General features: G+C 37.2%; 3 protein-coding genes and 2 non-coding genes across 6 annotated transcripts; 3 read left to right on the forward strand and 2 right to left on the reverse strand.

The window, feature by feature from the left end:
- Window positions 1–23500: 23500 nt before the first annotated feature.
- TRNAK-CUU (transfer RNA lysine (anticodon CUU)) lies at window positions 23501–23573 on the forward strand. The gene has a single exon. It is a non-coding gene; the product is annotated as a tRNA-Lys (tRNA).
- An 85-nt stretch (window positions 23574–23658) lies between these two features.
- Window positions 23659–23740, forward strand: TRNAS-CGA (transfer RNA serine (anticodon CGA)). Its single transcript has one exon. It is a non-coding gene; the product is annotated as a tRNA-Ser (tRNA).
- Window positions 23741–38910: 15170 nt separating this feature from the next.
- LOC131165487 (probable methyltransferase PMT23) lies at window positions 38911–51155 on the forward strand. 2 transcript variants are annotated; one of them, XM_058123348.1, is made up of 8 exons: window positions 38912–39587; window positions 40772–40921; window positions 48224–48494; window positions 48593–48703; window positions 48906–49077; window positions 49358–49612; window positions 50183–50377; window positions 50640–51155. In XM_058123348.1, the coding sequence occupies exons 1-8, from the start codon at window positions 39078–39080 to the stop codon at window positions 50842–50844; spliced, it is 1869 nt and encodes a 622-aa protein (XP_057979331.1). In that variant the 5' UTR covers window positions 38912–39077; the 3' UTR covers window positions 50845–51155. The 2 variants fall into 2 exon arrangements, with proteins under 2 accessions (XP_057979332.1, XP_057979331.1); XM_058123349.1 differs by lacking the exon at window positions 40772–40921 and having other exon boundaries at window positions 38911–39587.
- A 932-nt stretch (window positions 51156–52087) lies between these two features.
- Window positions 52088–54382, reverse strand: LOC131165489 (peptide-N4-(N-acetyl-beta-glucosaminyl)asparagine amidase A). The gene has a single exon (XM_058123351.1). It carries the CDS (start codon window positions 53622–53624, stop codon window positions 52287–52289), a length of 1338 nt encoding a protein of 445 aa, XP_057979334.1. The 5' UTR covers window positions 53625–54382; the 3' UTR covers window positions 52088–52286.
- A 7366-nt stretch (window positions 54383–61748) lies between these two features.
- LOC131165488 (protein VAPYRIN-like) lies at window positions 61749–63984 on the reverse strand. The gene is made up of 2 exons (XM_058123350.1): window positions 62958–63984; window positions 61749–62318 (listed from the first exon to the last, which is right to left on the reverse strand). The coding sequence occupies exons 1-2, from the start codon at window positions 63885–63887 to the stop codon at window positions 61866–61868; spliced, it is 1383 nt and encodes a 460-aa protein (XP_057979333.1). The 5' UTR covers window positions 63888–63984; the 3' UTR covers window positions 61749–61865.
- Between the last annotated feature and the right edge of the window lie 8105 nt (window positions 63985–72089).

Raw genomic sequence — 72089 nt, forward strand, 5'->3', positions numbered from 1 at the left:
CCATAATATTTTAGGGGTTTTCCAGTAGTCAAGTAAGGGAAATACGCTATGCTAGGTATTTTTCAAATATTATACAGCTTATTAAATGATGAAAATTATGTATTAAAGTATCGTGTGGCTTGTGAATAAGAATATAGTACGAAGATATGTTTTACGATATTTCAGTATCTTGATTTTTCGATATTTCAATACCATGATTTTATGAATCTCAGTACCATGATTATATGGATATCAATATTATGATTATGCAGTTTCAGTGTTATGATTGTACAGTTCTCAGTATTACGACGTATGAATTAGAGTATAGTTTATGCAGCATCATGGTTATTACGAATATTTCAAAATCATGATAAATCAGATAGTTGTATATAGAAATACATTATATAGTATCAGACCCTGTTGGACTATGCAGCTACAGAGCACGGTACCGTTGCTATAGATATTACGTTACTTTTTGAGTGCAACCACCTATTTAGATAATACGTGGTAAGGTCGATCACCTAGGGCCTTAAAGAGGTTAGGCTCCCCATCCAGATATGGGTTGAGGTGGGCAGATTGACCAATGAAGTATAGTGATTTATTCCTGGTTGGCCAGCCAGGGTAAATCTCACCTACGAGCCGCACAACCCTATCATGAGGGGGTAAGTTGTGACACATAAATATCCACAGGGAACAGTTTTAGTTATTATTACGTATGTATAGATTTGCAGAAACAGGGGACATACTTACTTATACTAGAAGTATTTTGAATAATATTCTCCGATACTGACATGTTAAGCAATAGGGACAGGGATGGTGGATTTTATCATTTATACTTTATTTATATATTCAGTTATACATGTTTATTTGAAAACAGATGTTCATGATATAGTAACTCATTTGCCACACACTAGTAATAGCATATTTCGTCTTACTGAGCGTTGGCTCATCCCAATGTTGAATCATTTTTTAGGTAATCCAGGTAGGCGAGCAGACCAAGCTCGCAGATAGAGGGGCGTCAGTAGTGCCCTGTCAGTGAAGTGAGTATTATGGAGGATTTTTGTATACCCTATGTGACAACCCGAATAAAAAAATGGAATTTGAATAATTAAGAGGGAGAGAAAATAGGAACAAAAACAGAAGGAGACAGTCAACTTCGTTGACGAACGCGAAGCTTTCGTCGACGACATTGCATTTTGGGGGATAACCATAATTTTAAGGAAATTGCCAGGACTCGTCGACGAATAGGGCCTCTTCGATGAGTGCATAAGAAAATTCATTGACGAACACAGGGCTTCGTCGACAAGAAAATACCGAGAGAGGTTCTGGGGCAGCCTGAATTTCATCGACGAATACAGGGTCTCATCGACGAATTAATGAAGGACTCGTCGACGAGGTGACATGTCTCGTCGAAGAAATCCCCTGTCTATAAATAGAAAAATTTGGATTTTTAACTTACAAACGAAGCTACCTCTTCTCTCTCTCTCTCCTCTTCGGTGCTCTCTCTCTCTCTCTCTCATCATTTTTGGGTTATATTTACGCCGGATCGACAATCTGAGGTCACCACAATGCTCCTAACAAAGTTCTCTACGAGTTTGCCGGAGCGGATCGTTGGGAAAACAAAGTTGGAAACCATCCTAGAGTTGAGGTAAGGTTTTTTAAGCCGTATATGGTCTTGTGATAGTTATAGGAAATGATGTATGCATGGAAATACTAAAGTTTAATACTGAGAGTTTTCATTTCCAGGGGTGTTGAATTGGGAATGTAGGAAATCATCCCTAATCCCTAAGTTGAGGTAAGGCTTTTATTCCGAATTTGACTTAGTGGTAGTTATAGAAAATGTTGTACGTACGAAAATACTGAACTTTAATACTGAGAGTTTTCATTTTCAGGGTATTGAGTTAGGAACCCTGCGGGTGCGGGGAAGTTTTATTAGGGGCTTTTTAGGAAGCAAGTAAGGGGATAAATTAAGCTAGTTCATTTTTAGAAAACGCATGTATATATATATGTATCATTTGGTTTCAGGAAAATAAATATATTTATATATATGATTTATGTTTTGGAAAATATTGTTAAAATGATGGTATATTGAATATGTGAAAAACCTATTTGTGTGGCATGAGTATAAATGTTAAGAAATACTACTTTTTGGGAATATGAATGATATGGATTCTTATGATGAAAAAATTGGCGTACGGGTCGAGATTTTTATGATGTGTTTGCCGGCGTATAGGCTGTGCTATGTGATGTGATTTGCCGGCGTACGGGTCGTGCTATGTGATGTGATTTGCCAGCGTACGGGCTGTGCTATGTTTGCCGGCATACAGACCGTGCTATGTGACTGTGATTTGCCAACGTACGGGCTGTGCTATGATTTGCCGGCATACGGGCCGAGCTATGATAAAATGTGTAATACCGACGTACGGGCCGATGATTTTCATGATATATATATATGTGCAAATGATATGATTGATTTGATAATTAATGATATGAGATATTCATGTATCACGATTTTAGTATATGTATATGATATCAGAACCTGGTTAGCTTGGTCTAGGCTAGCACTTGCACGGTACTGTTGCTATGTGTCCATGGTCTTCGTGATCATGATATCTGTGTTAACGCCGTTGTACGGAGTGGTGTGAGACTAGATGGTCGATGTGGTTATTTTCAAGAAGTGTGCTGTTATCGCCCCTGGTGTACGGACCAGGTTTGGCAGACCTATCGGACCTACAAACTACTGTTTGACTTGGCAGTGGTTGGCCAACCATTGTCAGGTCCCGCCTTCGGGCCACACAACCCAGTCATGTGGGGTAATACATGACAACAGCCAGCTAACCTACCAGGATTGTTTTTATGTTATTATTACTATAAGAGATGAGATAGATTTATGAAAATGTAATATGTTCTGCCATGATTTGATATATACCTATTTTCCCAAATTTGACAAATAGTTATTGAATATGTTATGTATGGTAAATGTAGAACACAAAATACTCATGTTGTCATACACTGGTATTAGTTTATTTCCCTTACTGAGAGGTGTCTCACCCCTTATTCTTATAAACTTTTCAGGAGCCCCTGATAGGAGAGCGGGAAAAGCCCCGCTGACCTAGTGCTGGGTATCTGCCCTTTTGAAGGGTAAGTTTATTTTTGTAGGGATAGTTAGATTTTGTGGGAAATGTCCCTAGATTTATTTTGGGATGTATATATGGAAATACTGTGGACTATAGCAACTCTGGTATATTATAATATATGGTATTGAAATGTACATTATTGTATGTTTTCTGCTACTAGGGCTTCCGTTGTATGTTCTGATATATTCCTAGTACCCACGGGTCCATGGGAATTGTAACGCCCCGAACCCTTAAACCCGGGTCCGGTGCGTTATACCTGATAAAATCCCTGATAATCCATAATCCATAATATATGCAGCGGAAATATAACCATAATCTCTATATAACATAATATCAGAGTTTACTAATTCTAACTACCAACCATAATAAATTAATCATCCACCAGTATTCAAATATATACACGTCTCCAAAACATTATCCACTAATACTAGTATGTTTCACAACTATCCTTTCATAACCGACTTAAAACATAAAGACATAAAACATAAAATATACATATCAGAATTAACATAAAAATATACCCTTTTTCTTATATCTTCAAATAAATTGTTATAAAATCTTGAGCTCTCAAAGCTCGATTTCGAGGAATCCTGAAAAAAAATGAATTCATATTCGGGTGAGACACATCTCAGTAAGGGAAGAAACAATCTATAAACTCAGTGTGTGGCCATCATGAGATTATACATATCATTTTATAATATTTGCAAATCATTAACATAATACTGAAAGTCATTTTCTGGTCCTAAACAAACACATGCAAATGTTTAACCCACGAGATTATCCGAGGATAGGGGTGATTACCCGCCCATACAAGTAGCACCTTTCTGCTCTGATACATTTAGCAACCCGAAGGTCACAATTTAAGCATACCAGAGCATTCACCTTACTCAGTAAGCCCTCAAGTGTTAGATTGATCTCGTACTCACGCATTCAACAATAGTTTACCAGCAAAGGCCCTAAGGATTGGGAATTCTACCTGCTCATACAAGTAGGTTCCCTCTGCCCTATTGCGTTATGTAGCTACTGTCACATCTGAAGCTACTAGTGCACTCACCTTACTCAGCAAGCCCTCAGGCGAAAGGTACGCCTCGCCCAATCGTAACATATTCTACGTACATACATACTTCTATTATCATAATACATCATTCTTTTCTGTCATTATACATTCATGCACATTCATTCCTGTTCATAACTTAACTTTGCATTTCATTTCACTTTAAGTGGCTCTTTCCCATTTACATCATTTACATTTGTCATTTCATTTCATTGCCATTTCATCATCATTTCATTGCATAACATTTCATTTCATTACTTCGTACTACAGCTGGTCTTTAGCCATCATCAGTTAGTTTACGTAGAAACGTGCTAAATCTGCTAACACAGCTCCTTTTAGCTGTCATCAGTTAGTCTACACAGAAGTGTGTTAGATCTGCTAACATGGCTGTCTTTCAATTGTCTTACATTTACATAGTTGCATTTAACACACACAAGCAACATTGTCCATATTATATTTTATTCTCATTGTTTTACTTTCTTAACTTGCATCTCATACATTTAACATATATTTGCACAGATTCTCATGCCACACAATATAGTAATAAAATTCATACACTGCCTGTAAAATAAGCCAACCAACATTTAATGTTTATATACTGAAAATACCTTTCATTTCTTACTTAATTATCCTGAAAATATTTTTCCACTTTCATCAGTTCATTTTCACACATACATATCTAATAAACAGCCCTAAATTTGAAAAAAATATAATTTAAACAATTGGCATTTTACCCATACTGAAACATATACACGTACATATAACACAATTTATTTTTCCATTAAATTCATAAAAATTCTAATTTAATATATATTTTTTCTCTTACCTGGTTTCTTGAATTACGCCAACAGGGACTCCGAAAAATACTTGTGGCCCTCACCCGGACCCTGAATCAAAAATTCCTAACTCCAATAAATTATTCCTGAATAAAATATTATTTAAATATTTCCTAGGGCTATAATTCCTAAATAAATAAATATACCCTTAAATTTAGCCAAATTATCAAATTTGCCAAATCCCACTCTCGCTTTGGAGTAGGGTCTAGAAAACCCCAATTAAAAAATTATCCACGTCAAAATGACGACAACGACGATTAGGACCCCGTGGTGGTGCCTGATCGTCGATTCAACAGCAGATTTAACCAGAAATTGAGAAATTGGGAAAAAATTACCTTTTCTCAAGAGTGGTGCCTACGCCGCTCCCATAACAAATTCGCTCTAGTAGAAATATCGGTGGCGGAGTTAGGAACCCAACGGCACCTTCCGTTTCCCAATCCGCCATAAACTCGTCAAGAAATAAGGGAAGAGAGAGAGATGAAGGCGGAGAGGCGACAGTAACTTGCAGAGACAGAACAATGGAGATGCGTGAATCTGGCAGGCAAGATTAAACATTGAATTGGATTTCAAATTGAAATTCAATTCACTTAATTCTATCTTTATATTATTTTATATTATATACATATATACTTATTACTTTAACTATATATATATATATATATACCATATCCTTATATATATATATACCTATTATATAATTTACTTAATTAATATATTTAAATAACGTTTAATTAATTTATTAATTCAATCAAATAATATTCAATTAATTAACTAATTAATAATTAGTCTAATTTCATTTTATTTCATATATATATATTTTTTTCTCATACTATTTCTCTTTATTTGTTTATTTAATACATTAATTGAATAATGTTTAATTAATTGATTGATTAATACTTTTAATTAATTAAAATTTTTTTTTAATAATTTTTTTTTCGGGTCATTACAGGAATTGTGACCTGCTAAACTGAAATATGGGAAATGCTCTATTGATATTATCATTATAGAAAAAAAAAATGTGGAAAAATGAGCAGGTCGTGACACCCTAGCTAGTTGAGGGTGTTTTGGGAACAGTGATGTGTATAATTTTGGGAAATAGGTTAGTACTCTGGTATTGGATTGTATATATTTTCATATGGTTATGTTTATGTGATTTCTGCTTCTCGCTGTTTAGGCTAATGATTGGGTTTGCTCCCAGAATGGTATCAGAGCATGTTAAAGTTAATTAAGCAGGTCATTACACCTAAGGCATCACTTCTTGAGAGATCACGTACAAAACGAGGAAATAATTATAGAATTCATTAACACAAATGATCAATTAGCGGACATATTCACAAAACCACTCTCTGAGGATCAATTTATATTCATTAGACGAGAATTAAGAATGATGCATGTTCGAGATGTTGTTTGAAGAAGTTTTTTTGAAAAATGTGCTTGGTAGGCGATTGCCACTTGAGTGTCAGGCGACTGCCTAGCTACTGACTTGGTCCTTTTGGGTCGCCAGGCGCTTGCCTCTTCGTGGCAGGTGACTGCCTCGCGGCAGGTAAGGGTTTAAAACCCTATTATGCCTCATTTTAACAGCCCTCAAGCACTTGCCACTTCTCCTCTCACTCTAAATCCTTCATTCCTACTCTTATTCAAGCTTTTTTCTCCTCCAAAATTTGTCTAAAATCATAATCCAAACTCAAAACCTACATCATCCTCACCAATTTCCTGGGTTTCTCTAATTCAAACCTCAAGCAAACATGCCACAAACAAAGACGGTTGCAAACAAGGGTGCTTCCTCCTCCTCACACATCAACAACGATGAAGTCGAAAAATGGTTAGTTACTCCTCAAGCCAAACATCTTTATCGGTATCAAATCGCTTCATCGGAACCAATTCTAGGCAAAGTGATTGATGTTGATTTTTCAATTATGACTTTCTTGAAATTTTAGAGCTTTTCAAAGAAATTGGTTGGGAAAGATTTATCACCTATCAGGCCAAAAGATATTATCCAAACTTGGTAAGGATTTTTTATGCGAACATGGAAAAACAAGAAGATGGGATCAAAATGAACCTCTTAGGGCAGAGTATTCACCTCACTCCCTCATCTTTAGGAAAAATCCTTTGTGTTAAACCGAGAGATTTTGAAGTTCAAATTGTTTAAAAACAATGGATAATGGCACAAGGGTTTACTCCAGAGGCATTCTTACCTCTTGTGATGAATGATGAACCCACTTATTTTGGAAATCCACCTATCTATAAATAGCTGAACCTTCAAGCCATAATTTTGCATAAACTCATTACTTATAATATCCTACCTCGATTCGGTTGACATGATCATGTTTCCTTTCTAGATTGTTTCTTCATGTGGTGTATTTTGAAAAGGAAAAAGCTGGATCTTTCAAGTCTTATTATCAAATGGATTAATATAAAAGTTGACGCTCCTCGCATTATTCTACCATATGCTGGGATATTGAATATGGTGTTTGCAAATTATAACATCCTCACACCATCTTTCAACTTCATTTGAAAAACCCATTATGACATATTTTCTGACACAATTCTTAAGCGAATGAGTTATAAGAAAACCACTCAAAGTTGGTTTCACAAAGGACGTCGACACCTCACATCTGAGCCTCCTCCTCAGCCTTCTATGCCCGCTACTTCAGTTCAGCTAGACTCAGATACTCCTTCCTGGTTTATGCCATTTTATACTCACTATCTAAACTTCAACAATAGGATGCAATCTGGTCTTGGTACAGTTCAGGAGAAGGTTACCACTGTGGAAACTCACTGCTCCACCCTTGCTCAACGTGTTGATAAAATTGAGAAGCATTTGGTCAGCTCTTCTAAAGGTACAACACCAATGGATATCAGCTCAAGTTCCATTTAGTGACGATAACTCTGCTGAAAATTACCAAGAAGAAGAAGATGATGGGAGTGCATCCAAGGATGATTCTGAATGACATGCTTGATCCTTGTGGTGTTTTGAATAATACTTTATCTTATGTATTAGTACTTAATATTTCTATGTCTTTCACCAGCTAGCTTTTTTGATTATATCATATTCTAAATGGTCTTAAGTACTTTGTAGTTCAAACTTAAATATGTTTTTTGATTGATCACCCTCTTTCCCTTTTTGATTGATGTCGAAAGGGGGAGAGTGTTTAAGCTAGAAAAAAGAAAGAAAAATATGAAGAAAAATATGTTTGATTACCTGATGCCTGGTACTTTATGCTTAAGTATGAGAATGCTTGAGAAATTTACTTTATGCTTGAAAACTCTACTACATTTTTTCATTCATGCTTATTGAAAGGGGGAGCTATGACTATTGTAAAAGGGGATAGGAGTATTTTCTCATTTTTTTGCTCTAGGTTTGTCATCATAAAAAAAGGGAGATTGTTGGCCTAACAAGGCTTACAATTCTTATTTTGATGATAACAAATCAAGATAAGTTTGATATGGTTTTCAAGTTAAAATGTTTCAGGAAGTGGGTAAAGTTCAAGTATTTCAAAGCCAAACTCAAGGGTTAATAAAACTCATGAGGGACATATTTTATAAAAGCTTGAAGAATGAAAGATGATTGAAATCTCAAAAATGACACATGATCAAGGAAATATTTCAAAGCAAGGATTTACATGAAGATCAAAAAGTTTAGAGTTTTAAGGAAGTCACTATGTAAGTACTTCATGTAAATCTCAATATAAATTAAATTGAAGTTCTTACAAATAAAAAGAAACTAAGAAACAAATTTTTGAAAGACCTTAAAATATGTTTTAAATCAAAATGATAAAGGTCTCAAGTAAGGAAGGAAGTTTTCAAAGTGAAAAAACCATTTTCTGAGAGCCAGGCAATTGCCAAATACAGGCAACAGACTGCCAAAATAAATGAAATAAAATCTGGGTGGCAGTAGGGTCCCAAGCGACTGCTTGAGACTTGTCAAGCGCCTGGGTGGTCAAGTCAAGCTCCTACCTGTGTCTTGGTAGGCGACTGCCAACCTTCTGTGTATTGAAGTTTCACTATGGCAGGCGACTACCACTCGAACAGAATTTTAAAAACTCAACGGAAAAATTTTTTAAATAGTTTTCTTGGGCTCTACTCTTTTTGAAAACTTGATGTTTACTCCAAGAAAACTTGGGAGGCAAGGAACTATCTTTTAAACATATATAAATAGCCCCAACTATAATGATTTTCAACACTAAGAAATTTTCTAGCAATCAAGAACTCTCAATGCTCTAAATCTCTCTTGTGCTCATCTTGCTTTCACTGTTGAATTGTTGCTCATCCCAACTCCGAATTTGAGTCTTCAAAGTATGAATCTTTCAATACACGAAGACAAATTCGGTGATCTAAATTCAATTGAGCTTCAATCTATTTATATTGATTTACATTGAAGTATATTTGTGCTAAATATTGTACTAACCAGCTATGTTTTGAGAGTATCTCTTGTACACAAATTTCTCTCTACTTGTTTCTTGTTTCTAGACGATTCAAGGTTGTTGGATTGTCGTGCCAAGCGAGGGTATATCGTTTGGAGAGGCGTACTCTAGCCTAATCGAAGGAGTGTTGTAAACGATATTGTTTCGCCCAGTAAAGGAACTGACTTAGTGAATCCTTTGGTGGTTTGCCAAAGGTGAGGACGTAGGCTGGATATAAGTCAAACCTCATAAAAATCTATGTTCCTCTCTCTCTTCTCTACTCTTTATTTTTCAGCATGCTTTACAAACTGCATGGATGCTTTAAAATTTATGAATTCTGAGTGTTTGGTTTTTAAATAGACTTGAAGATAATTTTGTTTTGGTTTGATCAACTTTGATTGCAGAAACCAAAAGGGACTACGTTGGTTGATCATCCTAAGCTTATTAAACTGAAGGTTTATTTAAAAGCTGAACCTTAGGAAGAAGTATGATTGTGAATTTCAACACAAGGCTTATCCAAATTCAACAAACATTGCATATTACCACAGGGCTATTGTCACAAGAATCAAGTGTTTGATTATTTTGTATTGATTGTGGTTGATTAGGATTGATTATTTTATGAGTACTTTGTGATTGTGTTTGGGTTGTGTTTATTGTTGGAATACAAAAGTTTTAAAAAAACATATTTTTTTTACCCAGTTCACCCCCCCTCTTGGGAACAATATCCTATTATCAGGCAAGGTGCTTTAGATACCAGTGCCAAGCCCGGTATAAGATCCATGGTAAATTCAACTTCATGGTCTGGTGGTAAACCAGGTAATTCTTCTTGAAAAACATCTAAAAATTCTCTGGCCACAAAAACATCGGCTTGTTTCAGTTCTTATTTTGAAAATTCTTTTATGTAGGCAACAAATGTGACGACCCAAATAATAATGGGATTTAAATAATAAAGAGGAAGGGAAATAGAAACAGTAACAGAAGGAGGAAATCAACTTCGTCGACGAACACAGGGGATTCGTTGACGAGGGTATAAGAGGACCTTGTCGACGAAGACATGATTTGTCGATGAGGAAATACCGAGAGAGGTTTTGAGCAGTCTGAATTTCGTTGATGAGGAGTGGGTTTCTTTAACGAAACTATTAAAGGACTCGTCGATGAGATGACGTGGCTCGTCGACAAATCTAGTCCTATAAATATCAAAAACCCGGATTTTAACTTCAAAATTAAGAAATCTCTCACTCTCTCTCTCTCTCTCCCTTCAACTCCCTCCTCTTCCCCCTTCGATTTCGGGCCGGATTTTTGCCAGATCGACTATCTAAAGCCACCACGACACTCATGGAGAAGTTTTCTGCATATCTGCCAGAGCGGATCGTCGGTGGAACTCCGTTGAAAATCATCCCTGAGATGAGGTAAGGCTTTTTATGCCGAATTTGGTCCTACTGTAGTTATAGGAAATGATATTCGCATGAAAATACTGAAGTTTAGTACTGGGAGTTTTCATTTTCAGGGTATTGATTAGGAAATCCTACGGGTGTGAGTCTAGAATTTATAGGGGCTTTTCTCAGTAGACAAGTAAGGGAATAAACTAAAGCAGATATTTTCCATGCAAATTATTATTATGTATGAGTAAACTTATTTTCAGGAAAGCATGTATTATATCTGAATATTACAAAGAAAATGCACGTTTGGGAAAATATTGCTATTATATTGAAATGTATATATATGTATGAGATGCCAGAAATTATGATTTTTAGAATACAATGTATGGTTTTATACAGCAAATGTGTGGCATGAATATTACTTTACATGAAACGTATTATAATATGACTTTGTTACGAATGAAGCATGTTTTTAGGAATATGAAATGTTACAGTACAAATGATGTTGAAAATACATGATAATTGATTTATTTTCAAAATTATGTATATATGAAATGATTTCGACGCAAGGTCATATTTATGAAATGTTCGGCACGAGGCCGTATTTATGAAATGATTTTGGTACAAGACTGTATTTATGAAATTATGAAAGATGTTATATTATCATGTATTATATGTTATCAGAACTCGAATGTTAGTTTAGTTCAGTTCAGGAGCTCGGTTCCGTAGCTTATAGATTAGATATATATGATCAGATTGGTGCTAACCACCCCCACGAGGGGGTGGGAGATGGATAGTCGACGTGGCTTTCAGTAAAGCATGGACGTCCACCTGGCAGTCTAGAGGGTGTGGCGGGCCCATCGTACTTACAGACATTTTTGACTCGGTAGTGGTCGGCCAGCCATTGTCGGGTCCTGCCTTCGGGCTGCACAACTCGTCATGGGGGGTAATACATGACATCAGCTAACTATTCATCCTAGGTATGTTTTCAGTATTATCAGATATAACAGACAATTTATGAATGATATGTGTTACTAAAAATGTAATGTCCCTCAATACAAATACAACATAATAAATAAATGGTCAACCTGAACCCATGGGTAACGGGGACACCTGTCATACACAGCGAAAAACCTAGTAGCAGTAAACATAAAAATCCATACATCTATCCATAAAACATAATACCAGAGTTTTCTATTAACATCAAAATACTGTTCATATGTACAATCCCCCAAAAGTCAAAATAACACTAGGACTATGCAACAAAAATCTCTTAGTCCTAACTCAGGGCTTACCCTTCTAGTAGGGAAGCACCTCTTACTTAACAGCGGCCTTGACCCGCCGGTTTCTCTGGGTTTCTTGAAAAATATATTAATGTTGGGGGTGAGACACTTCTCGGTAAGGAAAAGTAAACTAAATACAGCTGTGTGGCAACATGAATATTTAAAGTGCTTATACATATACAGTACATTTCATAACTCTGGAAATAATCATAATATCATGCTGGATAATCATGTATTTTCATATTCGTTAATAAATCATAACATAACATAAACATCTGTTATAACTCGTAATACTGAAAATCAACCCAGGATGAATAGCTAACTAATGTCATGTATTACCCCCCATGACAGGTTGTGCAGCCCGAAGGCGGGACTCGACAATGGCTGGCCGATCACTGCCAAATCAAATATGTCTATAAGTACGATGGGCCCGCCATACCCTAGTCCGGACTACCAGGTGGACGTCCACACTTTACTGAAAGCCACATCGACTATCCATCTCTCATCCCCTTATGGAATGGTTAGCACTAATACGGCCTCGTGCCAAATCTGATCTACCCATAGCTACGGTACCGAGCTCCTAGTCTGAACTAAACTAACATCCTGGTTGTGATAACATATAATACATGATCAAACATAACATCACTATGGCCTCGTGCCGAAAACATAGATACGACCTCACGCCGAAATCATACGTATGGCCTCGTGCCAAAATCATAGTAAATATGGCCTCGCGCCAATAATATCAATACGGCCTCGTGCCGATAGCATAAATACATGGCCTCGTGCCAAAATCATATAAATAAGGCCTTGTGTCGATAGCATAAATACATGACCTCGTGCCAAAATCATATAAATAAGGCCTCGTGCCGATAACATAAATATGGCCTCGCGCCAAATACATTTTAGGTATTTACATTTGAAAATAACTCATTTATCATATATTCGTCAACTCAATATAACATAACCCATCTTTCCAAAATACTTGAAGATGTATTTTACTTGTGAAAAAAAACATTCATATCATATATCATTTTACGTAAAATAATACTCATGCCACACATGCTCTATTAAAAGTCATACTTCATATTTTGAAATCATGATTTTCTGACATCTCATACATACATATACTTTTTAAGCATCATAGCAGTATTTTCTCAATCGTACATTTCATTCATAATAAACGAATATATCATATGTTCTTCTGAAAATAAAACTACTTATAATCAATAATAGTTTGCATAGAAAAGAACTGCTTTAATTTACTCACTTACCTGGCTACTGAGAAAGCCCCCTAAAATCTTAGGCTAATCCCTGTATGACTTCCTGATCAACACCCTGAAACTCAAAACTTCCAGTATTAAACATTAGTATTTTCATGCGTACGTCAATTTCTGTAACTACCATGAAGTCTAATTTGGCTTAAAAAGCCTTACCTCAACTCTGGGATGATTTCCAACTTCGTTTCCCCAACGATCTGCTCCAGCAAACTTGTAGGGAACTTCGCCAGGAGCATCGTGATAGCCTCAGATCTTCGATCCGGCGTAAAACCAGCCCAAAATCGAAGAGAGAGAGTGAGAGAGTCGAAGAGGAGAGAAAGGAGTGAGAGAGAAGAAGCTTATACGAAATAAAATCGAATTTTTCATATTTATATAGACAGCAGAATTCTTTGACGAGCCTGATCTTCGTCGACGAGTTCTTTACAAATTTCGTCGACGAGATCCTGTATTCGTCAATGAAATTTAGGCTGCCTCAGAACCTTTCTCAGTATTTTCTCGTCGACGAAGCCCTGTGTTCGTCGACGAAATCTTTTAAGCCTTTGTCGACGAAACCCTGTGTTCGTCGATGAAGCTTGGTAGCTTCCTTTCTTTTCCCTTTTTTAAATTTTCCTTTCTTTATTATTTAAATTTCATTTAAAATTCAGGTCGTTACAAAAAAGATATGAAAGTATATGATGATTCAGTATGTTATGACAGATGTTTATAGATATATGAAATGTATTGTATATGTATTACTGCATTATATATTCATGTTGTCACACAGTTGTATTTAGTTTATTTTCTCTTACTGAGATGTGTCTCACCCCCAAACTTAAATGATTTTCAGGAAACCCAGAGAGACCGACGGGTCAAGGCCGCCGTTGAGTGAGTTGAGCTTCCCTACTAGAAGGGTAAGCATTAATCTAGGATAAGGAGATTTTCGTTGTATGATCCTAGGGATTATTTTGATATTTTGGAGGTTGTATATAAATACAGTATTTTGGTGATGTAGTAAACTCTAGTATTATGTATATTACGGTTTTGAGAATGTGATTTATATTTACTGCTGCATAGGTTTCCGCTGTGAATGACAGATGTCCCCGTTACCCCACGGGTTCGGGTTGACTTTTTTATTTATTATGTTTCATTTTATTTTAAGATTTTTGAGGTCGTTAAAACAAATCCCTGGCAGCCATCTTGAATCAATTTCCTCACCTGAATAGTTGACATAAGTTGTGGCGAAGAGCGCACTCGTGAACCAAGAAATCTGTATTCTAGCTCACCAGGAGGTTTGAAAATCACTTCTTTCAAATGACAATCAATACTAGCATGATTTACTACCAACCAATCCATACCCAAAATGACATCAAACCCCTGCATATCTAATATCACAAGATCAGCTGGCATTACTTTTTCCTGAATGGCCACTGAAAAAATCCCTAAGTACCCTCCTACACCTCACCACTGATCTAGTCAACGTAGCTACAGCCAACTCGACATCTAACAATCGTGCCTCATACCCAGTCAATTTAGCATACCCTGACGAAATAAAAGAATGGGTGGCAACTGTGTTAAATAAAATAACAACTTTATACGAAAAGCGGTAAAAGTACCTATAACTATATCTCCAGCTACCTTGGCATCACCGGGCGTCAACGCATAGACCCTCGTCAGTGTAGTGTTCCTTTGCTGGCCTCCACGGGGCGCCTGATGAGCACCCCGAAATGGTCTGGGAGCTAGTGCCTGAGTCGGCAATCCCTGACATGACCAAGACCTATGCCCGGGTGTCCCACAACGATAACATACGTCCTCTTCCATCCAACATTCACCTAGATGCCTCCGGCCACATCTGGGACAAATAGGAATAGTTTGTCCACCCTGAGGACCACTGCGCCCCATCACCCATCCCTGACTACCTCCATATTGGTCTCCCCTCCATGGCCCCCAACTGGAAATCTTGAGGCGTGGGCCTCTTCCTCTGACTCTGAGCTACGACGTCCCTTTGCATACCACTCTCGATAACGGCAGCTCTGGCCCACTGCAGTCTCTCCGAGCACGCTATTACTCTACATCGTCAAACCGGCCACCTCAACCTAGCTTTCTGGGGAGACTGCAATCTCTCCTAACATGGTAAACGGAACCCACACACTATCTGAGATATGTGGTTGCATTCTGATATGAAATAGCAATGGTACCATGCTCTATTGTCTGAATCTGACTGAATATTTCCACAGGGTCTGATACTATTTAGTACTGATATATATATACATACATACATAATATTCTGATATACTTTCTAAAATCCTTAGCATAGCATATTTCTCTTATCTATCTTACTGTGAGGTTGGCCTCCACTCAACACTCAACTCTCGCACCCTCGGTGTACCAACCTCAAAAACTTGCATTTATATACACATATTCTCTAGTAAATCAACACACCTATAATTCCTGAAAATATGGCACCCCAAGTTTATTCCACAAAACACCAATATATTCTCCTAGTATATAAAATCTGGCCTCAAATTATACTGGTAATACTGAAAATACCTAAAAATCTACTTACCCTAATTTTAGGATGGTTTCCAAACTGCTCCAATCGAATTTCTGCTCTAGTTAAGTTGTAGAGAATCTCCCCAAGATCATTGTGGTAGCTACTGATTGTCGAACCAGGGGAAATTAGGGCCAGAAATCTAGAGAGGAATGAGAGGGTGCGTTTTCTAGAGAAAGAAAATAAAGGAGTGAAAAGTTTTTCGCTGAAAAACCCATTTTCACATATTTATAGGTGGCTGGCCACGTGGCCTCGTTGACGAAGACAGTGCCCTCATCGACGAATTTTAGGTCCTGAAAAATAGCCTCTTGATAAATTCTCATCGATGAGACACGCGTCCAAAACATTATTATTATTATTAATTACAATAGGAGTTACAGATTTTAGAGCATGAGAATCTAATTGTTTAATTGTGTGACATGAGTTCATAATAGTTTAATAAAGTATTAATACAATTTTACAAGTATTATGTTTTACAATTTACTAGCAGAAGATATCAATATGCAGTTTCCAGAAAAATATAATTTATAATATTTTTTAGAATGTCATGACTACAGAACCATAACACTAAGTTATTTAGTTATTCAATCAGATATACAGATTATGCTTATCAGTTTTGAAATGTTATGGTTATTTCAATATCATGGTAAAAATAGTAAGATAATTATATATAAATCAATACTAAATAGTATCAAACCCTGTAGAAATATTCAATCAGATTCAGATAGTAGAGCACGGTACCATTGCTATTTCATATCAGAGTGCAACCACATATCTCAGATAGTGTGTGGATTACGTCTACCGTGCCAGGAGAGTTGCAGTCTCCCTAGAAAGTTAGGTCGAGGTGGCCGGTTTGACAAGGTAGAGTAGTATCATGCCTAGAGAGACTGTAGTGGGTCAGATTGTTGATTGGTAGAGATTCAGATTGACATGCTTGGTAGGCCAACCAAAATTAAGTCCTGCTTATGGGCCGCACAACCCTGTCATGAGGGTTTAAATCATGACATTCAGTTTCCAGTGTATTATCACAGTTGTTTCTATATATATATATATATATATATATATATACAGATATACAATGCAGCAGTAGTTTTATTATAATATTAGAATTATGTGTAACTAGAAAACTCAGATTTACAGTTGTATTTTAAACTATAATAAATGTCATCTGTATGGTATACCAGACTATCAGTTTTACAGTTTCAGTATTATATCAATATATTAAATGTGTAACTCAGTTGCCCCACACTAGTAATAGCATATTTCTTCTTACTGAGCATTGTCTCATCCCAGTGACTTCACATTTTTCAGGTGGTCCAACTAGGCGAGCAGATCAGGCTCGCTGGTAGAGAAGTTCTTAAGCTACCCTTTTTGGAAAGGTGAGTGTTTCCAGGGTGTTTGTTGTTTGGGGTAGATCCCAGAGTTTTTGATTGATGTCATTGGGTATTTTGTGATGTATATTTTGGGACTTTTTAGATTTCTGGTATTGTAAATATAGTTTATAGTTTTATGTTTACCGCTGCCTAAAAATGTAATGTGAACAGAGTTTTCTCAATGCTCCCTTGAGGAATGAGATGTTTTTAGCAGATAATACAAGAAGATTTTCTATAAATGTTTAAGTGGAAAAAAAATAGCATGAAAAATCAGGTCGTCACAACTAGGCTCCATTCTCCGCCACCAACATTTTTATTGGAGTGGATTTGTTATAGGAGCAGCATAGGCATATCTCCTCGGGTAAGTTCAATTCTCTTCACCTTAATTTTTTGTAAATTTTAAGCCCAATTAACAATCGGACACCACCACGAGAATCTAGAGATGATTCTTTACAAGTCTAGTGGAGCGGATTTCTCGTGGGATCGTCGTAGGCATAACCCCAAAATTAGGCTAAGCGGGTTATTAAGGGGCTAATTATTATTTAATTATTGTAGATTTAGAAATTCTAAATATTGGGCATTTTGAGGTTGAAATAGGGTCATTAAATTCAGGGCTCGGGTAAGCATCGTGGGTGTAATTTAGGAACCCTGCAGGCATAGTTCAGGAAAACCAAGGTAATTTGATTATTTTGGAGTTTAACAATTTATTTAGGTTATTGGGAGTCTAGGAAATGTTTTATGGAAATTATGTTGGAATTTTGTTGAATGTTTTGGGGAAATGGAAATTGTAGATTTTGTGTTGGAAATGTCACGGACTCAGGATTGAACTGTGTGGGCATCTCAGTAAGCCAGGTAAGGGGATAAACTAATTCAATTTTTTTTCCATAAAATTAATCATTATTTTATAGCATTTAGTTTCAGGCAAATATTTATACTGTATAATTATGTTGGAAAATACCGCAGTTGAACAGAGATATGATTTTAATGGGTTACTAGAGAATATGATTTTAGAACAGGTTTTATGTTTCGAATACTACCCATTTCTGTGTGGTATGAATATTATTTATCATGAAAATTATGTTAATGGAATATCACGTTTTCCCATAATTATCATGTATTTTCAGTTTTCAGGAAAATTTATCAAACAGTACAGGAACCATGAATTTATGAATATTATGTAAAATAGTGCAAGAAATTTATGTTCAGTATATTACGATATGCCGGCGCAGATGCCGAGATTACATGCTATATTATGCCGACGCAAATGTCATGATTCATGTTGGCGCAGATGTCATATTCATGTATGATATTACAGAATTCATGAAATATAATCATGTCAGATATTATTAGGAAACACGAAACAGTTATGTTCAATATATGAAACATATCATATGTTATCAGAACCTGGATGGTATAGTATAGTTCAGTTTTCAAGAGTACGGTATCGTAACTATATGTTCAGAATTATGATAGTGCTACCACACGACCAGTAGTGTGGGAGATGACAGTTGATGTGGTTTCAGTGTAGAGTGGTGATGTTCCCCTGACAGTCCAGGACCAAGTGGGGCAGGCTCATCGTACTTACAGACTTATGTTTGATCTAGCATGGTCGGCTAGACATTACTACGTCCCGCCTTCGGGCCGCACAACCCAGTCATGTGGGGGTAAGACATGACATCAGCTAGCTATCCATCCTGGGTGTTATTTTAGTATAGTAGAGTTATATAAAATGTTTTCCATGTATAGTATGCCGTATGTTATATTATAAATTGACAAATCATGTTTTACTCAGTTTAGTACAGTCTGACTTTTCCAGTTATGTTTTATGTATTATTTATATGTACATCACGAAAATACTCATGTTACCACATACTGATACTAGTTTATTTCCCTTACTGAGAGGTGTCTCAGCCCAACATTAAAACATTTCAGGAAATCCGGGTAGAGGAGTAGATAGAGCTCCGCGGTAGTAGAGTTGGACTGTGCTACCTTGTCAGAAGGGTGAGTTGTTGTGCTAGGGTCTGATTTATTTTGGGAATTGGCCCTAGGATACTTCCAGTATTTTGGTTGATGATTTTATATATATAATTAGCAGATTTAATAGAACTCTGGTATTGTTTTTGATTGGATGGTTGTATGTAAATTACGTTTCTTACTACTTAGGGATCAAAGTTATTTGACAGGTATGTCCCCAGTACCCACGGGTATGGGTGGACCATGTTTATTTTAGTATGACAAGGAAACAGGGTAATTATGAATAATGTTATGTTTTCATGTAAAAGAAAAAAAAATATATGGTAAAATAGGCAGGTCGTTACATCAGGTGTTTGGACTACAGGTCCAAAACTTTCTCTTTTTAATAGAGAGTTTAACTCTGATATGATAGCATTTTTTCATTTTGGTCAATCACTTCTATATCGACATTCATTAACAGATTTAGGTTCTGAATCCTCATTACTTCTAGTAGTTTCATTCTGGTAATGTTATTACTTATGGTAATGTTATCATTACTTTTAGTAATGTCATCATTACTTCTGGTAATGTCATTGGCTACTGCATATGTAATGATCCGAAAATTCTACTATATTTTTATTTTTTCATATAAAATAAGTCTGTTCTGATACCAAACTATATTGTCCCGATCCCAAAGTGGGGTAACGGGTAAACCTGACCATAAACCAGTCCATGAACTAAACAGCAGAAACATACATATAAAATCCTAGATGCAATACCAGAGTTCTACAACCATCCATCAACATATACGTATCTTCCTATACACATATTTACAACCCATAGTGTACAAAACATCACTGTATAAATATTCTACACTTACTTCCAACAATATTATCTAGAACCTGCCCTAGAGCACTCTAACCTTGATTCCTCTTATTTCCTTAAATGTTTAAATTCTTGGGGTGAGACACCTCACAGTAAGAAGGAATAGATTATTATCAGTATGTGGCAATATGAGTTTTAGCGTTCCAAATATATACAACCATTATTTACCCTTTTCTTTCACCGTGAAATCATGTAAAACTGTAAACACGTATATACAAATATATTTCAAAATACATACTCTCCTTTCTCATCATACTTTGTATAAGACAATAATTCTGCATAAGTAAATATGCTTATATGCATAGAATAACTGCCCTAGATGGATAAACATACAACGTCATGAATTAACCCCGCATGATTCGGGTTGTGCGGCCCAAAGGCAAAACCTAGTCATGGTTGGCCTAACCAGACTAAGTAAACTGTATTTGTATCTGTAACTATGAGTATGGTTTGTCTACCCAACTGGTCCAGACTCCAGGGGGTAACTCTACACTTCAATGGTATAATCGACTGTATACCACCAACACTCTATCTGAGAAGTGTGACTACACTGGTATCTGTGAAATTATGGTATCGTGCGTAGCTATGGTCCATTAGGGTTCTCAAACCATATAATGCGATTTCTAAAACAATATAATACCATGATTTCATTCACAACTCAGTATAAATTGTCATACTATAAATCTGTATAAGATCACTAAAATACTGTAATTCTGTATAAAATACCATCATACTGTAGTTCTATATAAAACGCTATCATTCTATAATTCTGTATCAAATTCTGTACTATAGTTCTATGTAGAACGCTGTCATTCTGTAATTCTGTATCCAATGTTGTACTATAATTCTATATAGAACGCTATAACTCTGTTTAAAATCTGTACCAAGCTTATTCATAATGCAACTTTTGAAGAATATAACGTTGGTGGTATAACTTTTACTACATGAGTTGGTGCTACTATTGCAGCTTTTGTTCAAATAGGTTAATGCTTGTACTTCTTCTGGTGGAGTTCTTCCAAAAAATCAAATGCTACAACCAAAAGATAGGAGGAAGAGAATTCAAAACAAAAATGAAAATAAAGATTACTACTTCTAGGCCAGGAAACAAAGTGATAAAATTTTAAAGTCAAGGTTTGTATAATTTTTTCTTTAAATGACTTAATGTTAATAGGAAAAGGAAGACCTAGCGCACGTTCTTTTTGCCCAACCTACTAAATCTTTCTCTATTTTTAGATTTTGAATCTTTATTTAGACTTATTTTATAAAGATATAATAGATTAAATTTATTGTTAGAAAGACAAAAGTTCCCCATAGATAGGCTTGCATGCTTAATTTTAATTTTAAGCTATAAATTCGTTGAGAATATAATGTACAATAGTTTTGATTGAGGTGGAGGGCATCAAGATTGGGGAGGGTGCAAATGGTAATCGAAAATTCACTAAGAGGTTGTTGAAAGTAAGATTAAGGAAGCCGAGGTTCTTTAGTTAATTCATTGAGAATTTTCATGAAGATGTCAATTTAGTTTGCATAGAGTATTTTGAGGTGTTTGAGTTTGGTGACAAGATGAGAGAATTTTGCCAAAGAGATTGGAAAGTTTGTGGAATACTTGTTCAAAAAAGGAAAGTCACTTATTTGATCGGGTGAGGGCTGTGATGTGGCTTATGAAGATAAAGGGAATATTAGTAAACAATTTATGAAAACTTTAAATATCATCATCATCATTATCTTTATTACTATTAAAAGAGAAAAAAAATGACATTCCTAGGTTTTAGAGATGATGCTACGTAGACCTGATAAAGCCGATCGAGTTGATAATTTGTGATGGATTAGGCAGATTATCGAATGAGGATATTATAATCCGTATCTAACTTATTTAATTAATTTGTGAATTTATGGTGGTTTGCATCAAATAATCTGTGACAGATGACTGATAATTCGTTATTTTCATTCCTAATATAATTTTTTTACTATCCGATGAATAATTTATTTTATAACATAATAGTTGAAATTATTTTTAAAATTATAATTTTGTAATTATTAAACATTTAATGACTAATCATTAAATTATAATTTTTTATTTTTATTTTTTAGAACATGATTTTAGAGGCTTAGAAAATTGAGTATTTAGACTTGAATTTGAGTATGGACATGACCACACCAGGTTAGACTTTAACTACGAAAATTTATGTTAATTTAATTGATGCCTAATAAATATGAACATATTAGATTATCAATAAATTTAAACATTAGTTGTTAGTGGATAGACAAATATCCATCAGATAAAATCTTAAATCCACCAAGGCGGATAAAAATAATTTAAATAATATTCGACATATTTAATGTGTGAATCGATTATAAGTCGGTTTAAGTGGATCGGATTTAGTTATGATTAACGATTTTTTATACATTTTGTTAGATCTAATACTATATAAACATTTTAAATAGGAAAGTATTTATCCTTGACAAAAAAAAGAGGCACAATTACAATTTGTGAAGTTCAATTATCTATTTGCAAAAAATAAAAATTTAATGATCATAGTAAATTTAGTCAATGAAATACCTATGGGATGCTTTTTATCCCAATCAAGGAGTATCTTTATTAACAGAGTTTCAAAAAAAGGGTGGAGGGATTGAATCATTATTTGTTGTAGTTTATTTCTCAAATCAAATCATCTAACTCTTCAATCTTCACCGAGCTATCTTTTTATTTGCGAGGAAGGAGATGGTGGGCTAAAATTGATTACTTGATAATTAATGGGTGATCTCGAATAATCTATTCGCAACCTTAGTCTATTTTTTTTTTAAAAGAAAAAATCTAAGACTTATTGAATAATTTGTAGCTAGGAATGTTTTATTTTAAAAAATTAAAGAAAAAAGTGGCACGTATTGTTTTTGAGATATCTCAAAAATTGCATATTTAATAAGGCATATGAATAAATTATAATATTTAACATGGTAGAAAATAACTCATTTAATCGAAGGTTCCATTCTAATGTGAAATGCTATTATCAAAGGGTTTATAATTTGAATATTTTTTTAATATTATAAAAATAAGAATAATGGGGACTAAATATAGCTTTTCATTCTTTCTCACTCTCAATAAATTTGGTTCAACTATAGTTTCTCCACTTAAAAAATAAGATTGTTTCCTAGGTGTGTATTGTAAAACAGAGATGCATTTGTGAATGCACTAGTTTGTTATAATTAGTTTTATGTCAAATTTTTTTTTTATCATATGACCAGTTATTGCAAAAAAAGCATTATTTGATTTTGAAAAAAATTATTTTAAGGCTATATTTGTGATTAATTGGTTTATTGCATTTCCATTTTTATTTTATTTGTTTTTGATGGACAAATTAATTTTGATAATTATTAGATATATTTTAACTCAAAAATAATTTACATCGAGTTGCCCGTCTAGCTCAGTTGGTAGAGCGCAAGGCTCTTAACCTTGTGGTCGTGGGTTCGAGCCCCACGGTGGGCGCATGGATTTTTTCACATTTAGTCTGATTTACCTTTGTTATTAATTTTATTGGATATATAAGTTTGTTCCGGCATGATTGAGCGTCGTCGATATGTCCGAGTGGTTAAGGAGACAGACTCGAAATCTGTTGGGCTCTGCCTGCGCAGGTTCGAATCCTGCTGTCGACGGAATTTTCCCCTTTTTAAAATTAACTTTTGCAAATACTTTATAAAAAATAAAATAAAACAATCATATAAATTTAAACTTAAATTGACATGGAAAATTATAAATTTTCATAAATTTAAAAAAATCATTTAAAATAACTTTTATGTCATGTGGTAGGAGTATGAATTTCAGACCTTAGATTTGTATGATAAATTTCAATACAAATTTATATTATATCTTATTTAAATTAAATAAAACTTCTAATCTAAGTTTTCTCTAAACATAGAATTAACATCTTTTAAAATAGTCACACACATTGTATTTGTTCTTATAGCATTAAATAAAGAGTTTTGAAATATAATAATTAAATAAAATTATTATAATAATTTTATTTTATTATATTATTTTTAATTTATATTTTTATATTTATTATATTTTTAATTATATAACAATAATAACTTTTAAATGTGGTAAGGTGGTGATTGATTGTAGAGATGGTAAATTTGGATGTGATATTAGCTGTTTGACTTGTTAGCCGTATATAAAATCATAGAAGTAGGAGAAAGTGAATGAGGTGAAAATACTCATATTATAAAATATATATATATATATATATAAAGGAGAGATGGGAAATAGGGATTAATAAAATAATGAAAAATATAATGAGAGTTAAAATAACATTGTGGTTGGTTGTATATAGGAGAGATGGGAAATGGGGATTCATAAAATAATAAAAAAGATAATTAGAGATAAAATATTGTTGTGATGGATTGTATTACATCTAGTGTTTTAGATGTCTTACAATATATTCATCAATATTGCTTACACTTATCACAAGTCAACCCTCAATGTTACAGGCATTCCCGACGTTCACCCAAAATGCCTCACTAATCAGTAGTATCGTAAATTACCTAAATTTGAAAAACTTTCTAGCATAAAAAATGGTTTTTCTCAACATTATCATTTGTTACATTTAACTTCATCAACCTTTTTCTTATGAGATAAACTTTCTTTAAAATGTCATATTGTTCAACTTCTTTGGTACCAAAAGTCTTTGTTGGGCGATTCTAAGCCATTGCTAGGGCCCCAAAATTTTTCGGGTCCCCAATTTTTTTTTTAATATAATAATATATTTTTGAGGCCGCAAATATTTTTTAATCAAATAATGTTAACATTATTTATTATGCTCTCTTCCCATACATTGACTTCCCAACTAACAAATAAATGAAATTGTATTTCAAAATGTAAAATAAATGTAATTTAATTTTTTTTTCATGTTTCATTGACTTCCCAACTAACAATTTTATTATATTTATAACTATCTATTACTCACATCTCTTTCTCTTAGTCTCTGTAAAAAAATCTTTCCATCTCTCACACTCTCGCACCCTCATCTCTCGGTCTCTCTATAATTTTTGCTCCGACTCTTGTATTCATCATCTTCGGACTTTCAATTCTCTGTAATTTTCATCAACCTAATTTTGATTTCAATGTTTGTGCATTATTTTTCAATTATTTTTACTATGAAATTTTTTTTTCTATTTTTTCTTAGATTTTGGAAGCTTTGAGGTTAGAGCGTTGTATCCGACAATAATTTGATATCTCTAAAGTCTCACTCGTCGATCGATTTGCAATAATAATAATAATTAGGTTATATTATTTCAATCTATTATTTCTATAGATTTATTAAATTTATTTGTATTTGTTTACATAATTTGTTAATTTATAGTTAGTGTTAATTTTGAAATTTAATTATGTCAATGAGAAAATATGAATCCGGATATGAAAAACGAAGAAAAAAATAATAGAAGAATTAGTGTCATCTAGGGAGCTCTTGATAATTTTATTTTTAATTCTAAACAAAATATAAATGAGTAAAATGAAAATCCTCCAAGAAACGATAAATCAATTCCAAAGATGGAATTAGAATCTAATAATAATAATAATAATAATAATAATAATAATAGTGATAGATAACATTGATTAGTGATTTTGCATCTCAAAAAGTTAGAAAAATTAATTTTAAATAAAAATAAAAATAAAATAAAATATTAAGGATTTTTGATTAAATCATTCGCTTAAGACCCCATATTATGAAGAGCCGACCCTGATTGGCTAACTACATTGCTCTGCTCTTTTTATCATAATCCCTATTGTCTTTTATCATATTCACTTGTTGTCCTATGTCCCTAGTATCTTTTCTGGCTCCCTTAGCATTTGATTGATGACTGACAAATTATGGATTCCCCCTGTAACTTCAATTTTATTTGTTGGTGTTATCTGACTTGCCTTGTATTGGTGGCTTTGCATAGTTGGTTATGGTCAAGTATATTAATGTCACTTGAGCAATGCCTCTCACTATGAAAAGTCAACAGAAGGATCACCAATGCCATAACCAATTGTTGAGCTCTTCCTGTTGGTAAAAAAAGACAAAGACGAGAATTTGTTCAATCCTACTTTTAATACATTTTCATTTTACAAATATTAACAAATAAATTGTTGGTCTTTTTATTTTTATTTTTATCTATATTTTTGTACAATTGTTGATATCAAACAACCCATAAACCTTTCGAAGGGCCACCAAACTAAACTCTTTCCTTATGATTATCCTTTATAAATCTGAAACACAAACAATGTTAATGAACTTACCTAATCTAGAGTGTAACATGTACAAATAAATTAAGGACTTGAAACAATAAGAGCAATATCATTCATTCTAATATGTGTAATTTCATTGATAATTGAGATTACCAGTCATGATCTAGGGGTTCTAAATTTGTTATGTATGTGAAGGTAAAATTAAGTCCATTGTGCCTGTTCATTTGGTCTTCAAATTGCAACAAAACTTTTTTTTTTTTTATAGGTAATTTTTGTGAGTAGTGCTTTGTTTTGATTAATCATGCTTAGTGAAGGTTTCCAAATAGCATTGGATAAATGTTAGGATTGTGTCAAATAGCTCGTCCTTCAATTGTTTTACTATGTTTTTCATGCCTTTAGGTGAAAATCACTTCTAAAAGATTTATCCATAATTTTTACATTCTACATTTTATTTTTGTAAAGTTCATCATTTATTTTGCCTTGCAGGGTAGCCGTTTCGAAAAATTTATGAGATGTTTACCCATATTTGCTTGCAATACCAAAAAATTACTTAAAAGCAATGTTTTTGCTTAATTTATTATACATATTATTCAATAACAAGAAAATCAAGTATTAAGTCCCATTAGGTGAGATTGATTACGTAAATATTTTTTTTGCCAATGATCATGTGCAATATACGTGTTATTATAAATTAAAATAATATTAATTAGTAAAAGACATTGGTTTCCCATAAGATTTGGTAAAAAGATATCAAGACTTTCTCTAAAATTTCAAAAATTTCAAAGACTTCCTTTGAATTTAGATAAAAAGAGACAAACCTCCCCTCAAAAGACTAATTTTTCTACAAAATATAAGGATAGATTTGTATTTTTTTTGACAAATCTCATGGAAGGTTCCTAAAATTCTTGAAACCGTAGAAGAGGTCAATGAAAATTTTAAAATCTCGATTTGTGTCTTTTTGCCAAACCTCAGGGGAGGTAAATTTCTTTTGCCCTAAATTGAAAATACACATATTTATAAATTCATTTGTATGCATTTGCATTTAAACTTATAACTATAATTTTTTTTAAAAGTATAATGAATAAAGATACTAAGAATTAAAATACCAAATGAAATTCTATCTCTTGTGCAAATATAAAACATACAACAATTAATACAAATATTGATTTTCTTCTTTTTAAATGATGGACCATATCCTTGTAGAGTTGCTGCTCAATTTGAAAATTTGAAGCATTAAACATTGAACCCAATATCTGAAATTTAAATAAATCTCATTTAACTTATCTAAGAGAAAAACAACTTGTCTGATTGGATAAAACTTTTTTTTTGAACAATAAATGGATTTAAAAAAAAAATCATGCACAATATACTTTAATAATGTATCACTTAATTAATGCTATAGAGTTTATCGCTTACTTGGTCTAATATCAAAGTGGTTTATATATGAATGTGAGTAAGGAATTTAAAAATTTAAAAATTGAAAGAAATGAAATAAAATCAAAATTTTCAATTTTTTTTTTTTTGCATACTTTTTTCATTCTATTAAATTTTTATCTATTTCATTATGCAAGCACAACTTAATGTAAGAATTACGATCATCATCTAAATTTAAACAATGTTATTACCAAAATAGCATGTTAATTATAATTACATAAATTTGTGTGTTTTTAATAAATTCACTTGATAACAACATTATCTATTTTGGTAACAAAAAAAGAAAAAAACCACTTTTAACAAATAATAATAATAATAATCAATCTCAAGGCTTAGCATAATGTATCTCAAGGTGACATATTTTGATATACTACATTTGTTTGTACTTGAGAAATAAATTATGTTCACGACTGACAATTTGCTTATAAATGACAGTTAAATTCTACTCATGCTTGATAACTAAGATTGTAACGATCTGCTCCTTTTTCACATATATATTTTTTTTATATAAATAAATTATCATCACATCATACATTCCAACTCAACAGGTCACAATCCACCTGGACCCGTGGGCACCAGGGATATAACAAAACATACAGCAGAAGCCTACGCAGCAAAAAGTATAAAATCATATACATCTCATCATAATGTGCATAACACATACCAGAGTCACAACAATTACTATCTCACAAAATATACATCTCAAAAATGAAATCATATACATCTCATCATAATGTGCATAACTTATTCTCTCAAAACTAAAGTACTACACTATTCAATCATTACATGTACCTGCAACAGAAAACTACTTAATTATTTACATTTATTCACTCAGACTTATTGAAATAAATGCGGATACCTCTGCTTCATCTGCTCCTCAGACTCCCAAGAAGTCTCTTCTACTGCATGATTCCTCCACAAGACTTTTACTTGAGGAATCGTCCTATTACGTAGCTCTTGCACTTTCCTATCTAGAATCTGTACTAGTACCTCCTCATATCCCAGTAAATCACTAAGTTCCAACTCATCATAATTGATGACATGAGAAGGGTCTGGGACGTATTTCCTCAACATAGCAACATGAAATACGTTGTGAATCCTGGACAATACAGGTGGCAAAGCTAGCCTGTAGGCTACTGGTCCCACTTTATCTAGAATCTCAAATGGACCGATAAACCTAGGACTAAGTTTACCCTTCCTCCCAAATCGCATAACCCCTTTCATCGGAGCTATCTTCAAAAATACGTGATCACCTATGTCAAAGTCTAAATTCCTGCGGCGATGGTCGGCATAACTCTTCTGTTAACTCTGAGCTGCACTGATCCTGTCCCTGATAAGACGAACTTTATCACATGCCTGCTGAACCTGCTCTAGCCCCACTACTCGCCGCTCACCCACTTCATCCCAGAACAAAGGAGAACGGCATCTCCTACCGTACAGAGCCTCAAATGGTGCCATGCCAATGCTAGACTGATAACTGTTATTATACACAAATTTTACTAATTGCATGAATTGAGTCCAACTACCCCCAAAGTTTAGTACACACGCTCTGAGCATGTCCTCTAATATCTGTATCGTCCTCTCAGTCTGCCCGTCTGACTGAGGATGGAATGCCGTACTAAACGATAACTGAGACCCCAGAGCCTCCTACAAACTCCTCCAAAATCGTGATGTGAATCGTGGGTCTCGATCCGACACAATAGATACAGGCACCCCATGAGAATGTACTATCTCCTGAATGTAAAGCTCCGCTAAAAGGCTGAGGGAGTAGCTGATCTTAATGGGAATAAAGTGGGCGGTCTTCGTCAATCGATCAACAATCACCCAGATGGCATTATGACCATGTAACGCCGTCGGCAGTACTGACACGAAGTCCATCGATATGTGATCCCACTTCCACTCCGGGATGAATAATGGCTGTAACTGCCCTGCTGGTCTCTGGTGCTCAGCCTTTACCTGCTGGCATGTCAAACACTGCGCTACATACTCGGCAATCTCTCTCTTCATACCACTCCACCAGTATGACTCTTGCAGATCTCTGTACATCTTCGTACTACCGGGATGAACTGTATACAAAGATTTGTGAGCCTCCTCTAGAATAGTCTTCCTGATCTCAGTATCGGCTGGAACACATAATCTGGAACGGAACCGCAAAGCTCCGTCATCTGCGATACTGAACTCCTCCCCCTGCCCACTCTGTACTTTGTCTATCACCTCCACTAGCACTGGATCTTCCTTTTGGGCAGCTTTAATTCTCTCCTGCAGGGTAGGCTGTACCACTAGGCTGGCAATACATACTGGGAGATCACTCTCCACTAACTCTATGCCGAGTCTCTCCAGATCCATTATGATCGGATGCTGGATCCCCATAGCCGCCAACACTGGCTCCCTGGATTTCCTTCTCAACGCATCAGCTACCACGTTTGCTTTCCCTGGGTGATAACTGATGGTACAATCAAAATCTTTAATCAGCTCCAACCACCTTCTCTGCCTCATATTCAGTTCTTTCCGCGTAAAGAAATACTTCAAACTTTTATGGTCGGAGAAGATCTCACACTGCTCACCGTACAGGTAATGCCTCAAAATCTTCAGTGTGTGTACCACTGCAGCCAACTCAAGATCATGGGTAGGGTAGTTCTTCTCATATTCTTTCCACTGCCTGGATGCATACGCCATTACCCTGCCATGCTGCATCAATACACAGCCAAGTCCTTTCAAGGACGCATCACTGTAAATGGTATACCCCTCACCCCCAGATGGAATGATCAACACTGGTGCTATGACTAGTCTCTGCTTCAGCTTCTGAAAACTTTGCTCACAGCTATTATCCCACTCAAATCTGACATTCTTCCACATCAGTCGTGTTAAAGGCCCTGACAAAGCTGAGAATCCCTCAACAAAACGACGGTAGTAGCCTGCTAGCCCTAAGAAACTCCTGATCTCGTGGACATTTCTCGGTCTAGCCCAATTCACTACAGCCTCAATCTTGCTAGGATCCACAGAAATACCGTTTCCAAATACAACATGCCCCAAGAACACGACCTTCTTCAACCAAAATTCACATTTACTGAACTTGGCGTACAACTTCTTTTCCCGAAGTGTCTGCAAAACCTGCCTCAAGTGCGTCTCATGCTCCTCATAGTTCCTAGAATAGACCAGTACATCATCAATAAAAACAACAACAAACTGGTCTAGGTATTGGTGGAAAACTCTATTCATCAAGTCCATAAATACCGCAGGAGCATTCGTGAAACCAAACGGCATCACTAGAAACTCGTAATGCCCATACCTAGTCCTGAAGGCCGTCTTTGAGACGTCTTCTACTTTCACCTTCACCTGATGGTAGCCAGATCTGAGGTCAATCTTCGAATACACCCATGTACCCTGGAGCTGGTCAAACAAATCATCGATACGGGGTAGAGGATACCTATTCTTGATTGTCACTCTATTTATCTCCCTATAGTCTATACACATCCTCATAGTCCCGTCTTTCTTTTTCACAAACAAAACTGGAGCTCCCCACGGAGATACACTGGGCCGTATGAAGCCCTTATCTAGCAGATCTTGCAATTGATTCTTCAATTCTGCTAAGTCCACTGGCGCCATTCGATAAGGTACTTTAGAAATCGACGCTGTACCGGGAGGTAGATCAATAGAGAAATCCACCTCACGGTCGGGTGGCAAGCCTGGTAACTCATTTGGAAAAACATCCACAAACTCCTTCACTACAAGCGTGCTAGCAAGTTTCGACTCATTCTCTAACATCTCTTTCACAGCCGCCACAAACCCCTGACAACCACTCAGCAGTAGTCTCCTGATCTGAATAGCTGAAACTAGCTGAGGCGGGGTGTAAAAACCCCTAAAACAGAGATATAAAAAAAAAATTCGTGGATTGATTTCAAAAAAATTAAAAAAATATAAAAATAATAAAATATTAAATAAATAAATAAATAAATAAATAATTAATTAATTAATTAATTAATTGGATTTAAAAGAAAAAAAAATTAATTAATTAAAATTTATTTTTATTTTTATTAATAAAATATATTATTATTATTATTATTATTATTATTATTATTATTATTATTATTATTATATTTACCCTCCTGAAGCTTGTTGAAGCTTCAGGAGATTCAAGTTAAGTATATATATATATATATATATATTATTATTATTATTATTCTTCATCTTCTTCTTCTTTCTTTTCTTTCTCTGTAACTCTCTGAACACTCTCTCTCTCTCTCCTCACGTTCTCTCTCCCTCTCTCCTCGATTTCGCAACGGATTTTCGCCCGATCGAAAATCCGAAGATACCACTGGACTCCATTCGCTGCTGCCATCATTTCTACTGGAGCGGATCGATGGTAGGAGCGGCGTAGGCATATTCCCTGGGGTAAGCCATTTCTCCCTTTTTCTTTAATTTCTTGCAAAATATAAGCCCAATTGACGAACGGACACCACCACGAGAATCTAGGGATGATTCTCTACAAGTCTAGTGGGACGGAATTCTCGTGGGGGTGTCGGGCCAAAACTCCAAATTTGGGGTGCGGCGATTATTAAGGGGCTTATTTTTAATTAATTAGCATTAATTTAGAAATGCTAAAATATTAAGCATCTGCGACTGGAATAGGATTTCTGAAATTTAGGGCTCGGGTGAGCGCCGCGGGTGTAATTTTGGGACCCGCAGGCAAAATTTGAAAAATTAAGTAGGGATATTAAATAATAGTTTAAATATTAATTTGAGGTATATGGAGCATAAGGAAGGCTAGATGAGTATTATTTTGGAGAAATAGATTAATAAATTTGGGGAAAAATGTAAATTGCAGGAATTAGATTTCGGGCGCCAAGTGCGTGAAATTTTAGGTTCTAAGGAATTTCTCAATAGTCAGGTAAGGGAATAAACTAAAGCAGTAATTTTCCATACAAATTATTATTGATTATGAGTAAATTTATTTTTAGAAAAGCATATGTTATATTGTGTATTTCGAATGAAATGTATGATTGGGAAAATACTGCTATGATGATTAAAATGTATATGTATGTATGAGATGTAAGGAATTCACGATTTTAGATTATGAAATATGACTTTTAACAGCATATGTGTGGCATGAATATTATTTTATGTGAAATGTATTATAATGTGAAAGATTTTACGAACCAAGCATGATTTCAGGTATTATGAAAATATGAGTTATGTTGTGATGATTTTGACGATTATGTAATAAATGATGTATTTTTAGTATATATATACCTGAAACAATTTTGGCGCGAGGCCATATATTTATGTTATCGGCACGAGGCCGTATTTATGTTATTGGCACGAGGCCGTATTGTATGATTTTGGCGCGAGGTCATATGTATGATTTCGGCGCGAGGCCGTATCTATGTTTTCGGCACGAGGCCGTAATGATGTTACGTATGATCATGTATTATATGTTTTCACAACCAGGATGTTAGTTTAGTTCAGACCAGGAGCTCGGTACCGTAGCTATGGGTTCATTTTGGCACGAGGCCTTATTAGTGCTACCGTCCCACGAGGGGATGGGAGATGGATAGTCGATGTGGCTTTCAGTAGAGTGTGGACGTCCACCTGGCAGTCCGGACCAGGGTGTGGCGGGCTCATCGTACTTACAGACATATTTGATTCGGCAGTGGTCGGCCAGCCATTGTCGGGTCCCGCCTTCGTGCTGCACAACTCGTCATGGGGGGTAATACATGACACTAGCTAGCTATTCATCCTGTGTTTATTTTCAGTACTACAGTTATAACAAATGATTTTATGTATGATATGAATTATTAACGGATGTGAAATTATATGTTTACCCAGTACGATATGATGATGTTTATGGAATTATGAAATGTACTATATACGTATAAATGCATTAAATATTCATGTTACCACACAGCTGTATTTAGTTTATTTTCCCTTACTGAGAAGTGTCTCACCCCCAATATTATTACATTTTTCAGGAGTCCCTGAGAGACCGGCGGGTCAAGGCCGCCGTTGAGATTAGTGAGATTATCCCTGTGAGAAGGATAAGATTTTGTAATAGTGTCAGAGTTATTTTGTGTTTGACCCTAGAAATATTTGGATGTTTGTGAGGATGTATAGAATGCTCTGGTATTATATTTTATGACTGGATGTTTGAGATTTTATGTGTACTGCTGCTAGGTTTTCCGCTGTGTATGACAGGTGTCCCCGCTACCCACGGGTTCGGGTTGACCATTTTATTTATTATGTGATATTTTATGTTAAGAAATTGAGGGACGTTACACGGGGATTGTACATGCGACCCTACAAACTTGAATTCTGCTTCCCCCGGGGGTCTAAATATCACCTCTCGTGCACGACAATCTATGCTGGCAAAATTAGCTGCTAGCCAATCCATGCCAAATATAACGTCAAACCCATGCTTGTCTAACACTATCAAATCAGCAGATAATGTTTTCCCCTGAATCTCTACTAGGCAGTCGCGGAGTACCCTACCACACCTCACTACTGACCTAGTCGGTGTAGATACCAACAGTTCAACATCTAATGATTGTGTTTCAGTCTCATATAATTTAATACACCCCAAGGACACAAATGAGTGTGTAGCTTCTGAATCAAATAATGCAATAACTTTAAAAGAAAGCATAATGACCATACCTGTCACCACGTCACCTGACGCCTCAGCCTCACCCGATGTCAGAGTAAACACCCTAACTGGAGCCGTATTCCTCTGCTAGCCCCCCCGTGGTGCCTGATAACTTTCTCGGTATGGTTTAGGAGCTGGAACTGCATCTGGTGAAGTAGGGCAGTCTCGTACCATGTGCCTCGATCTATCGCAGCGATAGCACACCGGAGCTGCATCTGGCGGGGTAGGACAATCTCGCACTATATGTCCCGATCTACCGCAGCGGTAGCACACTACACCACCAGCTCGACACTCTCCCCAGTGTCTCCTACCAAAAGTCTAACAAACTGGAGGACCCTGCCCTGTCTGCACCTGACGTCCTCCCGTCTCCTGTCTTCGCCCTCTACCATGATTACCTCTCCTCCACTGACCCGGCCTGTGACCCTGCTGGTAGCTTGTAGATGCAGATCTCTTCCTCTGTCCCGGCTCATCCGCATCAAGATGCTCACCAATCTCTGCCAAGGCCGCCCTGTCGACCAACTCAGCGAAGTCCTGGATCCGCAGCACCACCACCTGCCTAAATATACTCCGCCTCAAGCCTCTCTCAAACTGCCTCGCCTTCTTCACCTCATCAGGAACAATGTATGGGGCGAATCGAGAGAGCTCGATAAAACATGCTGCATACTGCTGGACGGATAGCTGTCCCTGTTTCAGACTCAGGAACTCTTCAACCTTAGCCTCCCTCACAGTAGCTGGAAAATATCTGTCAAAGAACAGATCTTTAAATCGATCCCATGTCATAGCTATTGGAGTCACCCTCTGCTGCTCTAATAGTCTCACTGCAGTCCACCACCTCTCAGCCTCTCCTGTCAATTTATAGGTGGCAAAGAGGACCCTCTGTTCCTAAGTACATTGCAGCACAGCCAAGATTTTCTCAATCTCCTGCATCCAATTCTCAGCGGCTACAGGATCAACTCCACCTGAGAACGCCGGAGGATTCATCTTTGTAAATTTCTCTATAGTGCACCCATGGCCTGTAGATGGACCACTCTGCTCCCTCGAGTTCCTAGCAATCTCAGCCATAACCTGCTGAGCCACGCTACGTAATACCGCATCAGAGTCGATCCTAGCTGCACCTGATGGTCCTGCTCCATCACTGCCACTTGCATGAGCACTATTTCCTTCTAGATCCATCCTGGAAAATAGCAGTTGCAATTCAGTAATCCTATTCTCATAATTTACCCACCTATCCTCACCACTCATCTCAACATTTCTAACTCATTGTTAATCCCCAATCCTACATTCTAGGAACACAATCCGACAATAGCTTACTATGGTTTTCCTGAAATCATCACCCCAAGAAAAAAACAGAAACTACCACGGAAGTCCTGCCTCTAGACTGTAGAACAAAACCTCAAATCATTTCCTAAACTCTGGTATTGTTCCTGCTGCACTCTGAAGTCTACAGAACCTGGCAACCTAGGCTCTGATACCAATTGTAACGACCTGCTCCTTTTTCACATATATATTTTCTTTTTATATAAATAAATTATCATCACATCATACATTCCAACTCAGCAGGTCACAATCCACCTGGCCCCGTGGGCACCAGTGATATAACAAAACATACAGCAGAAGCCTACGCAGCAGAAAGTATAAAATCATATACATCTCATCATAATGTGCATAACACATACCAGAGTCACAACAATTACTATCTCACAGTATATACATCTCAAAATTGAAATCTAGGGACAATCCCCACAAAACCTAACTGTCCCTACAAAAAACTTACCCTTCCAAAGAGGGCAAACAACTGATCTAGATCAGCGGGGCTTTTCCCGCTCTCCTATTAGGGGTTCCTAAAAAATGTATAAGATTTAGGGGTGAGACACCTCTTAGTAAGGGAAATAAACTAATACCAGTATGTGGCAACATGAGTATTCTGTATTCTACATATACCATACATAACATATTCAATACTGTTTATCAAATCTGAGAAAACATATGCATATCAAAACATGGCAGAACATACTGCATTTTCATAAACATTTCTCATCTCATATCATAATAATAATAACATAAAAACAATCCTGGTAGGTTAGCTGGCTGTTGTCATGTATTACCCCTACATGACTGGGTTGTGTGGCCCGAAGGCGGGACCTGACAATGGTTGGCCGATCACTGCCAAGTCAAACAGTAGTCTGTAGGTCCGATGGGCTTACCTAGACTGGTCCGTACACCAGGGGCGATAACAGCACACTTCTTGAAAATAACCACATCGACCATCCAATCTCACACCACTCCGTACAGCGGGGTTAACACAGATATCATGATCACGAGGACCATGGACACATAGCAACGGTACCGTGCAAGTGCTAACCTAGACCAAGCCAACCAGGTTCTGATATCATATACATATACTAAAACCGTGATACATAAATATCTCATATCATTTATTTTCACATCAATCATATCATTTCACATATATACGTGTATCATGAAAATCATCGGCCCGTACTCCGGTATTACACATTTTAACATAGCATGACCCGTACGCAGGCAAATCACATAGCACAGCCTGTACGTTGGCAAACCACATAGCACGGCCCGTACGCCGGCAAATCACATAGCACAGCTCGTACGCTGGCAAATCACATAGCACGGCCTGTACGCCGGCAAATCACATAGCACAGCCCGTATGCTGGCAAATCACATAGCACGGCCCATACGCCGGCAAATCTCATCCACATAGCACGGCCCATACGCCGGCAAATCACATATACATATAAAAATATCTCAGTCTGTACGCCGATTTTCCATCATAGAAATCCATATCGTCCCCATTAAAAAAAAACAATATTTCACAATATTTTTATACTCATGCCACACTAAACAAATTTTCTACGTACTCAACATATCATCGTTTAAACAGTATTTTCCAAATATAAATCATATATATAAATATATTTATTTTTCCTGAAACCAGATGCTATATATATATATATACATACATTTTTTCAAAACAAAACTAGCTTAGTTTATCCCCTTACCTGATTCCTGAAAAGCCCCTAAGAAAATCTTCCCCGTACACACAAGGTTCTCAACTCAACATCCTGAAAAAGAAAACTCGCAGAATTAAAGTTTAGTATTTTCGTACGTACAATATTTTCTATAACTACCACTAAGTTAAATTCGACTTAAAAAGTCTTACTTCAACTTAGGGATGATTCCCAACGTTCCCAATCAATACCCTAGAATTGAAAATTTTCAGTATTACAGTTCAGTATTTTTACGCGTATATCACTTTCTTCAACTGTCAAAAATCCAAATATTGAATATAAAGCCTTACCTTGGATTTGGGATGAAATCCAACTTCGTTTCCCTGACGATCCGCTTCGGCAGACTTGTAGAGAACTTCGCTAGGAGCGTCGTGGTGGCTTCGGTTTGTCGATTCGGCGTAAAACTAGCCCGGAATCGAAGAGAGAGAGAGTCGTAGGAGAGAGAGAGAGAGAGAGAGAGAGAGAGGAGAGAGAGAGAAAGAGTGAAAAGAGAAGAGAGAGAGTGCACTCACGCCCACCAAAATCCAATTCAATTTGGATTTGACTTTCAAAGCTTCTTAAAGAAGCTTGTGTTAGTTTATATATATATATATATATATATATATATATATATTATATATATAATAGTAAACCTTAATTAAAGTAAAGCTTCTTGAAGAAGCTTTCATACTTTATATATATATATACACACACACACACACACACATATATATACATATACATGCTTTAATATTTATATATATATATATATTTGTTCCTTATCATACTATTCATTTTACTTGTTAATTTAATTAATTAATTTTATTTTATTATTATTATTATTATTTTAAATTTTATTTTTTTCCCGATTACTACAGAGATATAATCATTTAGTTATTATTTTATACACCATTGATAAACTTTGAATATTTTTTTTTCAATAAAGAAAGCACATATGTATATTCAAAAATGAAAAAAACATAAAAATATGAAAGACATATGTATTAGATTTGGATGAGATATGGTATAAAATTATATTAAAATTTAGCTAAACCCAAATTTAAGTCTAAAATTTATACTCCCAAATACAATATTATTATTTTTACTAATTTCTATGAATATCTTTACAATTTAATACAATTGTATTCCTTCTCAAATTTTCAGTAAGGATACTTGTCATACTAATTTCTCTCTCTTAGAGCTCCCACCAAAAAATCAATATTTACTTCTCTCACATAGACCTAGACATAATATATCATTGTGCCAAGAACAAGATCTCAAAAAATGGAAAAAAAAAAAAACTTTGAACTATAATAATATTTCACGACCTAGATATATTATAAAAATAAAAATATTATTTTTTACAAAGTGGAATATAAATAAATTAAAAAATTTGTTTAGTTAATGAAAAATTTAATAACTTAACTAATGCACTAAAACGCATGACCTTCCCTATCACATGATGGTGTCTCCAGCCCCCAACCCCAACCCCAACGGCCAATTAGACCCCAACTCCGCTAGGGCGCCAATTCATTTTCCCCACAAGGCATTTATTTCCCGAGGGTCCACAGTCCGTCCGCCAATTACCGCGCCCGTTCCTGAGCCCTGTGGCTGTGGATCACTCCAGTACTGTTCCTCGCAATAGCCTGCGGCGCATTCTCTCTAGAGGCGATGGCGATCTCGCTTCCGAGTCTGATGAGGGAGGGAAAATCCCCAATCGTCTTGTCCGTCTTCGTCTTGCTCATCGTCGTCTTCATTTTTGTCCTAACCAACGATCAATACTCTTACTTCAGCAGAATCAGCACCGCCGATCTCCAAGCCAAGCCGTCGGTCGCTCCGCCTCCGCCTCCGCCTCCGCCTCCGCCTCCGCCGCCTTCTCCGCCCATACTTTTGAGTCCTCCGATCTCAATCCCTGTCTCGCGAGCGGATGATAGGCCTTCTTCTGCGAATGCTACGACAGCATCCGGTGATGAGGTTCAGTTGAATTGGCAGATTTGCGAGGGGCCATTGGCGGCGGACTATATACCGTGCCTCGATAACATGAAGGCCATACAGCAATTAAAGTCGAGAAGGCACATGGAGCATAGGGAGCGGCATTGCCCGAAGAAAAGTTTAAGGTGTTTGGTTCCTCTTCCCCCCGGATATAGGGTTCCGGTTCATTGGCCCAAGAGCAGGGATATGGTGAGATTGATTTCGTCCTTCGGTAAGATTTGATCTTGTTTTTTTAAGTAACATGTTCTCTTTTTACTTCTCTGGACTGATTTTTTGATCTTTTAACTGGATCGAAGATGGTTTGAGTTTTTGACAAGTTAAGCATTAAAACAAGGCGAATCATCTTGTTTCTTTCTTCTCTTTCGTATTCTTCTTCTTTATAAGTAAATTATATTGTGTTCACATCAATGGTTTTGTGAAAGAGGTGGAAAGGACTAGAAAACGAGAAGGAAATCATTTTTCTATCTACTCGAATTTTTTGCTTTTATCCGATGGGGTGATTGGTACGCATATATTAAGATGTTTAGATGACTAACTCAGAGTTAGGAGAGAGGCCCTGACTTTCTAATTGAGGGGTTAAAAACAATAAGAATGTTTAGTTTAATTGAATAGCTATTTTTCCCTTAAGGGAGTTGGAATTTGGGACTTCTATGTTGGAGGTGTCAGAATCTATGCTTGAGAGGGGTGGGAAGAGGTATGTGATAGGAGATGGGCTGCCTCTCTCGGGCCTCCAATGAACCATATATATAGCAAATTGAGAAAAGAGAGGCAGTGCAGTATCGACCATCTATTGATTCCTTGCCTACATGGATGGATAAAGACCAACTCATGAATTCATGACAAATGAAGCGGTTTGTAGTAGTAGTTTTTGGGTTCAACAAACACCATAAAATGTAGAGCAGGAACTTGATATTTATATATTTATTTATTAAATCTTAAATTTTTTGTGTTTTAAACAGGTTTTTCGGAGGGGGGGGGGTGTTGGGTGAGGTTTGGAAATCTGCCGTGCTTCAAGTAAATGTAGCTTCACCCTTGCCTTGTAGTGATGAGTATTGACATTTTATGAATGATTAGTTATTTGGATGACTTGGCTGTTTATCTGGAGTAGAACATTGCATGTGATTTTCTTCTAATGTAATATATGACGATGTTTCAAAGAATAGAGTCAATTGACTACAAACTTGGTAATTTACTGTCCATGCGTGTGAATAAAGATGTTTGTTGAATCTGTTATTCAAACCAAAATCTCATGAATTGTTTTTGGAAAAAATTGGGTGCTGAAGTTATTTGTTATTATGTTGATGTATTTCTCGAGTACTTACCTAGTGAGAAAATGTTGATGTTGCTTTTATGATGTTTTGTGTTTTTTCCAGATTTGGTTTGACAATGTTCCTCACCCAAAGCTTGTTGAATACAAGAAAGATCAAAATTGGGTGCGTAAGTCGGGTGACTATCTAATTTTTCCTGGAGGTGGTACTCAATTTAAGGAAGGAGTTGCAAAGTACATTAACTTCATAGAAAAGGTATTGTATGGATTCCTTTTATTCCCATACCGTTATCTTTTGATAGCTAAAGCGTTATGCACCCTATGTAACGCCCCGCATTCGCCATGTGGGGTCCAGGGTGTTATGAAGCCAAGCATACATCTCTGATACCATTTATGCCGCAAAACCAATTAGACAACCTCAAATGTAATTCCAGAGTTCTATGTACATATATAACAAACCCTTAAAAAGGTACAACCATATTCACCATATTACATAACTAGGACAAAACATTAAACATAAAATTGTACACATATTCGTTCTTTTAACTACTCACAAAACTAATCTCGCCTCGGAGCTTTCTAAGCTCGATCACTTGGAGGACCTGAAAAGATTAAATAATCGTCGGGGTGAGACACCTCTCAGTAAGGAAGAAATAAGTTACAACAGTGTGTGACTGAAGTGTTATAAATAATTACAAAGTATACTTACATTTGTGTTAAACTATCAATAACAACTGAGAAAATGCATCTCTAAACACATCATTACCAACTCCTTTGTCACCTAATCACACTCACACATACATAATTATTTTTACTGATAATTCCAGAGAATAGGGAAGTCTACCCGCCCATACAAGTAGTTTCTCTCTGCTCTAGTGCTAAAATCAGGGCACTCACTTTCCTCAGTAAGCATTTGGGTTATGTATCCAGGTAAAGTCTCCGAGAATAGGGAAGGTCACCTGCCCATACAAGTGACTTCCCTCTACTCTGGTACTCATAGAAAATTATCAGAGCACTCACCTTTCTTAGCAAGCCCTCGGGTGGAGAGTTCGACTTTACCATAAATACTTATGCACTTAAAGTTACATGCAACTAACGCTAATCATTTCACAAAGTTCCACATGTACACACTTATCACAATCAATCTACACAGGATTTACACATTCTACATTCTCACCCACACAGGGTCCATATCCACACAGAATACAATGTCCACACAGAACTGGTCCACATATGACTATCAACCATACAGGTTATTACATAACCTTCTTAACCATACAGGTTACAACACATGCTTTTCAATCACACCCACATACACCACCCTGTTCATGGGAAATAGGTAAAACAAACTCCTCATATCACTGCCAATGTTTTACCTCCTAATATAAACGCCCATATAACGACTTCCTCATACCACTGCCAACGCTATATCGCAATTTTCATGAACCATAAAACAATACACATCCAATACAAGTAAACACATCAATGCATTCTCATTCACAGTATTTATTCATCCAAACAGCATCACAATCAATCAGAATTTACCGCTCAAACAGTAACCACTAGGAAACAATAGTTGAAATCAAGCAGTACTCGCAACCATTTAATTATCAAAGTTGTTTTCATGCCACACAATTTTCCCAATATATTATATAATCAAAAACAGTATTTTCAATGCCTGTACTGTTCATAAAATTATACATAAATATATAAAATTTTATATCCAAATTTAACCAGTTTAAAATTAATAAAAATTGTTATAACGTATTTCCCCTTATCCTAAAATATCTCACTTACCCTGGTTTTGGAGTGGTTTCCAAGTACTCAAAACCGAAAATCTGCTTCGCCTATGTTGTAGAGAATCTTCTCAGGAGTCTCATGGTAGCTTCCAATTGTTGAATCGGACTAAATCCGGGCCGGAATCTTAGTGAGAAGGTAGAAGGGCCGAATTTTAGAGAGAGAAACAAGAGAAAAGTGATTTCCTCGCTAAAAAATGAAAGAAATTGCTATTTATAAGACTCGTCGACGAGACACGTGGATTCGTCAACGATCCCATGAAGAACACTCGTCGACAAGATCGTGAGTTCGTCGACGAGTTTCAGAATATCTCAAAACCCTTTCGGTGAATACTGGTTGACGGGACATGTGCCCTTGTCGACGGTCAAGGAAGAACGTTCGTCGATGAGACCAGTTGGTTTGTCGACGAGACCTTGCTAACACTCATTTTAAAAATCCCTTTTTCTTCCCTTCTCTCTTTCCTTTTCTTTTCTTTTATTATTTTTATTAATTAAATTTTTCGGGTCGTTACATTCTCCCTTCCTTTAAAAAATTTCGTCCTCAAAATTCTTCAATCACCCATTTTTCACAACTAAAAAGTTAACTAACCACATTCATACATTTCAATCAATTCTAACATATGCAACATCGAATCATACAAAGTCAAACAAAATTAATACTCATGTTAACGTAGACATATTACCTGCGCCTTTAGCATTGTTCCTCTCAGGTGTACCCAACATATAAACACGTGCTGGGGCGCCGCCGTTGCGAGGTATCGGGTTGTTCCGCAATGGGTTGTTCTTCTGATTCTGATTTGGAACATGTGCATTGTTTGGCGGTTCTCGACACTCCCGGGCTATATAACCATATTTACCGCATTGTAGCACACACACTTCTACCTCGACATTTTCCCCAATGCCTTTGATTGCATTTAGGATAGTGGGGGCGTCCTTTCCGATCCTTGACTCGCAGTATCTCTGTCTCCCCTCCACGACCCTTGTCTGACCTTTGCTTGGGGACGATGAGACACAGATCTCCTTTTTCATTCTGGTGCCTCTGCACCTCTTTGTAAACTTGATTTTGCAACAGTGGCTTTTTCCACTAATTCTGCGAAATCCTGAATCTGCAGACACACCATATGCTTGTGAATCCTCTGATTTAAGTTCCTTTCAAAGCATCTCGCCTTTTGGTATTCATCTGGAACCATAGAAGGTGTAAAGCGAGAAAGTTCTAGGAACCTAGCAGCATACTGCAGAACAATGAGGCGCCCCTAAGTCAGGTTGAAAAATTCTTCTGCCTTCGCATTTCTGGTGGCGGCGGGAAAATATCAATCGTAGAAGACCTATTTGAAACGACCCCAGGTCATCGCTATAGGTACCGCTCACTGTTCTTCCAACAACTTCATTGTATGCCACCACCGTTCAGCTTCTCCGGTCAGCTTAAAGGTGGCGAAAGGAACCTTTTGCTCCTCAGTGCACTTTTACACTGCCATTATCTTCTCCATCTCTTGCATCCAAGTCTCAGCCTTGATCGTGTCAGTACCACCCTCAAAAGCAGAGAGTTTCAAGCGGGTGAATTGATCAATCGAACAACCTCGATTCACAAGTGGATAGCTTGATTCCCCAAGATCTCGTCTCATCTCTTCCCTAACCTGTCGAGCTATTCCTTGCAACAATCGGGAGGTGTCAATCTCATCCCCGCTGGAAGCTCCCAACTCGCTTCCTCCTTCATCCACGCCTTTGCCTCTAGGATCCATCCTGAATATATATATATAACAAAGGCAAGTTTAGAATTTCCATATCTTAATATATCTAACATGATCATAAAATAGTTCATAATTTAATATCCAAATCCTTAATTAAACATCCGAAATTCAATTATCCGCAATCATCTTAGCCTCCAGATTCAAATTTCGAGTTCCAGTTTTTCTGCTTGGAAACATCACCGTCGATGGATTTACCATGGTTTTCTGAAACCGTTGACTGATTCAGAAAATCACAAAAGTTCGTCAAAGGATTTTTGCCTCCAGGCTATGAAACATACTCAAACTCCTGTCAGTACCTTAATCTACCCATTCCTATCCTTATCCAATCAAACCTATACTCTGGTATTAATCCTGCTAAACTCTGCAAGACCGTTATACTCTGATACCAATTGTAACGCCCTGCACCCACCATGTGGGGCCTAGGGTGTTATGAAGCCAATCATACATCTCCGATACCAATTACGCAGCAGAACAAATTAGACGACCTCAAATGTAATTCCAGAGTTCTATGTACATATATAACAAACCCATAAAAAGGTACAATCATATTCACCATATTACATAACTAGGACAAAACATTAAACATAAAACTGTACACATATCCTTTCTTTTAACTGCTCACAAAACTAATCTCGCCCCTGAGCTTTCTAAGCTCGATTATTGGAGGACCTGAAAAGATTAAATAATCACCGGAGTGAGACACCTCTCAGTAAGGAAGAAATAAGTTACGACAGTGTGTGGCTGAAGTGTTATAAATAATTACAAAGTATACATACATTTGTGTTAAACTATCAATAACAGTTAAGAAAATGCATCTCTAAACACATCATTACCAATTCCTCTGTCACCCAATCGCAGTCACATATACATAATTATTTTTACTGATAATTCCCGAGAATAGGGAAGTCTACCCGCCCATACAAGTAATTTCCCTCTGCTCTAGTGCTAAAAAAGGGCACTCACCTTCCTCAGTATACTCTTGGGTCATGTATCCAGGTAAAGTCTCCGAGAATAGGGAAGGTCACTCGCCCATACAAGTGACTTCCCTCTGCTCTGATACTCAGAAAATTACCAGAGCACTCGCCTTCCTCAGCAAGCCCTCGGGTGGAGAGTTTGACTTTACCATAAGTACTTATGTAATTAAAGTTACACGCAACCAACGCTAATCATTTCACAAAGTTCCACATGTACACACATATCACAACCAATCCACACAGGATTTACACGTTTCACATTCTTACCCACATAGGGTCCATATCCACACAGAATACAACGTCCACACAGGACTATCAACCACACAGGTTATTACATAACCTTCTCAACCAAACAGGTTATAACACATGCTTCTCAATCACACCCACACACACTATCCTGTTCATGCTAAATAGGTAAAACAAACTCCTTATACCACTGCCAATGTTTTACTCCCTAATATAAACGCCCATATAATGACCTCCTCATATCACTGCCAACGTTATATGACGGTTATATCAGGTACGATATAACGACCTCCTCATACCACTGCCAACGCTATATCGCAATTTACATGAACCATAAAACAATACACATCCAATACAGGTAAACACATCAATGCATTCTCATTCACAGTATTTATTCATTCAAACAACATCACAACTAATCAGAATTTACAGCTCAAACAGTACCCACTAGCAAACAACAGTCGAAATCAAGCAGTACCCGCAATCATTTAATTATCAATGTTGTTTTCATGCCACAGGATTTTTCCAATATATTATATAATCAAAAACAGTATTTTTAATGCCTGCATTGTTTAGAAAATTATACATAAATATATAGAATTTTATACTCAAATTTAATTGTTTTAAAATTAATAAAAACTGTTATAACGTATTTCCTCTTACCTATTCCTCAAGTTCCTGCTTAAATCGAACAGAAAACGAGACCCTGTAATTCAAAATTCCCAACTCATTAAAGTCTTAGAAAAATACACATTTAGTACTTCTTAGGTTCCATATATTTCAAAATAATAATAAAACCCTAAGATATCTCACTCACCCTGGTTTTGGAGTGGTTTCTAAGTACTCCAAACCAAAAATATGGTATGCCTATGTTGCAGAGAATTTTTCCAGAAGTCTCATGGTAGCTTCCGATTGTTGAATCGGGTTAAATTCGGGCTGGAATTTTTGTGAGAAGGTAGAAGGGCCGAATTTTAGAGAGAGAAACGAGAGAAAAGTGATTTTCTCGCTGAAAAATGAAAGAAATTGCTATTTATAGGCAGGGACTCATTGACGAGACATGTGAATTCGTCGACGATCCCATGAAGAACACTCGTCGACAAGACCATGAGTTCGTCGACGAGTTTCAGAATATCTCAAAACCCTTTCGGTGAATCCTTGTCGACGAGACATGTGTCCCCGTCGACGGCCAAGGAAGAACGTTCTTCGACGAGACTAGTTGGTTCGTCGATGAGACCTTGCTGACACTCCTTTTAAAAATCTCTTTTTCTTCCTTTCTCTCTTTCCTTTCCTTTTCTTTTATTATTTTTATTAATTAAATTTTCCAGGTCGTTACACCCTAGGTCAAAGAACAGGTTGTGGCTCCTCTTCTTGGGGTCATTTGACTCATTTCCTCCAAGGATGAAGTTTTCCGGATCCAAGAGTAGAACAACTGAAATATCTTCCGTGTGATTGATTTGAGGATGGCCAAATGGGATTCTCATATTGAGAGAAGAACACAATTTCAACTGTCTCCGATTGCGTTTTGTTAATTTACCCCAGCAGCAAAGCCCTCAAATCGTCACCTTTGATTTTTCAAGTTGCCGACTGTCAACATACTGGGGGTGTAGAGGACGATGGTTCTCTGTCCCCTGTCAAGGGGAGGAGCCGTAGCCCAAAGAACAACTTATTGTTTTTACATCAATGCATGTAATTTGCTCTGGTTTGAATAAAAAGTGGAAAGAAATCCATTCTACAGAAACTGGGAATTTAGGACCTGTTAATTCTACAGGTGTTTATGCATACTAGGAGTTCTTGTTGATTTATGTTGGTAGTAGAGCATGACACTAGCAAGTGAACTTCGATTGATATCCTGGCTTGGTAGTCTATTTGAGCCATTACTGACTCAAATCTCACTAAAAGGTTACTGTGTATCACTGTTCCTGTGACATGAATTTTGATGCATTGCATATAATAGGGGAAAAGACAGAACTGATGCCAATATCTTGAACAGCATAGTGTCGGGGTTTCCATTCAGTATCCTGTAGGCAATTTCTAAATTTCTTTTATTCCCTCCCAATTCCTTTTATATTTCAGGCATGACAATGGTTGCATGGCATTGTGTATGTCCCTGCACATGCTAGCTACTATTGAATTGAGATTTTGTTGGAATAAAATGGATAATCTGATGTCCATTATTACTTTTCAAAGAAAATGATGTCAGTTATTGTTTTAGTATTTTTTTTTTTCATGGAATTTGTGCTGAACTTAAACTTTGACAAAATTTATGAAAATTAGATTAATTTCTATTAAATAGAAACCTAGAATAGAAGTTCTTTTTTATAATCTAGCAAACTGATAATGGAATTTATATTGCTCATGAAGCTAATAAACAATTCACTTTGTAAGTGAAGAGTCATCACCTAATAGTTGTGAAATCTGTGAATTTTACTTCATATGAGTTATTTAGTAGATCTCTAATATCTTTCATAGTAGATGAGTTACAATTGCATGAGTAACGCTGTGATTTTAAGAATATCAATAAGGAGCGTGGCTGCTTTCTTTCTACATATTTGTAGTAAATGGGGAAATTGTGCCTGTTGGTTCGTCTTGGGTTTCTGGGTAGATTTTTGACTCTGGTTATCAGAATGGGGAACTGAGAAAAACAACTAGAACTAAATGAAAATTCACCTGTGCTTATTCATCCATCTCTTTTTAATTGGTTTGGTGCTTCTGAAATCTTATTTACATTTTCTGGTGCATTACTTCCATTCATATATCATTTGGTGTGATCTTGATTGAACATGGCTTTCCGCAGACTTTGCCAACTATCAAATGGGGGAAGCATGTCAGGGTTGTTTTAGATGTTGGCTCTGGTGTTGCTAGCTTGGGTGGTTATTTGCTGGACAAAAATGTTATTACCATGTCCTTTGCCCCCAAAGATGAACATGAGGCTCAGATTCAGTTTGCTTTAGAGCGAGGAATTCCTGCTACTCTTGCAGTCATTGGTACACAAAGACTGACGTTTTCAGATAATGCATATGATTTGATTCACTGTGCACGATGCAGAGTTCACTGGCATGCAGATGGTAACCTTGTGTTATTATTTAATTTATCAAAATTGCTCTCTGTTGTTCTATTATGGATGTCTTGGGACTATTATAATGCTTTTGGTTGAAAATTGCAGGTGGGAAACCAGTTTTAGAGCTCAACAGGATTCTTAGACCTGGCGGATTTTTCTTATGGTCAGCTACACCTGTTTATCGTCATGATGAAAAACATAAGAGCGTCTGGAAGGGTTTGTAAGCTGATACTTGTTATTCTTTTCTTCTGTTTCTTCAAACAATGTCTGCTTGTTTGCAGATGCTTTCGTAATTGGATTGTATATATAAAAAAATTCTTCATAATAAACGTATAAATTTAACATAGAAGTTGAATTATAGACCTGAATGTGTACAGTAAATCTAACTTCACATTCATATATATTGCTTCCTTTGCAGTTATGCAAAATCTGACAGAGTCTATATGCTGGAAGGTGGTTGCTAGGGCAGTTGATTCTTACAGAATAGGGCTTGTAATATTTCAGAAGCCTGTGACATCTTCCTGCTATAAAGAACGCAAAGAAAACAATCCACCCTTGTGTGATCAGAATGATAGGAAAAACAGTTCATGGTATATTTTCTTTTCTTCATATGAGATGCCATCTTCTACTGTAGCTGCTGATCATTGGTGTTTTTTTTCTGTTCTGTTTGTTGTTATATATATTTGGTTGGGGGTGGGGGTGTTGGGAGATTGAAGGTTGTGGCAGAGAATAGGGTAGATTTTTTCTTTAAATTAACATTTTACCCCCTCATTAAACTTTTGCACTCGATGATTTAAGCCAAAGAAAAGTTGACTAAAAGGGCAACAATATTGTTGATGCTGCTAATGGAGTCCATTTTTGTGTTAACAGGTATGTGCCTCTCAGCAGTTGTCTTTCACAGCTCCCTGGAGATGGCATGGCTGGCTCATTCAGCTGGCCCTTACCCTGGCCAAAAAGGCTCAGTAGTAGGCCTCTTAGCCTGCCAACTGAACCAGATGCTGAAGAAATGTTTTACGAGGACACGAAACACTGGTCTTCACTTGTGTCAGATGTTTATCTGGATGCCCTTGGTATAAACTGGTCAAGTGTCCGAAATGTAATGGATATGAATGCTGGTTATGGAGGGTAAGTTTATCAAGTTGTGAATGCATTTTTTGTGCTTTATCTCCAATATTAAGTATGCTGAAAAAGATCTCCAATCATTAATATATGTTCATAGGGTTTAAAAAAAATGAATTTACAGAATGGTGGGTTTGCAACTACCTAGAATGCATAGCCTATTACAAGATCAGTAATGAATGAGGAACTTACGTATTGGATGAAACACTCCATAAAGAGTTATATAATTGCAGTAATTGATTGAACAATAGCAGCTTCTTTCTGATGCACGCTGTTGGGTTATAATCATTCTGAAATCAATGGGTTCCAATGAATTTCGTTGCCATATTAGTTCCTCTTTATTTCCCTTCCTGCTTTTGTTCCCTTAACAACCAGCACCCCCCCTACACACGTGTAGTCTGGGGGGAGGTAAGCAATATATTCTAGCTTGCAGGTCCTCTCTCCTTTTTCCTTGAATTCAAATGCTTTAATATGTTCATGTGAGAACACAAAATTTAACCTCAACTTATTTTCCTTGTACCGATTTCATGATTGCCCTATGAGTATTTTGTGTTGATATTTTCTGCCATCATACAGGTTTGCAGCTGCTCTCATTGATTTGCCACTCTGGGTAATGAATGTGGTTCCGATTGATGTGCTGGATACTCTGCCTATCATTTTTGATAGAGGGTTAATTGGATTATATCATGACTGGTGCGAGTCCTTTAATACCTACCCCCGAACTTACGATCTTCTACATGCAAGCTTCCTTTTCAGAGACTTAAACCAAAGGTATTGCCCATGATCATTTAAAGATGTGCTTTCTGATTAGAAAGATTTAAAATTTTGATGAATGGGAATATAAAGGGCATCACTGGATTCATGCATGTTAAGTCATTATGTCACTAAATCAACACTGGCATTTTAGCTGTTATTGGTGATCTGAGAATATTAAGGGCATCACTGGATTCATGGATGTTAAGACATTATGTCACTAAATCGACACTGGCATTTTAGCTGTTATTGGTGATCTGAGAATTTGCAATTTTTTCAGATGTGACATCATAGATGTAGCTGTGGAGATGGATCGTGTTTTGAGACCAGGTGGATGGGTTTTGGTTCAAGACAGCATGGGGATTATCAACAAGCTTAGTCCGATCTTACGCTCGCTTCACTGGTCCATAAACATTTATAAAGAACAGTTTCTTGTCGGTAAGAAAAGTTTTTGGCATCCAGTGAACGGCGACAACAAAGTATAAGAAGAGATGATCAATAATTTTCAACTTACAATTTGACTTTGACCTCTGTCTACGAAGGAAAAAATTACATATGCTCTTAGCTGCTTCGCATGAAGATGTGTGGTGGCGTTTAAAGAACCATTTTTTTTTGGGAGGCTCTGCCGTTGTATCTTTGGTAGAAAATCATACTATCATGTTCAGTTTCTGTTTTCAGATGAGCTTATTTTTTCAACCTTTTTTCTTCTTGAGTATGACTGGTAGAATTTGGAGACTGATTATAAATAGTTCAGGCGACCACATGGATATATTATGATATATTATAGATTATACCAGTCCCAAAAATTTGAAGAATGAACATCACATCGGTTTGGATTTCAGAAGCAGGAATCAGTTTTCCAATCCTCAAACCAATTACCTGTTCTCTTCGGAGTCTGGACCAAATTAGGATCAGAATGCTTGGAATTAGATCTAGATATTCTTTGTTTATACAAGGCACATATTCTTGCCTCGGTATTGAGATTATGGATGTTTAATTACCCACCATGGAAGTTGGAACATGAATATGGTGCTCCAAACTAAGTCGATCAGAGTTAAGAAAGCTCCCTTCATCCACAATTTTTGGCTTGCATGCTTATTTATTTATTTTTTCAGACAGTAAAATAGCATTCTCAACGAAATGCGAGTGAATGCTTCATGGTCTAATGTGTTAACTCAGGCTATTTTTTTAATAAAACAATCTAAAAATCTCATGCTAATATTATAATTGAATGAACTATCAACCCCATCCCCCCGAACAGAGATCCTGAGGCGTCAAATCCGAGAAGCTGCACTCATCCACAAATCACAATTTTCGGCACTCTTACATTCAAATAGCTTTCTCGATGGAATGCACATGAATGATTCGCACACGCCAATTTGTTAGCCAGATGCTATTTTACTGTAGGTTTACCCAAATTTCTCATGCTAATATTATATGGTCGAGCAATTACAGGCTTGAGGATGAAGTTCTTTAAACACAACCCCTCCTAACAGAGCCCCATAGGAGTCGAGCCTTGAGCTCCTCAAGAGGGGAAGGCGATGAATAAAATGCACCGACTGGCATGTCTTCCTGGAAGTATTTTTGAGGATTCTGAATGGTTGGTAATGAAAATAGTCTATTCAGTAATGCAGAGAACTGAAAAAAACTGCGGAGATCATAGTAGATAATGACACTGGGCAGCAGTAGGCAAAACCATGAACATACGCACGCAAACACACAAGCGGCTGCTTCAGAATTACTTTTATTACAGAGACTAGCGTGCAAACAAGCAATATATTTACAGGCTCATCTGCTAGTTTCTCTTTTACTAGTCCTAGAGCAAAGACAGCACCACGAGATGACATTAAAATAAAGATGCAAACCAAAAAGTCGGAACAGTCGCTAAAGAGACTCTTGCAATGGAGAAAATGCCAACGCAATGAGATTACCAGGAAGCTTCACAAGCATCCGAGGATTGGTCAGTGAGGACCTTCCCGTTGGCTGCTGCAATAGTCCGCGAATAGCAGCTACGTCCTTTCCTGTGGCTCAAAGCTTGCTGCGTGTCCGCCGCGCCGGAGCTCACCGAGTGATCCTTGACCACCATCCATCCCCCCGAAACCTGGCTGTTCGACACCGAGCTTAACTGATCTCCCCTTGTACGCAATTTTTCTTTCAGCGCATGGGAAACATTGGTCATTATAAGATAAGTATCCTTATCTTTTCCTGGTAGAGTTGAAGTGATGATGTTGAGTGGGTACTTCCTCTTAACGGATGATCTGGAGATCAAACCTCCCGTATGGGATAACACCCTCACATCTGTCTTCACCTTGATCTTCTGTTTCACCAATTTTGAAGTTCCATTCTTCTGGAAACTTATGGAGCTCTTGAACTTGATTCTCCGGGACATGTGAGTGGTCAAGTTGCCGTCTCCCGAGTTCACCCACCCTGCAACCCTCGTCTTCCTTTCCCCTTCGATCTCGAACGATCCATCGAGCATCTTGAATTCCGATTGGCGTTCTACTGATAGAGTTGGAGCTTGGTAAACAACAGATTTTGCTTCTACTTTCATAAGGTGTGGATCCAACCAGAGGTGCAAGTTTGCACCGAGAAGCCAAAATGAAACAGCCTCTGATACCCCCAGCTGGAAATCATGATGCTTCCCGTCCAACAGAAGCCCTAGAAATGGCGTCAATTCGACATCGTAGGAAGGAAGATTGAAGGCACCTATCGCAACTGCCGGCTCCCAGAAAAGCGGGTTGATTCCCCCTGTGAATATAACCGGAAATGGGATCTCTGAAGCCACAAAGTTCCCGTCGATTGCCACATAAACTTCCCGGAAAGCTCCGTGACCGCGCCTTGTGCTTAAATTATTCAGTATAATGTATGCATCCGGCGGGTTTGAGTACCAAAACTCGTCGTCTCCGTGGAATGACAAGCACAGTTCAAGGACAGCACGACGAGTGTTCGGAGGAATCCGAATTTTCTTCGAATGTATGTCGGAGTCGCTCTGTATTCGGAACCAAAACCCTTTATCTCCATCATCGGCAATTGGTATTACTAAATCAGCCGGTGCATCGAACGAAAGGGCACCATTCTTCTGTGAATTGTTGGCTGATCTCTCAGATTCAAGCACAGATTCGTCATCGAGTATGCCTAATTTCCGATTCATCTTTGGTTGCGCAAGAGTTAAAGGAACCCTAATTCCGTCATCGTAGTACAAGAGAGAGAGCTTGACGCGGTAAACGCCGGTGAAGACGTCGTTGACGACGTTTTCAAGCATCATGGTGAGAGTGAGGTTGGAGAGCGCGAGGAGGGAGGAGTACCTGGTGACGTCCTTCCGAACCTTCCAGAGGATCCCAGATTTCGTCGGCTCGGCGGTGCTAGTGCGGAAGATTTCGACGCCGCCAAGCCAGACGGCGGCGATTCGGTCATACTGCTCGCCGCGGCACGTGACGTGGAGCTCGAGGACGACGTAGGACCAGGGGGCACGGCAATCGGACGGCGGGCGGTAAGGGACGAAGACGGGAGGTGATCCATACGTGTCGCCGAAGTCATGGCGGAGCACGCGGACGGTGCACGATGGCTTCAGGCTGTCGGACGGCAACGGTGGGGTGAGTTCGAAGTATTCTTTTGTTGATTTGTGGAGAACAGAGGACGACAATGAGGATTTGAAGAAACGACTGGGAGGTTGGGAGTCGAAGAAGAGACCGTGAGGAAGAAGAAGAAGAATAGGAGACGGAGGAAAATGCACATTTTCCGAGAGTGGATTTGCTCGATTTTCCCAACTGATAGAATGTCTCGAGTTTTTTTACGGAAATATTAAAAAACAAAAACAAAAAACATAAATATAGTGGGATTACGGAAATATTTAAAAAATAAAATAAAAAAACATATATATTAAGGGAATGGGCAAAAATACGAAAATGTTAAAAAAAAAAAAAAAAAACTGTAGAACCTGATGAAAGAATAAAAAATGATGTCATGGCAAAACAAAGGCGCTCCGCTTCTCCTGATGTCCTCTCTCCCACTCTCCTTCACCTTGGCTTCGTTATTTGGTGATCATAAATCTGAAAATACCGTTAGACTCTGCTCGCCATCATCAACATTTTTACTGGAGCGGATCTGTCGTGAGAGCGGTGTAGGCATATCTCTTGGAATAAGGTCAAATCTCAAATATATCTTAATTTCTTCTAAACTATAAGTCCCATTAATGAACGGAAATTATCAAGAAACTCGTGGAGAGATTCTCTACAATCTAGGCGGAGCAAATTTTTGAATCGGAGCTCCGGGATACCAATCCTAAATCGGGGATAAGTTTAATATTTTAGGCTATTTAGGGTATTCAGAACTTAAGAGAATTTTAGGGAAAGTTACTCTAGAGTTTGTGACGAATAATATAGTAAAATTTGAATTTTAGAATTTTAGGAATTTTGAACGCCGTGGGGCGTAGGCTGGTGTTAGCCGGATTTTTCAGGAATCAGGTAATAGGATTAAGTTAAGTCAGTAATTTTATAAAATTTGAATCAATTTAATTGTTATGTTTATATAAATATATTTAATTAATTATTTATTTATTTATTTTAGAATTTAAAGGTTATTTTGAAAACCAACCGTTCAAAATGGACTTTACAAATTTAGGATATATGATATGGTATTTTTGAATAAAATGAACGATGGAAAACTTGTTTGTTTATATGAATATATTAAAATGTGAAAAATTGTGTGGCTGATGATTTAATTTATATGGATTATTGTATATTTGGATTTGAGATTTTGAAATATTGAATTATTTGTGAAATACTGAAAATGCTTATGAAAATATTGGAATTGTTTATGAAATGCAGGTGTTTGAACTAACGGCCAGTGGTCGGGTATTGTTTGATTGGCCAAAGGCCAGGATTATTATTTGACGGCCGAGAGCCAAGTTTTAATTGATGGTTATATATTGGATTGTATTTTGTGGCCAGGGGCCAAGATTTTGGAATGATAGGAAATATATGTGAATTAATGTTTTAAAATAGTAATTTTTATTATCTAAATTGCATGATATGCTTTAGGAACCCTGGGGACCAGTGTATTGTGAGCACGGTACCGTTGCTATAGATTTTTTATGTGGCCGTGTGCGCCCACACCTGTGTTGAGAAGTGTAGGGTAGCCTTGTCCGATTTACCTACGTGCGAATGCACCCCTAGGTGAGGGAAATTGGACCAGCAGTTGGAGCTGCGTGTACCTGTGGAGTATGTTAGCGGAGAGTATAGATGACTACTGTCTGGGTGGATCCCCCAGGACATTAGTCCAGCCTTCGGGCCGCACAACCCGTGCCATGGGAATGTAAATGGCGTGTTTGTCACAGGGAGTGTCTTATATGCATATATGTTAATTTATGTGAATACGGTTAATTAATAAGATAACTTTAAGGGCTTACTAAAAAAGGTAAGTGTCCTAGTAACAGTAATGATACTAGAGCAGAGAGAAGTTACTTGTATGAGCAGGTAATCTTCCCTTTCCTCGGCTAATTGTGTGTGTGAGTGTAAATAAGAATGTTTTCATAAATGTGTTTATTTGCTTAGTGAATTGGTTATTTTCTGTACACTAAATGCATGTTAGCCACACACTGACATTAACTTAGTCTTTCCCTTACTGAGCTGTGCCTCACCTCTACTTTACAAATTATCTTTTCAAGAAATCCTAGAGATCGGGTCTAGCGGGCTAGAGGTGTGACAACCCGAATAATAATGAAAATTAAATAATAAAGAGGAAGGGAAATGGAAGCAGTAATAGAAGGAGGAAGTCGACTTCGTCGACGACATTGCATTTTGGAAGGAATAACTGAGGGAAATTACCAAGGTCTTGTCGATGAATACAGGGGATTCGTCGACGAGAGTATAAGAGGACCTCGTCGACGAAGGCAAGATTCTTCGACGAGGAAATACCGAGTGAGGTTTTGAGCAGTCTGAATTTTGTTAATGAGGAGTGAGTTTCGTTGACGAAAATATTAAAGGACTCGTGGACGAAATGACATGGCTCGTCGACAAATCTAGTCCTATAAATATAAAAAAATCCAAATTTTAACTTCAAAATTAGGAAACCTCTCACACTCTCTCTCTCCCTACGGTTTCTCTCTCTTTCTTTGATTTCGGGCCGAATTTCCGTCGGTTCGGCTATCTGAAACCACCACAACGCTCCTAAGAAAGTTCTCTCCAAATCTGTCGGAACGGATCATTGGTGAAAGCAAGTTAGAAATGATCCATAAGTTAAGGTAAGACTTTTTAAGTCAAATTTGGTCTTACGGTAGTTATAGGAAATGATATACACGTGAAAATACTAAAATTTAGTACTGAGAGTTTTCATTTTCAGAGTATTGAGTAAGAAATCCTATGGGTTTGAGACCAGAGTTTATAGGGGCTTTCTTAGTAGTCCGGTTAGAGAATAAGTTAAAGGAGTCATTTTTCCACGTAAATTACTATTATTTCTTAACAAATTGATTTTCAGAAAAACATGTAATATGTATGAATATTATTGAGTAAATATGTATTGGGAAAATACTGCTGTATACAGGAATTATGATTTTAGATGGAACATATGATTTAATTCAGCATTGTGTGGCATGAGTATTATTTTTCATAAAAAATATTATGTTATATCAATTTTACAAATAAGCATGTTTTCAGGAATTACGTAATAATGTAGTATATGATGATTTTGAAATACCTGATAATTAATTTATTTTCAGAGTGATATTTATGAAATGTTCGGCACGAGGCCGTATTTATGAAATGTTCGGCACGAGACCGTAATTATGAAATGTTCGGCACGAAACTGTAATTATGAAATGTTCGGCGCGAGACCGTATTTATGAAATTATGAAAAATGTTATAATATCATGTATTATATGTTATCAGAACTCTGATGTTAGTTTAGTTCAGTTTCAGGAGTTCGGTACCGTAACTTATAGATTAGATATCTATGATCAGATTGATGCTAACCACCCCACGAGGGGGTGGGAGATGGATAGTCGATGTGGATTTCAATAGAGTGTGAACGTCCACCTGGCAGTCTAAACTAGGGTGTGGCGAGCTCATCGTACTAACATATATTTTTGACTCGGCAGTGGTCGGCCAGCCATTGTTAGGTCCCGCCTTCGGGCTGTACAACCTGTCATGAGGGGTAATACATGACATCAGCTAACTATTCATCCTGAGTATGTTTTCAGTATTATCGGATATAACAGACAATTTATGAATGATATGAGTTACTAGAAAAATATGAAAGTATATGATGATTCAGTATGTTATGACAAATGTTTATAGATATATGAAATATATTGTATATGTATAACTGCATTATATATTCATGTTGCCACACAGCTGTATTTAGTTTATTTTCCCTTACTGAGAAGTGTCTTATCCCCGAACCTAATTAATTTTTCAGGAGACCTTGAGAGATTGGCGAGTCGTGGTCGCCATTGAGCTTATTGACTTACCCCACTAGAAGGGTAAGATTTTGATCTAGGATCAGGAGATTCTTATTGTATGATCCTAGGGGTATTTTGATGTTTTGGAAGTTGTATATAAATATAGTATTTTATTGATGATGTAGTAAACTCTGGTATTATGTTTTATGGTTGGATGATTGAGATTTTATACTTACTGCTGCTTAGGTTTCTGCTGTGATTGACATGTGTCCCCATTACCCATGGGTTTAGGTTGACTATTCTATTTATTATGTTTCATTTTATATTAAAATTTTTGAGGTCGTTACAAGAGGAGCCGGGCTAGAGGTGTAAAATTATGTAGGTGGTGTGTAAATAGAGATTTTATTTTTATTTAGTTTTATGAAATGTAATTATGTGAAAATGAATATATTTGTGTATAAAGATAGTTAGAACTCTAGTAATGTAATTTGAGGATTTTATATTTTATTTCTAATGCATATGTGTGTTTTATATTTGATGAATAAGGTATCAGATACATTGATGTCACTGAAGTAGCACTTCGGGCCCACGTAACGAGTCAGGGTCGTTACAGGTGGTATCAGAGCCTAGGTTTGCTAGGTTCTGTAGACTTTGAGGATTGATAATTACCAGAGTATAGGTTGAGATAAGATAGGGATAAGAGTGGGTAGGTTAAGATGAGTTTTGGTCTGGAAGCTTGAAAGTAGAAATCTATTGATGGACTTCTGTGATTTTATGAATCAGTTGCGAGTTTCAGAAAACATGGTAAATCTATCAATGGTTTCGTTTCTAGGTTGAGGGACTTGAACTCAGGAAATTTAGGTTGAAATGTTAGGATGAGTGGGTATGTGGGTGTGTAGTTAATGTTGGGATGGAAATTTTTACCTTAATGGTTTTGTGATAGAATTGGAATATGAATTATTAAATTAGAACTTATATATTATATCAATTCCATTATTCCATAAATGCATTAATTATGTTAAAGGTGAAATTTCTAAGTCGGGTTATATCCTATTTACATACTGTCAGGTATTGCCATTGTATTATTTGATTTAGGTGCAATCCACTCGTTTGTGTCTCGGGGATTTGTTAAACTATATGGGTTAGGGGTTGAACAGTTAGAGACAAAGTTAGTAGTGGACACACCAACAGGGTCAGTGCTAGTATGTAGCAAGGTAATCAGGGATTATCCAGTGGAGATTCAGGGGAGAGTGCTACTTGCTAGTTTGATAGTCTTTGATATGCATGGTTTTGACATTATTTTGGGCATGGACTCGCTAGCATCCAGCTACGCGAGTATTGACTGTTGCAGGAAGGAGGTGGTATTCAGACCTCCTGGGGAGCAGGAGTTTGTATTTGTTGGATCGGAAACCACGGATCCTTTTGGCTATCCAGGCAAAGAGGTTACTTTTGGGGGGGATGTTAGGGTTACCTTGCAATGGTGAAGGAAGTGCCGAAGGAGGAACTCAAGTTGGAAGATATCCCAGTGATAAGGGAGTTCTCTTATGTTTTTCCAGAGGATTTACCGGGGTTGCCTCCTGATCGTGAGATGGAATTTGCAATTGATTTGATCCCAGGGACAACACCAATATCCAAAGCCTGATATAGAATGGCTCCAGTTGAATTAAAGGAGTTAAAGGAGCAACTATAGGAGCTTTTAGATGGGGGGTTTATCAGACCGAGTGTATCACCCTAGGGTGCACCGGTGTTGTTTGTGAAGAAGAAGGATGAGTTGATGAGGATGTGCATTGACTACCGGGAGATTAATAAAATAACAGTGAAGAACAAGTATCCATTACCCCGAATTGACGACCTGTTTGATCAGTTTCAGGGTACGCAGATTTTCTCTAAAATTGATCTGCGATCTGGATATCATTAGGTGAAGGTTAGATTAGATGATGTACCGAAAACTGCTTTTTGAACTCGGTACGGCCACTATGAGTTCTTGGTTATGCCATTCGGGTTGAAGAATGCTCTAATGGTATTTATGGATTTGATGAACAGGGTATTCCATGAGTACTTAGACCAGTTTGTTATTGTGTTCATAAAGATATTTTGGTCTATTCGAAGAGCCCTGAGGAGCATGAAGCTTATCTGAGACTAGTACTTCAGGTGTTCAGGGAAAAGAAGTTATTTGTTAAACTTAAGAAATGTGAATTCTGGTTAGAGCAGGTTGTATTTCTGGGTCATGTGGTATCCAAGGAAGGGATTTCAGTGGATCCGAGCAAAGTAGAGGCTGTGGTTGATTGGGCAAGGCCAAAGAACGTGCATGAAGTCAGAAGTTTTCTAGGTCTTGCAGGATACTATCGCCGATTTGTTGAGGGGTTTTCTAGATTATCAAGGTCTTTGACACGACTCACGAGGAAGAATGTGAAGTTTGATTGGATCGACAAGTGTGAGTAAAGCTTCCAGGAATTAAAGCAGCGTCTAGTCATTGCCCCAGTGTTGACCCTTCTATCAGGTGAGGGTGGATTTGTAATTTACAGTGACGCATTGGAGAAGGGACTTGGTTGCGTTCTAATGCAGCAGGGGAAAGTCATTGCATATGGGTCTCGTTAGTTGAAAGAATACGAAAAGAACTATCCTACACACGACTTGGAGCTGACAGCAGTTGTGTTTGCGTTGAAGATCTGACGACACTACCTTTATGGTGTAAGGTGTGAGATCTTTACTGACCATAAGAGTCTCAAGTATTTCTTCACCCAGAAGGAATTGAAAATGAGGCAGTGCAGATGGCTCGAGTTGATAAATGATTACTACTGCACCATCAGCTATCACCTAGGAAAGGCGAACGTGACAGCCGATGCATTAAGCCGGAAATTTGGGGGTACGTCAGCCTCAACAGTTATGGCTTCTCATCATATCGTGATGGACCTGGAGAGGTTGGGTGTAGAATTGGTAGAAGGGAATCATCAGACGCTTATTTCTAGTCTGGTGGTTCAACCGACTTTACGGGAAAAAATCAGAACATCTCAGTTGAAAGAAGTAGAGTTGGTGGAGATTGTACAAGAGTTACAGGATGAGTAACACACAGACTTTAATGTTACTGAGGATGGAGTTCTTAGATTTCACACTCGATTGTGTGTGACAGATGACGTAGAGATAAAGAGGACGATTCTTGGGGAAGCTCACCGCTCTCTCTATATTGTTCACCCAGGTAGTACGAAGATGTATAGAAACTTGCGTGAAACATTCTGGTGGAGTAACATGAAGAGAGAGATTGTTAAATTTGTGGGTCAGTGCTTGACATGTCAATAGGGAAAGACAGAATACCAAAGGCTAGCGTGACCACTTCAACCACTGGAAATTCCTAGGTGGAAGTGGGAGCATATGTCGATGGACTTTGTATAGGGATTGCCATTAGCGTTGCATGTGCAGAATGTCATATGGGTAGTGGTTGACAGATTGACGAAGTCTGCCAATTTCATTCCAGTTAGAACCAAGTGACGGAGACGGGAGGTGTTCCGTACGTGTCACCGAAGTCATGGCAGAGGATGCGGACGGTGCACGATGGCTTCAGCCCATCGGACGGCAACGGTGGGGTGAGTTCGAAGTATTCGTCGGGCTGCAACGGTGGTGTGAGTTCGAAGTATTCTTTTGTTGATTTGTGGAGAACAGACGACGACAGGGAGGATTTGAAGAAACGATCTGGGAGAGTGGGAGACGAAGAAGAGACCGTGGTGAAGAAGAAGAGTAGGAAATGGAGGAAAATGCACATTTTCCGAGAGTAGATTTGCTTGATTTTCCTAACTGATGAATGTCTCTGTTTGTTTCGGCAGAAAAATTGCAGAATCGTCTAAAACGATGTGGTATCATTGCCTATTGTAGAGACAAAGTAAACGACGATGAGCCCAAATGCGGCCGTCGGGATTAGGCTGTATCACCATTGTCCTTTTCTTTTGCTTTTTGTTGTGTTGTTGTAGCAAATTTCTCGCGATTTTTAACACAATCCTGTTCGATTCCCAATCAAAAATCACTATTAATGAATCATACAAAACTAGAACTGTTTAATTACTTAATGCATGGTTACGGAAATTAAAGCATGAGCTAGCTTGATTTAATTTTGACAATCTAGGTTAAGGAGGAGGAAGAAGAAGGAAGAGATGGCGGTGAAGAAGAAGAAGCTGCTCCCTTCTCCAGGAGAAACCGAACTACGTCATCGTAGCCCATGGTTGTAGCCATGTAAAGAGGAGTGGCGCCTCTCTTGGTCTTGGCGTTAACATTGGCTCTTCCGATGCAGACTATGGCCTCCACGGTGGCTGCGCTGCCGCCCTCCACGGCCAAATGCAGCGGCCGGTGGCCTTCGCTGTCCTCGCACTCTACGTCTATGCCCTGTGCGATCAGCACCAGGGCTGCGTCCCTGTGTCCTTTGATGGCCGCTGCGTGGAGAGGCGTCAGGCCGTACTGATCGCGGTGGTTCGCGGTGGCGCCACTCTGTAGCAGCCGCCGGAGGTGCTCTGCCTCCCCTCGTCTCGCGGCGGTTAGGACTTCCTCTCCCCTTTCGAGAACCTCTGCCACTTCCTTCTGCATGAAAGAATTTTTGCCGAGTCCTAATTATCAAAATCAAGTAAATATTATTGAAAGAACACAAAATTAGTTTGAAATTTAATAATTGTGAGATGAAAATGTTACAGTTTGTTTCATAAAATATAATTTCTTTTCATGAGTTAAATTAGCAGTAGTTCTCAAGCATTCGTCATAAAATCGTGAACTCCATTTTGATTTGTAGGAATTGGAATAAAATATTAAATTTTGTATAATTTAAAATTTAAAGTTAAAATTTATTACTTTGAAATACTGTTTTATTAACTAATTCTACAAAAATAAAATTAAAAAAAAAAAAGATTTGAACGTATAGACTACTGGGCAAATCATTTCATGGTTAAGTTCACAGCAAATTAGATATTGAAATTAAACTTTTTATTTTTCTCTTTTTTATTTTGAGAATAAACTGTTTTACATTTTTTTTGAATAAATTACAAATTCATCACCGAGAACCTTCAATTTTAAAGAAATTCTAAAATTCTACCACTACTGCACTACAGTACAGGCACAAATTAAAAAACATGAAAATCACAGCGGAACAATCCACAGCAGTCTAATTTGCTATAGCCCGGTCACAAATGTCACATTAGTTACGGCACTTTAATTCTAGGTACTTACATGTCCCTTCTCCCGAGCTATATCGAGCGGTGAACGGCCACGATCAACTGGGTTAGTGGGGTCCGCACCCATGCCGACCAAGATCTCTACCGTCCGACGGTTCCCGTTAGCCGCCGCTATGTACAACGCCGTCCGACCGTCGTTACTCCTCGCGTCCATATCCGCTCCCGCTCCAATTAACAACTCAACGCACCTTGCGTTCCCTCTACTTGCTGCCACGTGCAACGCCGTACGCCCCTCCTTATCTTTCCCATCCAACGTCCCTAGCCCCTCTCGTATGATCTCCTCCGTCCGATCAAACGCAGCCGCCACGTGTAGCTTCGTCCACCCCTTCGATTCCCACTTCGCGACACGCGCGTCGTCTATCTTTAACCCTGATTCGATCAGCAAGTCAGTCACGGCCTCCGAGTTGCTCGACTCGCCGGCCATTCGGAGCAGCGACTCAGCCTCCGCCGGCGGCAACCCGGAAACAACCGATTTCTGGCGCTTGATCAATTTCGCTACTGCGTCGTAGTCTCCAAGGGCCACGGCGCGGAGGAGGAGAACGGGGCCCACGAAGGCGACCTTGAGTTTGAGGTCGCGCGTGGAGTTGGGGGGCGCTGAGGAGAAGAGTGAGTTGACGGACTCGGGGCGGGTGGACTCAGTGGCGGGTAAGGTTTTGATGAGGAAGCGATCGGAGGGGGAGCGGGGGAATGAGGAGGGAAGCTGGGACTGGGGCTTGAGGACGACTTGGAAAGCGGAGGAGGAGGAGGGAGAGATGACGCCAAAGGGTGGACTGACGAGGAACTTATGGGGAGAAGATGTTTGGACTTTGAAGGCCACGGCGGTGGTGGAGGTGAGGGAGGTCAGGCGGACGGTGGCTCGGCATTTACGATTCAGTGCGAAGTCTATGAGCACCTCTTGCTCCGACAGTTCCACTAGTCTATCCATCGCACAATTAACCAGAGAGAGAGAGAGAGAGAGAGAGGGAGAGCACAAGTCGTATATATAGCGGGTCTGAAGCCTGAACTAAGCTTGCTGAGCTGGTGTGATGGCGGGGGGAAGGATTCTGGGCCTCTGTAAGCACGTGTTCCGCGGGACCCAGGTAGGGTATTGGAGGGCCGTGATAGGTTTAGACTTTAGTCCGCCCGTGATTTAATGAGCCCACAGTCACTTTTCGAAAGGAAATTATTCTCGCGCGGAATTCCAACACAGTTGGAGTTGAATTCGAGTACTCAACGTGAATACACCCCTTAGTAAATAGTGAATCAGTGATTTTAATTCTTAGATGATTTCGCTTTGTATGATGTTTTATTGTGGAAGAGGCTGCCTAAGGAAGAATATTTTAAATCAGCTTACGAAAAAGTTATATTTGTAAGAGGTCTCATATGTTGAATTTTTCACTTGAACTCAATTTTGTAAAATCTATAGTTATATTTATTTTTTTGTTAAAATTTTGGCATATGCCTAAATATTAAGCCTGAATTCTTCAATGCAACAATGGCCGATTCACAAATCACACCTAGGGGCAAGATATATATATATATATATATATATATATATATTGTTTAAAATATTTTATTTTTTCTAGCTAAATTATCGAGTATTTTAACATTAATTAATAACAAAATGAAAAAATTAATTGATCAAAATCATGGGTAATTCCAGAAAATTATATGTATGGAAGAAATTTAATCTTCTTGAAGATTCAATTCCAATTTCACTCACAAGAACACACTCCCCCCCCGGGCATTCTCTCTCTCTCTCTCTCTCTCTCTCTCTCTCTCTCTCTCTCCCGCACTCTCTCTTCAATTTGTACTCCGAAACTAAGCTGAATCGACGATCAGATACCACCATGAGGTCCTGACTTCAATTCTGAGCAAGTTAATTGGAGCAAATTTTTGATTTGGGATCCTAGCCACCACTCTAAGGTTAAGGTGAGAAGTACAAATTATGTTTATTGTTTTAAAAATTTAATCGATTAAATTGTAATATTTAATTATTAAATTGTAGTATTTGATTATATTAAATTTTTGGAAATATTCTTGAGATTAAATTAACACGATAGGATTATATTAGATTTTTGATTAAATTGTAATATTTAATTATTAAATTGTAGTATTTGATTATATTAAATTTTTGGAAATATTCTTGAGATTAAATTAAACTACACGATAGGATTATATTAGATTTTTGAAAATATTCCTGGGATTAAATTTGTGATGCCTTGATTTTTCAACCATTATATATATATATATATATATATATATATTTGATACCGTTATAATAATAATAATAAAGTCAACCCGGACCCAAGATGGGTACCCGGGGATACCCCTGTCCATATAAATATACTGTTCATGTAGTGGAAAAATATAATACTTCTAATCCTTATGTACAGTGACTCACTCGAAAAATGAGCAACTCGAAAGCTATCCCAAGTATAGGAGTTCTATCGTGTAATATTAAATCCAAGGGGTAGATCGTCTCCTCAGGGAATGCGTTTAATCTCAGATTTTACGTTCTTCCAATCAAAATTAAAAATGCACTGAACTTAGTTCAGATTCGGGTTTTTCAAGATGGTTCAATTTCACTTTTGACAAATTAAATGACACGCAATTTAAAACTCTAAACTAACATTCACTAAATTAAAAAGTAAGAATGGAAACCCTAACCTACTTAAGGAAACATCGGAGCACACACTAATTAAAGATGGTAATTTTGAACATGGAATTAAAAACACACTATGGAACTCAATCAACACATACGTGCGCAATAAAAATCGGATCTTTAACACGAATCAAGAATGCGAATTAAAATTAAAATATCAATCAACCTAAACGATAACGGGACACAATAAAAACACGAACTCTGTATGTTATTTTTTTCTTTTTCTTTATTGTTATTTTTCAAGAAATAAAATAGAATTTAAATTGAAAGATTGATAAAAAGCCACTAATTTAAATATAATAATAACTTGAATTAAAAACAAGATAAGTAAATAAAGAGAGAATTAAACTTCAAAAGAAATTAAAACCACTTGAACAATATTCAAATAAACTCCAAGAATTTAATAAATAACTAAACAAATAAAAACAACAAAACATTAAGTTGCAATGAAAATTAAACGGAAGAAAAGAAAAGAAGAAAGAGGAGAGAGAGAAAGAGTATAAAACAGAGCATGGAGTTGCAGGGAGTCTTGTGTTGCTGGAGTTGCAGGGAGCTGGCTGGTCTACAGAGGTTGTTGCAGCTGTGCTCGGGTTGAAGCTGTAGTTGCATATGATGGTTGGCCACTGCTGTGTGTTGGTGAAATTCCTGCAGCAGTTGGTCTGTCTCGGGTTGCAGCAACTGGTGTGCTCGAGTCTGCTGTTAGGAAGAGGAGGCCTCGGTGGCTGGCCAGAAGGATGTTGCTGTGTGTGGTGCGTGGCAGCAAGGGGCTATTGTGTTGTCGGGTCTGGGGCGAGCAGTTGCTGAAGAGGAGAGCCGCCAAAAGCTGCTCTGGAGTCTGCTGTGCTTCGGTTGTGGCTGGGAAACAAGAGGAACAGAGGGATACAGGGGAAGAGGAAGAAGGAAAGGGGAAAGAACAGAGGGGGAAAGGAGGAAAGAGAAGAGAGAACGAGAAGGAGAAAAACAACAACTGAAAAAATACCAAACCCAAGAAGAAGAAGAAGAAGAAGAAGAAGAAAGAGAAGAAGAAGAACAAGAACAGAGGCAGCGTGAGAGAGAGAGAGAGAGGCTGCACTAGAGGAGGGATTTAAAAAGAGAGAAAAAAGAAGAAGAAGCCCTACCCAATTAGCCAACCCGACCCGGCTATGTATGGCCGGGTCACATCAACTATCCATTTTTTTTCATTTTATTTGTTCTCTGTTCATTGCAAATTATGCTCTTTTGGGTCCTGTATCTCACAAAACTCAAAACACGAAAGTTGTAGATGATCCTTTTCTCTTTCTCTAAAAATTTGAATCGTCTCGATCAGAGCTTGGACAGAAAAGTTATGCACAAAATACGAACAGGTATTGGTTTTGATTCCCGGGAATTTTCCCGCGACAAAAAATTACCAAAATCTCATAAATAGTGCAATAAAGTTTAAGAATGATTATTTTGGCATTTTATTAAAATATTGAATAAATTTAGACATTTAATTAAAAATATAAACGGTAAAACCCGGGTTAAACGTCCAATTACGCAGTTTCGGCGCGTAATCATACAATAACCAGAGTTCTAGAATCTCAACAGAAATACTTATAACTCCCAAAAATCCAACTGATATCCCAAAGATTATACAACATATCCCCACTCCCTAAAATAAATACACATACCCTAATAGGAACTACATCACCTCTGTCTCAGAGCTCGCTCTGCCTGGCTGCGTGAATTTCCTGAAATGTTTAAAAACTTTGGGGTGAGACACCTCTCAGTAAGTGGGAATAAATTATTATCAGTGTGTGATAAATGAGTTTTAGTTTATCATAACACACCCATATAAATATTAATTTAATAGAGAAATCATGAAAACTGTACTCATATTCATATAAATGTATATACATTTGCATCAATATATTTTTCTCAAAAATATGATCATATTCAACAAATATTTCTATGTACAAATAACATATCTGTTAAAATATAATCATATGAGTGTATCGCGTCTATAATGAGGAACTCATTCAAACCACTATCATGTAATAACCCCATATGACCTAGTTGTGCGGCTCGAAGGTGGGACCTAACCGTGGTTGGCCTACCAGGTTAGATCAAAATACCTTGTCTGTAGTACGATTGGTCCACCACAACCTCGTCCGGACCCAGGAGCAATCAACATCTCTCCGCAGGCTCAATCGACCTCTATTACCAACATGCTCCCCGAGCAGTGTGGTTGCACTAACTCAATCACTAGCAACGTTATCATGCTCTCATATTATTAACCAACCGGGTTCTTATTTCCACCACTCAGTATACATAATAATATCTTTCTAAAAGCTTTCATTTCTCATAAATAAGCTCAAGCTCATCAGTATCCATGTGTAAATAACACATCTCGTCTATAACTCATGGTTGTTCATCATATTTCATCATGTATGTGTATATCTCATCATGTTCGTGTATATCTCATTTTAACATATCCATGAAATTCGCGCTATATATTACATTTCATCATATCTGATAAAACTAGTCTGTATATATCTCAACTCAATATATTTGTATTAAACATATCCGTATATAACTCATATTACTATATCAGTATAAAACATATTTGTACATATCTTATGTCAACATATCTATTTAAAACATATCTGTTTTTATCTCAACATAAATCATGTCTCATCATATAATATATTCACATATTCATTTTATAGTAATCAAAATCCTTTTTCATGCCACATAGGTTTTCAGTATTAAACAATATAATAATTATCCAGCAAAACATAGGATAGTCCCAAAACTATTAATTCTTATACGCCTGATAAGTCAGAATATCACATATAATATTTTCATGTCATACTTTAATTTAATCAATTAATTTCCATAAATTCTTGACATAATTTAATTCCCCTTACCTAATTCCTTGAGAAATGCCTGTAGGGATCCTAAAACAGTAGGGGTGTACAAAATTTATCGAAAAATCAAAAATTGAACCGAAACCGAACCGTTTGAAGCTTCGGTTCGGTATTTCGATTTCGATCTTCGGTTTCAATTTTGAATATATTAAAATTGATTTTTTTAGTTTCGATTTCGATTCCACTTAAAAATCAAACCATAAAAAATTGAAAACCGATTATAATTTGGGAAGACCAAACTCCACTCTAGGTCCTGGTAGCTGCCGACTGTCGATTCGCCGACTGCTATGCCCTCACAAATCACAATCACAAGTCAGTGAAGTCACAAGACTCACAACACCTCCTACTCCCTCCGATGCTCACACTTACTGTGATACCCTATGAATGAAAGATTTAAAAAGATTAGATGTTACTACCCATATCAACAAGGTGCACCTTTCTTTTCGGGAGCCTTCCCATAAGAACTTCATAGTTAAGTGTGCTTGACTTGGAGCAATCTTGGGATGGTTGACCACTTAGAAAGTTTTCTCATGAATTGTGTGAGTGAGAACAAAAACACACTGAAAATGACATGTGTTGGTTTGTGGGGCCGGTCATTAGTCCAATAAGGCCCCTTGGTTGTCTGGTCTAGGTGGAGAGGGAGAGACGCAGTGCTCCCTAACAGACCCAGGTTGGGGCGTTACAAATGGTATCAGAGCCAACACCCAACCAGAAGTGTGATGAGATTCACATCGTTTGGGTTTGGAAATGTGGGTTCGCAACGAGGACGTTGCGTTCTATAAGTGGGGGAGAATGTGATACCCTATGGATGAAAGACTTAAAAAGATTAGATGTTACTACCCATATCAACAAGGTGCAACTTTCTTTTTGAGAGCCTTTCCATAAGAACTTCATAGTTAAGCGTGTTTGGCTTGGAGCAATCTTGGGATGGGTGACCACCTGGGAAGTTTTCTAGGAAGTGTGTGAGTAAGGACAAAAACACATTGAAAAGGACATGTGTTGGTTTGTGGGGCCAGTCATTAGTCCGATAAGGCTCGCCCCCCTGTTGTTTGGTTCAGGTGGAGGAGGAGAGACGCAGTGCTCCCTCGCAGACCCAGGTTGGGGCGTTACATCCACACCAACGCCGACACCTTCTGTCCTCACAAGTCACAACACCTCCGGCTTCCTCCCAAGTCCCACCCCCACGCCAACGCAGCGATGCTCACGCCCACAAGTTCCACACCGATGCAGCAACGCAGCTCACGCCCACATTTTCTCTAGTGTGAATCACATGGTTTATACATGGAGTCGGAATAAAGCATTAAAATTAATTAATTTCTGTATATAATAATATATATATATGTATGTCAGTATGTGTGTGTGAAGGAAAAAACTGAAAAGAAAGAAAACAAAGTAAGGGAATGTAAGAACCGTGTACACTCCTAGCTGCTAGTCATCCCACATCAGTTGGAAATAGGAAGGAAAAAGTTTCCCCACCTTATATATTGCAGTTGGATCTGCCTGCTAAAATGAACCATACCACACTCTCATTTGCTGCCGTGCTGGGCTTTGAATTCAAAGCCTTGGCCCAGTTAAATCAATAATTGGCTGTGGGCCTGGCCTGTGGCTTGTGGATGCTAGCCCAACTTGGCCTTAATATATTTACTGCTTGATTGTTTAAAATTTAGTTAAAACTGAAATAATCAAACCAAACCATAAAGTTGACGGTTTGGTTTGGTAATAAACCGACGGTATACGGTTCAATAGCAGTTCAATATTTTTGAAAACCAAGCAATTCGGTTCAGTTGACGGTTTTGGAAATAATTGAACCGAACCGAAATGTGTACACCCCTATTGAGCAGTGCCTGCAGCGTTCACTCAAATCCTTGTATTCACATACCTAGTTTAATCAGCTCAACCTCGGAATAAAATACTATCCTAACATCCCTAGGCTCACACGCTCCCGTTAATTGATTAAATTCTAAAGAAAACATGGGTATGATCTACTTTCCATATTTAAATTTAATTCCGAACATATTTAAAACACCGATTTGATCAAATCCCCACAGATTAATCTAATTCCAAAATATTCCCAAAAATCTAATATAATCCAATCCTGCAGTTTAATTTAATCCCAAGAATATTTCTAAAAATTGAATATAATCCAATCCTACAATTTAATTTAATCACAGGAATATTTCCAAAAATTTAATGTAATCTAATCTTGTAGCTAAATTTAATCCTAGGAATATTTCCTAAAATCTAATATAATCCAATACTACAATTTAATCAGTTAAAATTTTAAAACAACAGACATAATTTGTACTCTTATCCTTAGCCTTGGAGTGGTGCCTAAGATTAGGGGTGAGTATAATTCGGTGAAAACCGAATTAACCGGCTGAAATTGGCTGGTTCGGTTCAGGTAAAAATCCCGATTTGGTTGGTTCGGTTATAATTCTAAAAAATTTCAGTTAATCGATTTCGGTTCGGTTAAGGGTAAAAAAAATTTCAGTTAACCAATTAACCGAATTACTAATTAATTAGATTTTAAATATAATTTATGAATATAAATTTTGCTTATGCAAGTGCATTAAGGAGTTTAATTAACCTATTTGGATTCTTTGTTCTATGGTAAAATATTATTTTCATTAATAAAATTAATAAATAAGGTATTTAATTAAGTTGGATTTGGTTTTAAAAAAATTTATAATTGTATTATATTTCTAGCAATTAGTTTTAAATGATTTCGGTTAAAATCGGTTAATCGAATTATCCGAATGGGCAATTCGCTCGGGGTTGGTTCGATGTCCTTCGTTAATTCGGTCGGTTCGATTAATGGTATTATTTAACCGAATTTTTCGGTTAATTCAGTTAATTACCCGAATTTAACCGAACCGACCGTTTGCTCACCCCTACCTAAGATCCCCAAATCAAAAATCTGCTACGATTAACTTGCTCAAAATCGAAGTCGAGACCCCGTGATGGTGTCCGATCGTTGATTTGATTGAAGATTTAAGAGAAATTGAGGAGAGAGAGAGAGAGAGAGAGAGAGAGAGAGAGAGAGAGAGAGAGAGAGAGAGTTTATGTAACAACTCGGTCCTTTAAATAGACCCCGATTGCTACCATGCTTATTGAAAAACCTGTACCTGATAACAAACAACAACCACTCGCCCTATATAGGGACATATGGGTGTATCATACACATGACTGTAATGTAAATGTTGCGGAAAGACATAAACATCTATAAGGATTCTATTAGACATATACCAGAGCTTGCTATTGTATCTTCAAGTACATTTATCCAGACTTAGAACATAACCTATTATTACAACCTCCAAAAAGGTATTTCAACTCATTTTAATACACAAAAAGAACACTTACATAAGCTTAACCCAAAAACAACCTCCCAAGTCCTGCTAGCAACTAGGACCGACATCCTGATGGACCTGAAAACAAAGGTTGGATAATGGGGTGAGACACTTCTCAGTAAGGCGGAAGATATTACAATCAGTGTGTGACCATATATGCTTGTTTTAATTTAAAACTGATACGTACAACTAACATTTTCAATACTGTAATGCAACAGGTATATCGACACAAATACTATAAATTACTC

Source organism: Malania oleifera, chromosome 10, assembly GCF_029873635.1.
Source record: "Malania oleifera isolate guangnan ecotype guangnan chromosome 10, ASM2987363v1, whole genome shotgun sequence".
Taxonomy (NCBI): Eukaryota; Viridiplantae; Streptophyta; class Magnoliopsida; order Santalales; family Ximeniaceae; genus Malania; species Malania oleifera.

What these genes read in the sequence shown, in the direction of transcription:
- LOC131165488 (XM_058123350.1), bottom strand. Translation starts at nt 63,887, where the DNA reads ATGGATAGACTAGTGGAACTGTCGGAGCAAGAGGTGCTCATAGACTTC. An exon ending in TAGCTCGGGAGAAGGGACAT is followed by an intron (nt 62,319 to 62,957) that starts GTAAGTACCTAG and finishes TCTTTCATGCAG; the next exon opens with AAGGAAGTGGCAGAGGTTCT.
- LOC131165487 (XM_058123348.1), top strand. Translation starts at nt 39,078, where the DNA reads ATGGCGATCTCGCTTCCGAGTCTGATGAGGGAGGGAAAATCCCCAATC. An exon ending in ACATTAACTTCATAGAAAAG is followed by an intron (nt 40,922 to 48,223) that starts GTATTGTATGGA and finishes GGCTTTCCGCAG; the next exon opens with ACTTTGCCAACTATCAAATG. An exon ending in GATAGGAAAAACAGTTCATG is followed by an intron (nt 49,078 to 49,357) that starts GTATATTTTCTT and finishes TTGTGTTAACAG; the next exon opens with GTATGTGCCTCTCAGCAGTT.
- LOC131165489 (XM_058123351.1), bottom strand. Translation starts at nt 53,624, where the DNA reads ATGATGCTTGAAAACGTCGTCAACGACGTCTTCACCGGCGTTTACCGC.